General features: G+C 47.0%; 2 protein-coding genes, 1 long non-coding RNA gene and 1 pseudogene across 4 annotated transcripts; 2 read left to right on the forward strand and 2 right to left on the reverse strand.

Annotated features, from left to right (window-relative positions):
- Positions 1–6,203: 6,203 nt before the first annotated feature.
- On the reverse strand, positions 6,204–10,679 carry LOC120673439 (PHD finger protein ALFIN-LIKE 6). Of its 2 annotated transcripts, none has more exons than XM_039954264.1 (5): positions 10,444–10,679; positions 10,314–10,346; positions 9,212–9,440; positions 6,961–7,090; positions 6,204–6,890 (listed from the first exon to the last, which is right to left on the reverse strand). In XM_039954264.1, exons 1-5 carry the CDS (start codon positions 10,550–10,552, stop codon positions 6,624–6,626), a joined length of 768 nt encoding a protein of 255 aa, XP_039810198.1. In that variant the 5' UTR covers positions 10,553–10,679; the 3' UTR covers positions 6,204–6,623. The 2 variants fall into 2 exon arrangements, with proteins under 2 accessions (XP_039810198.1, XP_039810199.1); XM_039954265.1 differs by having other exon boundaries at positions 6,204–6,887; positions 10,444–10,678.
- Positions 10,680–12,100: 1,421 nt separating this feature from the next.
- LOC120676102 lies at positions 12,101–13,610 on the forward strand. The gene is made up of 2 exons (XR_005675667.1): positions 12,101–12,971; positions 13,104–13,610. It is a non-coding gene; the product is annotated as an uncharacterized LOC120676102 (long non-coding RNA).
- Positions 13,611–33,591: 19,981 nt separating this feature from the next.
- LOC120675082 lies at positions 33,592–35,625 on the reverse strand (annotated as a pseudogene).
- A 12,500-nt stretch (positions 35,626–48,125) lies between these two features.
- Positions 48,126–50,912, forward strand: LOC120676150 (NAC domain-containing protein 72-like). The gene is made up of 3 exons (XM_039957373.1): positions 48,126–48,773; positions 48,953–49,221; positions 49,843–50,912. Exons 1-3 carry the CDS (start codon positions 48,524–48,526, stop codon positions 50,560–50,562), a joined length of 1,239 nt encoding a protein of 412 aa, XP_039813307.1. The 5' UTR covers positions 48,126–48,523; the 3' UTR covers positions 50,563–50,912.
- Positions 50,913–72,089: the final 21,177 nt, after the last annotated feature.

Raw genomic sequence — 72,089 nt, forward strand, 5'->3', positions numbered from 1 at the left:
TCCACCACGCCGGGATGGTGAACGGAGACTCTTAGTGAGCGCCCAAGTCTCGGTGACATGGGAGGTGACAAGACTCTTAGTGCGTGTCACAACGTGGATTAGGGGTGTGTGCCAACACATCGACACCACGGGAAAAAATCCGGTTGTCTCTTGCACTCTCTCTCTTTTCAAGCACTTACTTTCATGCAATCTTTCATGTGCTTGACCTTAGAGATCATAGCTTAGCTCTACCTTGCTTTGTTTCATATCTTAGTTAGCTTGTGTAGTTTGCTTTGTTTAGCCGGTTGGTGAATTGAGCCTTACTAGCTTTGCATAGGTTAAGGTTGTTTTAACTATCTTAGAAATTTGAAAAAGGCCCAATTCACCCCCCCTCTTGGTCCATCGATCCTTACAACGCCCAACCGCTCGCACTTAATGCGGGTGGGTGAGGGAGCTTCCAGCGGAAGGCTTGCGCCCGCGTCTGCGTGACACGTGGCGGCTCCGGACCCCTCCCGAGCAGCTAGCTGAGCCGAGAGCTCACGGGGGTCTGGATAGGCACGTGGAGATCCTGGACCCACCTGCGGGGGTCCGGGTCCGCGGCCACAGGTGCTGAGCATTTCCACCTCTGGGACACGTGGTGACACCGGACCCGTCCCCGAGCGGGAAGCGAGTCCGGGACCGTTAGTCTGGTGAGATGGAGTCGGACCCCAGGGGTCCGGCTGCTCAGCTCCTTAGGGCGTAGTTACAGATAACTACGCGAGTCTTGGCATAGTAGAAATGGGTATCCCAGCTGCAGGGTACCGACATTCCTGATGCCCTTACCTTCACTAGCTCTGCAGTCAACTGATCAAACATCTGCCATAATGCATTGAATTTTCTCTGTTGATTTTGGGTGCACAACCTCTTAAACATGTTCTTAAGATCCTTGTTCTTGAAGTGGTCATAGAAGTTTGCACCCATATGCCTAATGCACCACCTGTTTTGGACATCGGGCCACAATAGAGGCGTTGTCGCAGTTCCACGTTGCAATTTCAGTATTGATTGTAGCAGACTTGCATGCCTATCACTAATAAGGCACACATCTGGACGTGCAGCAACAACATGAACCTTCACTCGTTCAAGGAACCAATACCAACTGTCTAAGTTCCCATTCTCAACAAATGCAAATGCGAACGGAACTATTTGGTTGTTGCAATCTACCTCGATTGCGGTGAGTATCTGACCTTTATACCTTCCAGTCAGAAATGTGACATCAATGCAGATCACCGGAAGACAACACTGAAATGCCCTAACACAGGCACCTAGGCAAAAGAAGGCTCGTTGCAGAATGCTTTGCCCCCTAGTCACGGCTGGTACGAGGTATATGTCATAAAAGCTTCCAAGATTTCTAGCAGCATCCTGGGATAACATACGAGGTAGGTTATCATATGATGCCTCGTATGTGCTGAACCGCATCTCGAACACCCTTTGTTTAGCACACCATGCCTTCAAATAACTAATGGTGTACTGGTAAGTCTGCTCAATGTGTCGAATAATTATTTTTGACTCATAATTTAGGTTGTCCATAATCAACCCATATATTTGCTTTGCAACAAAGTCGCATGATATATTGCGATGCGAGGGAAGAACTTCTGATAGCAAACAAGTGTGCTCTGTCACAATGGAACATTTTCAGTTCGACTTCCATTTTCCCTTGAATGCATGTACTCGCCATGGACATCCAACATTCACACACTTCACCTCATATACTTTACTGTCAGACTTTACGACTCTAAATTCTTGTTTCAATGATATTGCCCATAGTCTCACAACATTTTTTACGGCTTCAATGTTTGGATATGTTGCACCTTGCACTACCTCATTCACTCTGTACTCCCACTCCTAATTTCGTACGTCTTCTGCGACATGATTGCCAAAACCATGCTCCTTCCACTCTTTTGGCAATGAGTACTGCTCGTCATCAGATGAGCCCTCATATTCTTCCATCTCCATTGCGGTTTGGTCTTCTGCCTCCATCTCGTCCACAATGCTATGTATCCTCTCTCCCTCATCAGTAAGGCCCTGTGGTCCGATGTTTTGGTTCTCTATCTCTTCTGACTCATCTTGCTCAACATAGTTGGTCTCTCTTCGAATACTTAGAGTTGCTTGATCTGCACCATGTTGGATTTCATTTTGTGTCTTCTCCCGGATTTGAACAAGAATGGCCAGATGCCACCCACGCTCTAGAGCTGCTTGCATGTACTTCTGCCAGTCATCAATGTTGTGTATCATCATCAATTCCCATAAATCACTTTCTACCTCCCAATTAACAAGAGACTGGACGGTCATCAGATGTGTCTCCGGATCAACACGGAACCCACGCTGTAGCCACTTACATATGGAACCAAAACTCCTCTCCAGAGATTTATCTATGGCACTAGATGTGCACTTAAATGCATAAAGTTCTACTCCATTTGGCTTATACAAAACATTGTAGTCACCAAAAAATACTTGAAACTGCATCTTGCTCGATATATCTGTATATCACAGAATACTTATCGAGTTATACTCTTTACTTCACTACTTTATTCAATAATCCGTAAAAACTAAGTATGGATTTCAACTACAACATATAACTATTCATAACTACGTGATGACACTCAAATTCTATACTGCATATGCGAAATTCTATTCTAAATCGTAATTAATTTATAAACACGTCTCTAATAGTACTGCAATTGTAATAATAAACGCGTAGTACTAATTTTCTAAACTAATTTACTACTACGTAACTAAAGTATCATTAAACTCCTACTTAAATGGTTCTACTATAGCACTAATTAAATTAAATTACTCTACAATACCAATGAAAAATTACATAAGCTAAATGTACTAACCTGCAGATCACAAGTGCGCAATCCAGCAGGGCTTCGCCGCTTCCCTTCTCCTCACCCCTCTCTTTTTTTTAGATTTTTGGTGGAATTTTTAGTCTCAAATGAGGAGGAAATGGGGGTAGAATGCTTATATAGGGGGGCCAAGAGCCTGTCGCCCGAGGGGGGGCGACAAGCCCCCCGTGGGTGGGCCCCCCAGTCGCTCGAGGGGGGGCGACCCCCCTGTCGCCCGTGGGGGGGAGGGGGGCGACAGGCCCCCCTTGCCCCACGCGCCCCCGGCCAGGGACCTCGTTGCAAATTTGAAGAAAAAAAATACATTTAGGGCCTGTCGCCCCCCAACGGGCGACCGGGGTATATTTTCGAAATTTTTCGAAACGGACATATATTTTTGAAATTTTGATTTTTTTTAATATAAAAAAGAAAAAATCGCTGCCATCTGGGTAGATTTTTGCGCTGTGGATTATTGGTTGGGAAAAATCGTTAGTACAACATGCAGCGATCCTCTCGAAAAAGAAAAAGAAGAAGAAAAGAAAAGATGCAGCGCGCCTGCGCGTGGAAGCCGGAGCTTGTTGCTGGTGGTGGTGCCCCCCCCCCCCCGGCGTCCGCGTCGCCCCGAGGGGTGACTCAGGCGGAAACCGCGCCGCCGGCGCTCAGCTCCCCCATCTCCCCATCCCTGCCCCTCGCCACCGCCGGAGCACCTCGCCGGAAGCCCGTGCGGGTGCCAGGACGGCGGCGACGGGGCCTCTCTGCCTTCCCCTTGTTTCCCCCCTCGGTCCTTTTCCCCGTTACCTCGACAAACTCTAGCCCGTTGCTGCTTCCGTTCTTGGGGCTCCGGCGGCCAGATCCGGCCTCTCCTGGGCCGGATCTCGAGATCCATGGCGGTGCTGCACCCAGCACTCGGGCGGTCCTTGCGGCTCCACGGTGGGGGCAGCAGGAGGCCGGATCCGGCCTCCCATGGGCCCGATCTGCCATCAACGGGGAGGCACGTAGAGGTCTCCGCCCTCCACGCCGCCCCTCCATGTCGCCGCGGGCTCCGCACTTCCACGCCGCCGCGGCTCCTCCATCCTTGCCGGTTGCTTGGCGGCGGCGATCCAGGGACCTTGGCCGTGTCCGGCCCTCACCCTGGGTGGCCGCATGGTGCTGCATCATCTGGCGCCCCAGGGAGGTCTGCACTCATTGGTGCTGCATCGTCTGGCGCTGCAAGTGATGCTTGTTTGGTGCTTTGGCTGCAGGGATTGTGCCTATCAATGGAGCTTGGCCCTGTGCTGCTGGGTCTCAGGAAGCTCCCAGGCGAAAGCCGTACCCGACACTCTGTCGGTGCTGACGACGGCGGCGGCCGAGGACGTCGCTCACCTCCTTGGAGGCGTCGTGATTGCTCTCTCCCCTGTAGTCCTGGGGTTCCATCGGGTGAAAACCCAAGCTCTGGTCGTCCCAGACCGGCGGCGGCGGCGGCGGCTTGTCGTCGCGTCCTACCTGTAGGCGTCGTCATGGAGGAACCTTCTGCATCTGCGCCAATGCTTTACAATGGTCCCCCGCTGTCTCCCTCCCCTGATGGTTGCATGAGCTTATTGCTGGGGAATGTCTGCTGAGAGTCTCTATGCCCTGTCTTCGTCCATGTTCCTTGATTGCAATGCCTCATCATTTGCCGGGTTGCGAGACCATGATCTCCTCTCTTGGATCTCCTTGTTCTCCTCTCGTCGATCCTCCCTCTTTGAGGATTCCTCCCCTCAAATGGCGTCGGTGGCCTGTCGTTTGGATCCCGGATACACTCCATAGGAAATGCAAGTCACGGCCGTCGTCCGTCGGATTCGACTTTGAGCGTTACGGCCGCATGTGGAATGGAGATCGCTGGTGTATAGCTATTCGGAGGCGTCATTGCTCGGTGATTTGTGATATGCCTCTGCTTTTGGAGGAGTAACCCTTGGCCTAGCTATATGGTGTGTGTGTTGTATCATTTTTATTCTTGCATGTGTTGTGTGAACTTTGGTTGTAAAACTGCTGAACCTTATGTTTTATTGGGCTTGCAAGAAGCTCCGTCAATGAAATTAGGTGGGGATTCAACCCCCCCCCCGGTTCTAAAAAAAAAGGAACGGGAACGCTGGACGCCCGTGCGCGCTACGCATGGTCGCGGCCGCAACTGGCAGAGCATGACCGCCGACCGTGCCGCGATTAGCCGCGTGCGCCTCCGCGGGGATTACGTTACTTGCGCGACGATGGTGTCGGGCGAAGGCTCAAGCCTGTGATGCCTGCGCCAGGCCGGCGGGCAGAACGCTCCGACGGCTGGCGCGTGCGCCCAGCGCCACGCCGCCCCCGCATTCGCGACACCGCTGCATAGCCGGCGCAGGGCCGGGCGGCGCGCCACGAGTTCACCTCAGGGCCTCGCCCGCGCACCCCCGCAGCGCCGTGTGCCCCGCGCGCACGCAGCACGCTGCCGCGTCGCCCTCTCTGTTCGGGGCTTCGGGCCCCGTCCACCTGGGGCCCTGGCCACCTCCATCCGCAGAGGCAGCATCGGCCGCAACGCGTGCGCCCGGCAGGGTCTGCAACCCTGACAAAACTAACCCTATCAGCGATGCTATTGGTCCTTAAAAATCCCAGATAAATCCCTGCAAAATTCAGGGAGCGAGGTAGTAGATAGGCGCAGCATCCTGAAAAATTCCAACCTATTGCATTGCATGACTCTGAAGGTAGAAATTAAAAACGTCAAGTTTTCGTTTTGTGTTGGCCTGTAAGCCAAATACCGACCAGGCCTGGTGCATGTCCTTTCTTTTTCTTTTTCTTTTGCTGCTCCATGATTTGGCTGACCACTACGACTTCATCAATCATCACACAGAAGGAACAGCAATAGTTGTGCTTAGGGAAATGTACTGCTTCGATCAGGGACGCTGCTAGTCAGTTCTTGGGTGCCATATTCAGAGGCATCTTTGATGTTCTTTGCGGTCCTCACCCTCCCCTCCCAGCAATCATAGGTTTTCTTTTTCTGTGAGCAAAGTACTCCCAGTCCCAGTAAGGTCACCAGGACCGCCCATCCGACACTTCCGCTCCAGATCCTCCAGCCCCGCGGCCTCCATGCCAGTCACCTGCTTATCTGTGGCTTCCCTACCAGACACCTCTGTCATAATGCTTCCCACCACCATACATCTCGGTATTAGGCCAGTCTTAATGGGAGTTTCATAGAAAATTTCATAGCATTAAATATCATGCATAGTTACCTAGTTTCTAGTCTTGATAATTGTGCTCATAAAACTCCCATTGAGACTGATGTAATCAATGTACTCGAGCCAGTTAACTTTGCACTTCTTACCACAGGGAGCAAATGTTCTGCAGAAGCAAGCATAGAGGAAACCTGGAATCATATTTGACCCACGTGAATGCTTTTGACAATTTATGTACCAACATACATGCACACTAAGATACAGATTTCAGCAACTCAGAACCAGTACAAATCCTGGCTACGCACAAGCAGATGTGCTGGGAACTGGGAACAGAAACTAGTCACTAGTCACTACTACCAAGTGCACGGCACCAATAATGAAGAAATGGTCAGTTGGGAGGTAGCTTCAGTGGCAACGTTTACATACTAGAGAGAAGAGAGAGGCTCACGTCAACAACTCAACAAGAGACATGCCACGTTTTAGACACAGCTAGGTCGAACAACTAATCAACAGATATAGCCATAATACAGGCTAGGAAACTACGCCATATCTAGGGATGATCTCGGCGCCAGGAGATGATTTCCTCCTAACATGGGTCCACCGATGCTCGCTGCTCGGTCACTCATGCCCTGGCCCTCTTGTTGGTGCAATCCGGGCACTTGTACTGCTTGATATGCTCAGCTCGGGCGGGCGTGATCTTGACGCACTTGCCATGGTACCACTTCTCGCAGTTATCACAGCAGATCCAGAACTGGTCCTTGCCATCGTTGGTTCCGCAAGTTCCACACAGGGTGTTGTCGTGCTCTTCCGCCTCATCCCCATCATCGTCGCCACTCTCTTCTTCATCTTTGGGGACCTTGGCCTTTGAACGAGACTCAGCTCTTGACTGCTGCAAATACCAGTCATGTTATCAGCAAGAATCAAGGCTGGATGGCAACAGAAAAGGGCTCGGCATTTACCACTTTTGAACTAGGCCTGTTGCTCTTGCTGCTACTGTTAGGCGTCTTCTCCTTTGTCTGCTTCTTGGCCGATCCTGTCACTACCTCAAATATTGTAGGCATGTTGTTTATCATGCTAAAGAGTCGCTTCCTGCATAAGAACAATCAAGGATCATAAGAAATGCACTTTGGAAGCTAGACAGGCACAACCAAGGATTATAAGAAATGCACTTTGGTAGCTAGACAGGCACAACCACCTATTAATAAACTACTGCATAAAACTTTAAACATGCCAAGGTCTAACAGAGTCCAGTCCACCTAGTTTAAAGTCTTAAGAGTCATTGCAAAGTAAGTTTTTTGTGATCCTGATTCTCCAACAGAAGCAAAGAATAGATTTTATACACAATACTGAAATCAAGTAGGCCAACTTTGAATTTTCCCATCATCCTCTAGCAAATTTCACGTGTGACCACTGTATGAAATTATAGCTGATTTCTGACATTTAGGATACTCTCTCTTTTGTGTCTTATTGCTCTGCTGTTGTCATGTGACCAGATTTAAAACTAACATTGCTATCCTCAAATGGTAGACACTCGCACTATATGAGATCTGAACGCCATAGGAGACAAGTTAGTTGGAGGGAAACCTTCATGAATGAAGATGAGAGAACAAATGAAGTGTGATGAATGGTAATATTACTGTTTGGAGGGGGGAAATGGTTACACGATCCAGCCATTTCAATACCTAATCCTTAACTATACGCTCAGATATTGATAATTCTAGAAACAGGAATATTAGTCCAATCAACTACAATAATTCTGTAACTACATGATACACACCTTCTTACAATACTGTACAGTTTCAATGCCTGGTGCATAGTTCCACAGTTTAGTTTTGCAAAATATATTTTTGGGTATCTTTAAATGTACACCTGTCATGCTCAGATGACATCATTTTGTTACAAAATGAGCAAAAATACAGTAGCATTCACTCTTGAGTGTAACCAAACCATTTAGCAAATGATTCCATCTCTCAAACAGCAATCCGAAGGTGCATGCCTATAGTTGGTTTACCAGGATAGTAACTACTAAATACAGATATCACAAGTACAAATACAAAAAAAGTAAAAGGTCCAATATATACGACAAGGATGATATCTAAAGATTAATAGAATTTCATGAAATGCTGAATTTAGTGCGGTTAAGTGGTTAACTGAACTATGCCTATTATTAATAGCATGTGAATCAACATTAGCATAATTCATCCCTGCAGGCATTCAGCATATCCATTCACTTAGTCATTTGTAGCATTTTTGTCCTTTCGAAATGTAATAAACTAAATAAGGTTGACATATACATTCTATATTTCTATGGTAGTAATGCAATGTCGTAAATATATGATGTTTATGACATTAGGAAGAGCCGTTAAAGCAAAAAATTATGTATATTTTTATCAAAAAATTCTGTATATCGGTGCTCTCAGTAATCCATATATTTACACTTCTAAACATCAATGGTCTTGCATTATTCGTGAGAGAAAGAACTGAATATAAGCCTAAGAAAGGTACATATTACAATATTTATGCACCTATCGGCAGGGCAAAAGTAGTAGCAGAATTATACTAAAATATCCTCACATCCTATTTGCCATCCATGAAAAGTAGGTGATATGATTGCACATGAAACCCATACTGTATTGCACAAGACATAATAAATTGCATCTTTTAAAGTGAATGGTATTTCAAAAGTCTCGGTCACTCCTATCCACATTACAGCTGAGGAATTCAAATTCCTAAATCCTATCTGAAAAGGGGGGAATGTAAAATGAGCATCACAACAGAGCCAAAAGAAAAGGATGAAGAAGATAAGAACATAAGTCATTTAAGAATCCCATTTTCTAAACCTGCCCTCGGACTTGCCACACAAATGCAATCCTGTTTCTTTATGCATTCAGCGCAAGCAAATATGAACAGGATCCCAACATTCAACAAATATTGTTCACACAGTTCAGAATTCTGAATGTAGAAACTATTATGTGGAAGCAACAAGGAACTGGCCAAATATTGAGTAAAAAAAAATTCACTCCCAAACTTAGGTGGATATCATTTCCATATTAAACGAACTAACAGGTGCATCTTGAAAATGAAAACTTAGTAAATCTGTAAATTAAGGTGCATCTGTACTTTCTGGTATGCCAAAAACAAGTTTGTGAAGAAAGGACTAGACAACAGTAATTGATTAAACAGCATAGTTCAATCAAGGCAGAAAATTACCTAGCTTCTTTGTCAAACCCAAACCGGGCACCAAAGTAGAATGCAACAGACAGTAACCAGGAATCGCTGTGAACTGCAACTAGCGCCAGCCAGTCCTTCTCATTCATACCATCCCTAGCAAAGTTGATTCCTAATGCTGGTTCAGGGATCTCTGGGGGCACCTCCTCAGCTGGCAAGGTAACCTCCCACGTCTCATTGGGATACCCATAAAGGCACAGGTTCTCCTTTTCTGTTCAAAAACCAATGTGATTAGTACCCATAACAAGATACTGCGCAGCATTATCCAGCAGCATTCAAAACATAGTACTAGTTCTACACCAACTGTGCACTGCTGCTCACCAGGGTGCAAGGCTCAGGTCGAAAACACTGCAGACCAGGCCATAATATTTTAATAATGAGAAGCAACCAAACCTCGCAATAATTACATGAATAGAGCAAGCAGCGAAAGCAACCACGTACTTCAGCCAATCGTACAGGGCTATCAATGCAATGAAGGAAAAAGATATGCTGATTCAGTATACCTATCCAATTATGTCACTGACTCAACCAATTGACTGGGCCAACAACCACGGAGTAGTATAAGAAATAACAGACAGCCACACAATAGGAAGCGGTCATATAGAAATCCAAGCACATGGTCGACAATTAGTCGGTAATCCCATGACAACAATGAGCCTAAAATCTGTAGCAATTTTCTGCAGCATCTTTCTTATGAGTTACCAATATATGATTGGTCGCAACACACATAGTGCTAACAACCTAACAGAAAACGAAGGCCAACAACTAGTTCCACAGTTCCAACCAAGCAAAAAAAAAAATTTCTCTCGAAAAAACTGCCATATCGGTCCCTAATCTCTCACCAAAATCCAACAACAACAATCCAGCACAGCATTAATGAAAGCTACAAGACCAACAATAATTCGAATCCCAGGCATATGGAGCGAGCGAGGACAGATGAGATAGAGGAAGGGAATTTTTTCTCCAAATTTAACTTCCAATCTCCCACCAAAGCAACCACACCCAAGCAGCAAAACCACGGAAAGCTCCTCGGCTACGAATCCCCAGCCCGTAGGAGGAGCCCGAAGAGATCGAGCGCACTCACCGGGGTCGCAGAGCTTGAAGAACTTGTCCACATCTGCACAGAATAAGAAGACAAAACACTGCATCAATCCCACGAATCCACGCCGCCTCGCGGAAACCCGGAGCCCAATCTATGGCGAGCGGAGGCGTACCGGTGGTGAGGGCCTTGATCATGCCGGCGCGGCGGGCGCGGTAGTCGCGGAAGACCTCCTCCGCGGTGCGCGCCGCGTACGGCGCCGCCCCGGAGCCCCCGCCGTCCATCGGGCGCGGCGCGCTGGGGGCAATGGCGGTCGCTAGGGTTCCGGCGCGGGGGAGGGCGGCCGCGGGTCGCGGCGAGACGAGCAGGCGGTGCTAGAGGGAACACGGGGGGATGGTGGAGGAAGAGAGGAGTTGGAGGAGAGAAGGGGGGAGTGGGTTTATATTTGCCTTGCGGGGAATTTACTTTTTTTCTGAGGGCTTTGCGGGGAATTTCCTGGGCGTTTCGGCCAGGAGTTGGGCCCGGTTTATTTGATCCGTGTGTTGTGCTCGGCACCGGGCCCAAAACCGCTGCCGTCGCCCTCGCCGTGGCGCGCCCGTCTACGGCCGGTGGAACCGGTCCACGGTGGACCTGGAGGGTTTCCTAATGTTTTCTTGGTGGTCTCGGTTTTTTTTTACGGTTATGTTTCATTTATTTTTATAAACTTGAAATTCCTAAATCTCTATCTACGATTTCCGCACCAAAAGAAGCCAGGAGAGCGCGGCCACGTCATAAAAAAAATCGTGCCCGTCTATCCGGCGAACAACGGTCGGCGGCTGGCTGAGCCCATCCTCCCCGTGGCCCACTCCTCGCCGCCGCTGGCCGAGGCCACGCCCTGCTGGCTCCTCGCAGCGCCAGCCCGAGGCTCCTCGCGTCCGCAGAAAAGGGGACAGCGGCCGCGCGCAGCCTCCGGCCGGAGATAAAGAGGAGAGAAAGAGTGGGAATGCGGCTGGACACTGCGACGCCGACGGTTGGGGGGCCCCGATCGCGCTGGCAGGCCGCTGCTGGACGCCGCCACCGCCCGCGGCGCCCTCCGCCACCGCCCAAGGCACAACGCCCGACCTCCGTCCGCACGGAAATGGGGGAGGGAGGGAAAGAGGGGAAGGCCCGGCGCCACAGCAGATCCACGCCGCCGCGCGCGGAAGGGCGGAGCTCGACGCCGCCCGTGCTCGACGGGGATCCAATGGAGCTGCAGCTCGCCGCCGCGCCGGCCTCCGCGCCCCACTCGGTTGTCTGCGCCAGCGCCCGCTCGCCGGCGAGGAGGGAGGAGGGAGGAGGAAGACCGTCGTCCGGCCCCGGTCCGCCGCCGTCCAGCCCCATCGCGCCGCCATCCGGCCCCGATCCGCTCGATGGAAGAGCGGATTTGCGCCGGGGTGAAGCCGAGACGGCGGCAGCGGAGCACCCGAGGCGGCGCGGCGTACATAAGCTGCGGAGGCGGCGCATCATGGAGGAGCCATGGCGGCAGCGGAAGTGCAGGGGACGGAGGAGCCGTGGGGGCGGCGGAGGAGCAGGGGAGGGAGGGAAGAGGAGGGATGCGCCGTGGGGGAGGAAGGAGAGGGAGAGGGAGAGCTTGAGAGAAACGGCAGCTAGGGGCTAAGACCGTCCACAGTGGAAGGAGCAAATGAAGGAGCAAATATACTGTTTGACACTGTAGATGCACTGTTTGGCACTGTAGACAGAGAATGCGTGGGAAACGAGGAGGGAGCAAATTTGCTCTTGCTCCCTCCGCTGTGATCAGCCTAAGGGGAAAACGAAAGGAGAGAAGAAAAGAGAAACAGAAAAAGAAAAAGAAAAAGAAAAAGAAAAAGAAAAGGGCGGCCGGGGCTCAGCCACAGTATTCCGCCTCAGCTCCTCATCGCGCCACCCTCGCCTTCATTTTCTCCTAATGCCACCTTCCCCCAATTGTCCACCACTGCTAGACTCGGCGATGTTGCTCAGGACAGCCGCGAAGGAGATAGCTTGTCGCCATGGCAGACCACCACGGAGAGAGCGAAGCGGGGCAGCAAGAATGTTGGAGGCATGTGTCAGCAAGCTCGAGCCTTCTCCTAGACAGCGCAGCCTGTGCCACCACCTGCGCTGTCTAAAATCTAGGCCTGTCATGTCTCGACTGCCGCTCACATCCCCAGTTCCCCACGGGGCACCGGCACGGCCGCCCATCTCGACGAGGACCTCTGCACCTTGACGAGGCCCGTGCTCACATATATGTGCTCTCTCTCCGGTCATATGCACACTAGATGTTTGTGGGAATGCTTCTGTGAACTCTTCACTGTTCAGCTAACACATGAAGCTTCACAATCCTGTGCTCCCGTAGCATTCAGATTGGTTTACATAACTAAAAGCTTACCAATTCTAAACCTGTGATTTTTAGGCACACTTTATCATAGCACCTGATTGTCATTGTCATAACCATCGGAGCACTGACACTTTGTTTAATATAGGACTGATGATCACAAACTTGGGCACATTAACCTATTTGCTCTGCCATCAAATTAAGGTCAACTAAAATTTGACATGCTACCATTTCAGCTCCTAGCATCCGACTTCATTTCAACTGTAGGATGAATGTTACCTAACTGAACATTTCTACTTCATTATCTTTTATTCAATTTTCAGCAGATCCCTGATCTCAAACCTGCATAGCATAGGAAGCAACGAATTACTTAGGTAAGTTCCACTTCACTATTCAGCTACCAACCGTGAACAATTACATAGTTGTGCATACTTAATTGGATGAGCATATCTCTTTTTACCTATGTTATGAATGAATACGAATATTTCTATTTACTGTATTCTCAGTGAAAGGAAACACTGATGATACAGGCATGAGATTCCTGATGCGACTTAGAAAAAGGAAACATAAGGTATACGTGCGGCATATGTCATGTTGGTTTTCTGCAAGATTCATTGAGTTGCATCTGACATTCATTTGTATTTCTCATAAGGTCAAAACTCATCAAGGACAGACCTCAGCAAGATATTATCTTTATTTGTCTGATGGATCTTGCATCAGATATATAAAGAAATCAAGCACTAATTGATTTGTCTTGCACGGTCAAGTCTCTAATGTTCAATCAAATAAGAAAGTGCAGTGCCTCATAGCAACTATGTTAGTATTATTCCCAAGAACTTATTTTGATGGTTATAAAAAATATTTGATTGTACTGGTTAGTTCTTACACACTCTACACAAAATATGACAACAGCAGCATTTTTTGTGTAATTCTAGGCTATTTTTGGTGCATATTTGGTTACTGCAGCTCCTAATTCTCTTACAGTAACATCTGGATTAGTTAAGTTCAACCATGATTTTGCACTATTATGCACAGGGCAAAGAAAAATTATTTCCCCTTTATAGAATGGTTAGGTCATCTGTAGCAGGCTGGCAAATATCTTGTTTTTTTGCCTTTTTATTTCTTCTTTTGTATGATGGGACTGTTGTTTTGTTTTCTCCCTTAATTTTGATGCTTTCGTTTTGGTGCCATATTTAGATGCATGTCTCAGCTGGTCATGCAATTCGATAAACAATCTGAACTGTTAAAAGAGAAGGTCCTGCACTCGGAAATGGTGTGGTAAAATGTTCCTTTCAAATGTGCCCTGAGCCCCATCTTATTTATGTCACAATATTTCTTCTATTTACGGCATATCTTGGCGTATGGAGTATCACAATATGTTCCCACTTGATCCTTTGCATGAGTTGAAAACCAACAGCCAACTACTGGAATTTATTCATGCTTGCGTGACTATTAGACGATTTCCATCTGAATAAATTTATTTCAATTCACAGGCTGCAGTTTCATCAACGCATCAAGACCATGAAGAAAGTTCGCTAAAAAAAGACCATGAAGAAAGTTCGCTAAAAAAAGACCATGATGTACCCTATACTGTCAGCTTATAACATTGTGGAGTGGTGGTAATACCCAGCCATTGTGTATATGTATCGCACTCTCATAATGTTATAGATTTATATATTTCTTTGATTGTTTGATTTGTATTTACAACATGCAACCTGCTGCACTCCTACAAGAAAACAGGACATCCATAACCATACCGTCTGTTCTTTTTGTTTTTAAAAAAAGTTTTACTACACCAGAAAGATCAAGTATATAAACAGCAATGGGCTCCAAGCCCCCAACTACACTACATGATACATATATTTATACCTGGCAAAAATGCTGCCGGCCGACGAGGCACCTAGATGGCCAACCAGGAAGATGGAGTTCAAAAAACAGCGAACCAACAAATAAACTACACCGAACCCGTCTACTGGCCACACGCGGCAACGCCGCGACCATTTCTAGTTGTTATGAGAATATAGAAGATCGATCAGTGCCTTTCATTTCATCTGAAACTAAAGTTAAAAAATCGTTGTGAAAAGCAGAATTCATCAACAAACGATGTTTAACGTTGACAGTTGTGGCTGGTCATTTTCTGTGTTGCAGACGGCGTTCCAACCAAACTGGAACCGGGCTTGTTCAACTGATTTATGTTGTTGAACAATTGAGTTACACGCTACTACTCCTGCAGCAATCTCCCTGGACTTTCGGATAGCGACGCTGCAAACCTGCAGGTACAGTGTCGTGATCCGGACAATGAAGTACAGGGTCTCTGAACACAGAAATTCAGTACTGGATTATTCCAACCGCAAGACGCAAGGCGCAGCGAATTCCTGAAGCAGGGAAGCCTCGGTAATGGCGGATTAGCCGCTCACAGGGCTCAGGCTCAGCAGGTCACCTCTCCTGCTTCCCCTTGCCCCTCCCCGTCTCCCGACCCAACCCTCCTGAGCTCGATCACCATTGCGCTTCTCTTCCAACCTCGCATTCTCAACCATTTCATGTCCATCTCACCGCCCCAGTCAGAGATGCCAATGGAAGCGTTGCATTTGGTCAATTGGTCGTATAACGCCTGTTTCTTTTTTTTTTGAAAATTATATAACGCCTGTTTCAGCGTCGCGTTTTCCTCGGATCATGTTCACTGATACTATCTGTGACAGAACCGCCAAATTAAAACTCAAAATTAAGTGAAATATACATCATTTGAACACATCAGACACATTTGGCTTAACGGTTTAATTTGACAGTCCTTTCGGAACTGACATTTCGATCGAAACAAGCACCAGTAGTCTCACACGAAGGTGAGCACAGACAGTACAAACATATCGAGTACATATAAATACAATTACAATACAGAGTAGAGTGCATTAAGTTTTACAAACCTGGTTTAATTACATAAATAATATACAAGTGCACTTCAGTTTAAAACAAAGTTCGATACATGGCACCTGACGTCTATAATACATGAAGCGCAGTGTCGAATCACACACTCAGCCCACGGGTGTGTGATTCAGTAACTAGCAAGGACTAAGCATCTGGTCCGGCCACCTCCCAACCATCCGCGTCAAGCCGGATGAACTTAGCACAACAAGGGCAGAAGTCTATCTCATCTTGACCTGAAATAGTTCGAGCTACAACCCTGAGTATACTAATACTCTGCCAGACTTACCCGACTATGAGTATATATAGCCCACTATCTAGACATGCACGGCTTTCTGGCTATAGGTTGTTTTGCGGAAAAGCAATTAAGAGTGAGTCCTTACTTTCAATATTTTAGCTCCAGATTAGGAATGAGTACCTATTTTCTACGGTTTGCATTTCTACACCAATCAGTGTGGAAAAACAATTGATTAGGCACAACCATATTGATCATTTCATTCCCTTCCATGTTCTTACTACGATGTGACTCGGAGATCAAGGTGCTCATGTCCGAGAGCGACTGACGGCGAATCGATCCGATTTAACCTTGCAAGGTGGACCTAACCAACACGGCACGTATAAGCCCCGTCGGATCACACGTACCAACTATTCCCCTCCCCGCCTCGAACTACAGAACCGCCCCACCTACATATAGTCACCGGGCTCAACAAGAGACCACCAAAAATAAATACATGCATCCCAATTCTCCGCGACTACCCGACTCGCCATAAGGGGTGGTGATGAAGTTCTGTACTTTCGAAGCAAAGCAGTATTAGTATTAGGCTTACCGGTTTCGACTACCTCCGACTCCCGGCATGCGGTTAGTACATTTCAAATATGATCAGCAGGGCCAACAAACGGTACGGTCCCCAATCGACACAGACGGGCTAGACAGTTCCCGCCTGGTCTCCAATTCCTTTCCTTTCCTTCATATTCTAATATTCCATAATCAAATCATAAAGACATCCTATATATCTCGCGAGTAATAGGAAATTACTCGACTTCTACCGGATCCTATTTAGCATGGCAGAGTTATCGACCTACACATACTAGTATAAGATTCAAGAAAACTTAGCGATCATGCAACTAGGGTTCCAATCAATTCTTGAAAACGTAATGCACAAGTAATAAACATATATTATTCCATAATTTAAATTATTGGGTTATGCACCGGGGCTTGCCTGCGGGCTGCTGCTCAGTGCTAGTGTCCACTGGGCCTTGGGCCGGGTCCTCGCGAAACTCCAACGGGGCTTGCTCCATCTGCTCCTGCGGCTCCGCGATCACCTCGTACACGACTTTCTCGGTCGCGGGTTCTATATGTATGCATATGAGACAATGAGTAAATGCCAACATGACTTTGTAATTAGAAGACAAACATTAAACAAATTAAAAATTTACATAAAATGACGTAGGTATGGTGATAATTAACTTAAACCCTAAGTGATAGGAACAACTAATCTACCTAAGTATCAAACTAGAGCACCATTTAATATCAACATAACATGACTTGCAAAGACATTTATTAACTTACTTCTCATGATTTTTATAGAATCTTATATATAAAGATATCATTTATCCCTATGCAAATATACTAGTTAGGTACACTTTATAATCATGTACTAAGCTATGTATTATGAACATGAAAATTTTTCAGGGAAATACCCATGTCTAAAGTAAACTACCATAAAATTTTCATAATTTCTGGATGAATAGATTTATAGAAACTAATCAACCAAGACTAAACACAATTTAAATTTTGTAGGGGTAAAAAGGTTATTTTACCAGCATGGATATTTTTCCTCCATAGATCTTATGCTAACAAATCTAACAAAATTTATTTCATATTTTTCACATTTTTCCTTGATTTAATATGAATTTACAAACAACGACTGAAATTAACAACAAAATAAAAATAAAACCCTCCTAACTACCCCCCTGACCAGCGGGCCCCACTGGTCAGTGGGAGGGCAACTTGCCCTGTCCAGGGCAGCGGTGCTCGGGCGCAGGGGAGGAGAGGCCCGCGGCGGCGGCGCCGGCCGGTGGCGAGCAGCGCGGCAGCCGGGCCTCTGGCTCACGCGCCTGGGCCCGCGGCGGTGGCGCGGTGCGGGGGTGGGGCAGAGGCGGTGGTGGCGGCATGGCTGCGCAACAGCGGCGGCACCAGAGTAGGGGAGTGGCAGCGCAGTGGTGGCAGGGTTGTTCCGGCCGCGACAGGGCCAGGCGGCGGCGTGGCACGGCGGTGCGAGCACCAGTGCTGGTAGGCGGCCTCGGTGCGCGCGGGGGCGAGACACGAGGTCGCGTGAGCGCGGCCCACGCCTTGCGGCGGCGGCAGAAGGGTCGGCCGGCGGCGACATGGCCGCGTTCTGACATCGGTGATGCAAGAATCGAAGGGGAAAGAGGCGCACGAGTAGGAGAACCTCACCTAGGCTTGATTTGGGCAACTGGACGAAGAAAACGATGGCCGGGGGGGTGTGAGTTTGATAGCAGAGTGGATCTCGGTGTCACTAATGGCTGGTGGCCGGAAAAGCTTCGATTCCCGGCGAAGTGGGTGTCGAGGATGGGATTGGAGGAGTTGTAGGGGTAGCTAGCTAGGTGATTAACCCATGGTTGCGGTGGATTGTAAGCTCGTAGAAGGAAACTCGTGATTTGGGGCTGGAACAACGAGCTGCTCGAGCTCAATCATGGTGAGCAGAGGAAGAAGAGAGTGAGCGCGAGAGAGGAAGAAGGAAGGGCAGATAGCGAGCTCGGGAAGAGACTGTAGACGACTTGGCGACCTCGCTGGCCGGGAAAATGGGGAAGGCTCCTCCGACGGACAGCGCATGGCAGTGGAGGAGCTTCGGGAGGGCTCCTCCCTCCATACCTTGCCCTGTTGAGCACAGGAAGGAGAGAGAGCAGGGAGTGACAGCTGGGGCCCATGTGTAAGCTTCAAATTTGGTTGGAACTCATTCAAATCTTTGTGAATTTGAATCTTTATTTTGAATTCAACAACCGGATTGTTACAATCCTTCCCCCTAAAAGAAATCTCGTCCCGAGATTATGGTGCAAAGGTTAAATCGGTAGAAAGATTGTGGGTGAGGTACCTTAGTGTTCATCTAGGAACTCTGGATAATTTGATTTGAGAAACTCTTCCGTTTCCCATGTAGCTTCCCACTCGGAGTGATTACTCCACTGAACTTTATAGAAATTGCTGATTTGATTCCGAGTAACCCGGGTCTTGTGATCAACAATTCTCACAGGATGTTCCGGATAAGCAAGATCAGGTTCCAGCTGTAAATTCTCCATATCAACTGCCTCAGTTGGAACACGAAGGCACTTTTTGAGCTGGGAGATATGGAATATATTTTGAACCACTGATAAATGGGAAGGAAGCTCCACTCGATATGCTACCGGCCCACACCGCTCAATGATAGGGAAAGGACCAACATAACGAGGCGCCAACTTTCCCCGTATTCCAAACCATTGAACACCTTTCATTGGAGACACCCGAAGGTAAACATGATCACCAATTTCAAATATCAGAGGCCCGCGTCTCTTATCTGCATAGCTCTTTTGGCGGGATTGTGCGGCTTTCAGATTTGCATGTATAAGGTGAACTTGGTCTTCAGCCTCACCAACTATATCGGGCCCAAAGAAATTTCTTTTACCGGCTTCTGACCAGTTCAATGGAGTCCTACATCTTCGTCCATATAAGACTTCAAAGGGTGCCATTTTGATACTTTCTTGATAGCTGTTATTGTAAGAAAAAAATTCAGCGAGTGGTAGACACTCATCCCATTTCTTACTATAAGAGAGTAAATAGGCTCTTAGCATATCTTCCAAAATTTGATTAATTCTCTCGGTTTGACCATCGGTCTGGGGATGATAAGCTGAACTGTGGATCAGTTGTGTACCAAGGGTGGTGTGGAAATGCTCCCAGAACCGAGCTATAAATTGTGCACCACGATCTGAAATGATAGTTTTTGGAATCCCATGAAGGCTCACAATACGGTCCATATATAGTTGAGCATACTGCTTGGTCGTAAAAATGATTTTTATAGAAAGAAAATGTGCAGACTTGGTGAGTGTAACACCTCCAGTGTTTAGCACTATTTTAAACACACAATTAACATTTAAGGACCAAGTTAATTACATCAGGCTTTTCATATACGTATATGTATATGTGCATATGTGCAAGTGTACGCGTGCAGTGACGTATACATTGCTTTAATTTTCAAATCAATCCACTCGTGCCTATGAAATTGAGTAGGGACCTTTTCCTTATCTTAATTAACAAATGACTAGTTGGAATCTAGGGGAGAAAACAAAATTTTGCACATGAAATGATAAGTCATTCGAATCACGGTTTTTGGAAATTCAAAATAATTTTTAAACCATAACTCAAATGAAATTTTGCCCAACACGAAAGTTGTAAATCTTTGAATTTCCTACAACTTTGATGTTCACCGTTTTTCGAGTTTCAATACAAAAATTTGAATCATTTTGAGTCAAACATCGGTTGACCCTCCTCCCTTCTCTTTCTTCCTTCTCTCTCCCTCCGCTGTTCTTTCTCTGGCACCACGGCACGGTGGGCAACGAAGCCCCGCTGCCTGTGCGATGCCGCCTGCTGCCGCACACCTGGCCACCATGCACCACAGGAGAACGACGAGGAAGTGACGACAACCAGGCGCTGCCGAATGCCCGCACGCCGTTGACAAAGGGGTGGAGCAGAGTAGCCTGCCGCCGCCGCTCATCAACGCCGCAAACTCTCCTCGCTGCGCTTCCACTCATGGCTTCCTGCCGGGCATGCCAACTCGCCCCGTCTTGTCACTGCTGCGGCGCCCCAACCCTCCTCGCTGCGCCCCTGACCGGCCATTACTGCCGCTCGGCGAACACGCCATCGCGACGCCGCTCGCCGCACGCGCCTGCCCCTGCCACTCCCTGCACCGCGCCTTTCTCCTTAAATCGCCCCAGCCCCATTGCTTCGAGGCAAAGCCTCATCGCCCCTCCCCTCTCCACTCCCTTCTTTCCCCCAGAGCCAAGAACCCGAACCCCTTCTCCCTCTGCGCCTAGAGCAAGCGCGCCGCCAGCCATGGCCGCCTCCCCTGAGCTCACCGTGGAGCACCCCTTCCCGACCCTCCTCTGCCCGAGATAGCCCTCGGAATCTGTCCCCCACCTCACCCCGAAGCTCTCCAACCAGTTCTCGCTGCCCCTCCCTCACCGGAACGCCGCCTCCGCCACTGGCCGCCGCCGCCGGAGCAACTGCTCCGCGGGGAACCCCCAATCCGGCCTCCCCAACCCCGTACAAGACCATCTACATGTCACTCTCGACGTCCTCTTGCTCATCCCCCTGTTCCCCCTCGCCGCCGGCGACCACAGCCGCCGGAAAACGGCCGGCCGCAGCTCCCCTTCTTCAACCTTCGCCCAGGGACCTATATGTGAATATTTTTAGGATTCCAGGGGGTTTTCCGCATGAATCTAGGGGCCTGTCTGTGTTTCTTTTATTCCTTTTTGTTTTCCAAAGCAGTGAACTTTTAAAATCGATATAAATTCACAAAAAATCAGAAAAATGCAAACTCAATTGATCTGAGTTCTTTGTTACTAGATCTACAGCTTTAATTACATGCACTTTTTCATTTGCTCGCTGGTTTTTGTTCTAGATTAAATACAAATTTATTAGGCACTTAATTAGATCTCAAGTTCTTTATAGTGCATGGCTACCATTTTTGGTCAGTATGTTTCATATTAGAAGTTTAGCCTTTTTTAAAAGTTTGGTCGTCATTTGACACACCTAGCTATATGTTTTATTTAGGACTTGATGTATGCCTAGGATAAACAGTTTTATTTATCCAAGTTGTTCTGTTTTGATTCATGGTTTGAAACTTTTACAGTACCTTTAGTTTTGTTCCCAGTTTCTACAGAAAAGTTTGAGAATTTTTACTTAACCCCAACTGGACCTAATGTTTTTTTGGTAAGGAGAAATATATTAAATCAAGAAAAAATAGTTCCTATGCCTGAAAAACATGATATTTTTACAATAGGTCTACTATGTTCACCTAATCCCTCTGTAAAAATTTGAGGCTCAGTATCTCAGTATAATGGTCTGTATAAATTAATCTTGATCTATGCCACTATAGTTTGCTTAATTTCTCATGCCTTGTGTAATGCTCAGTTAAATCTGAAATTTTTACAGCAGCTTCATAATAGGATCATCAACACTCAGTTTAAGTTTCATTACCAGTACTTGCATGGTTTGACCTGTACAATTTATTTTTGTTTCTAGTAGTAGCAGCTTACGCTAGTTTTGATAATTAATATACTTGATGAAAATGGCTGAAAATTTGACAGAAAGTTTGTACTCACGTAGTGTACTTTGCATAAAAATTTCACCTTCAGAATTTATCCCTAGTAGCAGTTTTATTTAATCCATGCTCACTTTTGAAAAATGGCAATTCTAAAATTACAACTCCTACTTGCTTAATGAGTTTAGTGAAATTTATTAACTACTCAATTAATGAATGCCCCTGTAATGATAGTAAGGTTATTCCATAGTTATAACTTGAGTGGTGTTGTAAATAGTTATATACCTTTTACCATCAATGCAACTCATGCATGAGCATTTCATATAGATACGACTACTCTCGCTGACGGTACGTACGAGCTGGTGCCGGAGTCCGAGAGTGAGCAGCGTGAAGCTCAAGTTAATCTATCTGAAATTGCTGAAGACCTGAACCAATGTTCAGAAGAGCCCAAGGCTAGCTCCGCTCAGGAAGGCAAGCCCCGGAGCATGTCCTATCTATTTTAAATTTATGCAACTGCTTATATTCCTATCTACTTGTGCATTTAAGTTTGTAGGAATTGCTTGGAACCCTAGTTGCATAATCTTAAGTACCTATGTCTAAATACTAGCATGTATAGGTCACTAGTTGGCTATGCTAATGGTTCGGTAGAAGTCGAGTGCTTTCCTGTCACTCGCGAGAATTATAGGAGTTGGATGTTTACTATACACTGCAATATAAGGTTTACGGGCGGGGTTGTTGTGCTTGTGATACCCTGTCTATTTAGTGAAAATGGATAAGGCCACGGTGTGTGGTAGTGGTGGTTAAGCGTTTGAACATACTAACCACATGCCGAGAAATATGGTAATCGGTAAGTTTAAGTACCTGATCGGCCCAGGAAGTGGACTTTTCCCCCACCCTCTTTGAACGTTGTTTCTCATGCGGCCACATGCGGGTGCAAGCGTGGTCACGACCGGCGTCGACCGTGGCGTGGGGCTCTTGTAGTCGAAGGGGGTGACCCTGATCCATAAGCCGGAAAGAAAGGGGAAAAGTCGCGTGGGTGACTGGGTCCCCATGCGTGTGTGTTAGGTCTGCCTTGCAAGGTTAACAAATTCGATTCGAATCGTCCGCCTCTCATGGATATTGGGACTACTCAACCCTTTTGCAACATAGAGTAACAAGTGGAATGTATAATGATGAATCTGGTTGGATGATGAAAGATAAATTTTTTTCTACCATGTATGCTATTGGATAGATGCTAATGTAGAATGGTTAAGTGAACTAGAACTTGAAAGCTAAAATCTGAAAATAAGGACTTACTCTTTATTGCTTTTCGGCAAAACCAAACCCCTCCAGCAAAAAGCCTTGCATGTCTAGTTAGAGGACTAAGTATATCCTAGTCGGGTAAGCCTTGCTGAGTATTAGTATACTCAGCCTTGCTTGTGGCTCAACTTTGTTTTCAAGTGATACGTTTGAAGATCAGATAGCTAGCTTGACTTGGCCGTGTACTTTACCTCCTGGTTGGTCGGTGGAGTGGGATACGACTCCGACCAACGATGACAATGCCAAGTGATGTCATGTACGAGCTTCATCATGACATCTTGTATCGTCATTTAGAACTCGCTTTATTTCTGCTGCAGTTGAACTCTGAACTACTTTCAATTTGAATTTCATGTACCTTTCTGAGATTTCGAACTTGGTTTGTAATAATTAAGTTAAGACTCTATAATGTAATATATTTGTGAAATGTTGTACTCTCTGGACTCACCTTCATGTGAGTTGCATGTAAGCTTTGGGTTCGATCGACGCTCAGGTGGATTCTTCGGGACTTTACCCGACAGCACTGCCGGATTACTCCGTTTGAAGTGCGTGTTAGCCGGGATTACCTTTAGGGTGATGGTTAGCGCACTTGAGCCGAATTAATTTGGGCGGTTCTGCCACAGTGAGGCGGTCAACAATAACCCAGATGGAGTCATATACTTTTGAAGTTTTGGGGTAAGCCGACAATGAAATCCATACTGATGTCCTCCCACTTCCAAGATGGGATACTCAAAGGCTGAAGAGGGCCGGCTGATTTCAAATGGCTCGCCTTGACCCTTCTGCAGGTGTCACATTCAGACACATATTTAGCAATCTCCCGCTTCATCCTTGTCCACCAGAATCGCTGCTTCAGATCTTGATACATTTTATTGCTGCCTGGGTGGATAGATACCTAGAGAGATGAGCCTCATCAAGGATTTGTTTTCAGAGCTCTAAATCTTTAGGTACCACCAAACGATCCTTAAACCATAGAATTCCAGCCTCATCTAAATGAAAACACTTCACCCCCGGGTCATTTTCAGCAAGTCTTCGGCGAATCCTTTCCATCCCGACATTATGTTTTTGAGCAGAAATAATCCGATCTCGAAGAGTAGGTGAAAGGACCAAATTATTAAGACTGCCGTGTGTGATGATCCTCAAATTTAATTTTTCCAGTTCATAACAAAGGGTTTCATTGAGAGGCACAATAGACAGGCAGTTGCACTGAGCCTTGCGGCTTAAAGCATCCGCAACAACATTGGCCTTACCCGGGTGATAATGAATTTCCAGATCATAATCCTTAATCAATTCCAATCATCGCCTTTGGCGTAGATTTAGTTCATTCTGGGTGAAAATATACTTGAGACTTTTATGGTCCGTATATATTTGAACATGATTGCCCAGAATATAATGATGCCAGATCTTCAAAGTATGAACCACTGCTGCTTGTTCTAAGTCATGAGTGGCATAATTTTCCTCGTGTCGCCGAAGTGCTCTTGAAGCATAAGCAATTACTCGACGGTCTTGCATGAGGGCACAACCTAAACCCATACCCGATGCATCACAATATACCTCAAAGGGTCGAGTAATATCAGGTTGAGCTAAGACTGGGGCAGATGTCAAAAGTTTCATCAAGGTTAGAAAAGCCTGCTCACATTTATCATCCCAATTAGATTTCACCCCTTTTCTTGAGCAACTCAGTCACGGGCTTAGAATTTTTGAAAAATCCGGAACAAACTGCCAGTAATATCCTGCTAGCCTAAGAAAACTCCGAATCTCAGGAACAGATGTAGGAGGTTTCCAATTCAAAACATCCTGGATTTTACTAGGGTCAACAGAAATTCCATCCTCTGATATGACATGACCCAGGAATTGAACCTTCTTAAGCCAAAACTCGCACTTAGTGAATTTGGCATACAACTTGTGTTCCTGAAGACACTGGAGAACAATGCGAAGGTGCTCAGCATGTTCTTCTTCATTCTTAGAATATATAAGAATGTCGTCAATGAAAACCACGACAAACTTATCCAACTCAGGCATAAACACCGAGTTCATGAGATACATAAAGTGAGCTGGGGCATTTGTCAACCCAAATGACATAACCAAATACTCATAGAGCCCATATCGTGTGGAGAAATCCGTCTTTGGGATATCTTCTGGCCTAATTTTTATTTGATGATAGCCCAAATGAAGATCAATTTTGGAAAATACATTGGCCCCGACTAACTGATCAAACAAAATATCAATTCGGGGAAGTGGATATTTGTTTTTGATTGTGACGGCATTCAAAGGCCGATAGTCCACACATAACCTGAGGCTTTGATCTTTCTTTTTAACAAAGAGTGCTGGACAGCCCCAAGGTGAAGTGCTAGGACGGATATAACCCTTATCAAGCAACTCCTGCAATTGCTTCTTTAGCTCTGCTAATTCATTGGGTGGCATACGGTAAGGTCTTCTAGAGATTGGTGCCGTCCCTGGTTGCAGCTCAATGGCAAACTCAACATTTCGATCAGGAGGCATACCTGGTAAATCATCCGGAAAACATCCGGATAATCACACACCACTAGTATGTCAGCCAGGGTCTTGGCCTCGACGTGATTCACCGTATGGGTTAAAGATGCATGGTTCATGATATGCAAGGCCATAGAACCATGGGTGGGAGAATTGATGTCCACATTTTGTGAAAGAGTGTCCAAGAGAACTCTGTGTATTTTCATCCAATTCATGCCAAGTATAATATCCACTCTCTGAGCTGGTAACAAGATCAAATGAGTGGCAAAAACTTTTTCTTGGAGCTGCAAAGGTACTTGCTTAGCAGTTTGATTGGTTATTAATTGCCCCCCGGGTGAATGAATATTGTATGGTATCGCCATGCTTTCTATCTCCAACCCAAGTCTCATAGCACACTCTTTACTAATAAATGTGTGTGATGCACCCGAATCAAATAATATGGTAACAGGGTGATTATGAACTAAAAACGTACCCGCCATCACTTGAGCTCCCTCAGGAACATCCTCTAGCGTGGTATAATGCACACGTCCTGGCTTGAAATGAGCCACTTTAGGCTTCTGATTGTGTTGGTTAGAACCCTGAGCTTGCTTAGGTGGCATACGGCAGTCACGTGCAAAAATGACCAACTTGACCACAGTTGTAACAGGGAGGGAAATTAGGGCGTACACCCTGCAGCTGCACCCACGTTTTGTGCACATTCTGCTGAGGCACAGGAGATAAGACTACCCCTTGAGGCTGTGGGTACTGAGATGGTCTATATCCCGACTGGTGCTGTGTTGGCCTATAATTTGACTGCTGTTGCGGAGGCCGATATGTGTTCTGATACTGTACTAGTCGGTACACCGGCCGATGCTGATAAGGCGCACGAGGGGGTCCAGCCTGAATTAGACGAAACCTCTGATTCGCCTGCCTAGAAGACCCACCCATCGGTGCCTTCCTCTTCTTCTCTGCTTGGTGAGCTATACGGGCATCCTCTTGAGTGATAGCCCCGTTGACCAGCTCACTAAAAATGTTAAATTTGAACATAACCAAACGTTCCTGGAGCTTGCTGCTAAGCCCCTGCCTGAAACAAGCTTGTTTTTTTTCATCAATTTCCACGTGATATCCAGCATATTGAGATAAGGTGTTGAAGGCTTGAGCATATTGCGTCACAGTATTATTGCCCTGTTTCAAAGCCAAAAACTCAGTGAGCTTCCTACGTATAACCCCTGCTAGAATGTGATGTGCTATGAAAGCTACTTTAAACTCCTCCCAAGTCGCACGATGGCCAGCAGGCAACATGGCAACATGATTATCCCACCATGTGCGTGCAGAACCTCTAAGTTGTTGAGCTGCAAATGCTGCCTTGTCATTATCATTGTATTGATATAAAGTGAACTTGGACTCCATAGTTCTGAGCCAGCTGTCAGCTTCCAATGGTTCATCCGCCTTATGGAAAAGCGGTGGCTGAGTACCCAGGAACTCGTGATACCCAGGGACAGGCGGCTGATGGTTGTTGTGATTTCCATGCCGTGGCGCTGCACTTTGCTGCACAAGCTGGCGGAGCAGTGCTGTCTGCTCATCACGCCCTGTGAGCATCGCCGCAATGGCTTGAGCCAAATTGGGAGGTGCCGGCGGCAGTCCAGAACGCTCGTCTGCCATTCTGCATTCGACCATGATTGGCTTAGTCACATTATCGTGATTAAATAAAAATAATCATGACAACAACTAATATCCAAGTCATGGAAAAATGCGGAATTTAGAACACTGGTTAAATAACTCAATAATTGCATCATCACTTTCATGCCCCACAATTGCAACGAGAATATCTGGACCATGCATAAGGAATTTACAATAACTCTTGATCAAGTAGAAAGTATAAAATAGGTCCCAATTAAATCCAAAATCACCAATCTTCGCAGTACAGATTTAACATTATCTCTAAAACTGGACGTCCAAAAATTCGTAACTTTTGTAAGCGAGTGGCTAACGAAGTACTCCACCACTTTTGTATAACTCACCTCTACCGCATGGATCGTCTTTACGAGTTTTTACGTATTAAATTAAGTTGCTACGAAAAATTTCAGATTTCACACCTCGGAAATACCATAAGTCGAACGCTAAGATGAAATTTTACAATGGAATTACACACCTACAAGCTCAGTCCAGACATATACAAACCACATCCTATCTTACATCAGAGTTATTCTAGTCATACTATGAGATCTAGTTGTCCCTAAGACATTTACCAAATTACAATACTCTGTTAACCCTTAATACATCCAAAGTCTGGCTACTCAACGCGGCTGCTGGTACTCGAAGACGCGCTCAACCTCGATCCCACACGCGCGTAGCTCCTCCTACAGGCGTGCCACATTCTTCTTCACTAAAATGGCCGTGGACCCTGCCTGAGGTGGGATGTCGTTCTGACCGACTGAACTCTCCGCATTAGACATCTCCTGAGGCCCAACTCCTGACTTGACACCTGACACTTGAAGTGGTGGCTCAGGTGGGGCTGCGGCCTGCTGCTGCTGAAGCTGCAACTGGTGCACATCCCCTAGTGCAACCTGAAGTGCGCCCTGTAAGTGGTCAACTAGAGCCTCCTAGTCGTTCACCTGCTCAGTCAACTCCTTAATCTGTTGAGCCTGCTCCGCTAGCTGCTGTGACTGCTCCACTAGCTGTTGTGACTGCTCCGCAATCTGCTGAGCCTGCTCAACTATCTTCTGCTCCTGCTCCAAGAACTGTTGTGCCAGCCACACTACCTGCTGGCTCTGCTCTGCGAGCTGCTCGCTCTGTCCTAAGATCTGCTGAGTCTGCTCCTATCCTGTGGTGTGAGCTGTCCGGAGTCCCTGCCGGTAGAGCGTGTTCTCACTCCTAAGCTGGTCGCACACACTCAACATACCGGCTGCGTAGCGGGTGATCCTGGCCAAGGCTGGGACGTGGCCTGGAAGAGTAGGGTCCGACAAAAGGGAAATCTGCTGCCTCGAGTACTCGGAAGTCACTCTGACAGGAAAACCGACCGTCGAGGTGGAGTAACTCGCAAAGATGGGCTCCTGCTCACAGAACTGGGTAATGGCCATCGCAGCAGCACAATCCCAAACGCTCAAAATCTCAGTACCGTCAGTGTGCACCTCCCAAGGGTCTGACGGAAAAACACCGAGGCGTGCCGAAACTCGCAGGCGAGCCTCCCAACCAGAGATGCCCCCCTCGGAGGACACACGACCGTAGTACTGGGGAGGCTCAGTGTGGCCAAACTCCTGGAGCACCTCCCACAACAGCACGGGAAGGCCCTCACGGTGAAGACAAGTGGAACGCACCCACCCGTCCTCGTCAAAGTGAAAGTCCGTCAAGGCCGCCATCTGCGAAAAATACGACAGCGGTAAAGAACGATCCTAAGAGATACGAACTCATAACTTTTAAAACTATAAACATTCACAACACTCAAAAAATAATTCTTTTGATTTCAAACTAACAATACAAAATTTGTTGGAATTTTGAATTCACAATCTAAGCAACTCATTAATTCACTCTCATAATGCGATAAATGGTATTATGCATGCTCGTCCTACGTCATTCTTCCAACAAAAATTTGCCGACAAATATAAGGCAATATACATGGACTTTCGGTGGCAACATAGGCTCTCAATTATATAATCGATTTCTACACGTCTTAACTTACGCGTTCGTTTGTTAGTGTACCTGCAGAAAATCACATGATATACATATATATATCCACGACTGGACCCTTCGTGCCAGCACACACGAACGGCCCCCATGTGTCCTACGCCACATGAGTAATGCATATGCAGTTGCCCACATATTCACACATACATCACCATCCACTATAGAGATGGCGCCCATGCGTTCAACGCTGCATGGACAGCGCTGCATACGTTACCGAGGCAACGTATTCACTTCCCGTACAAATCGCCTTACGGGACACCCAAAGGTAAACGTGTCCCAAGATACACGGTCATGACCAATCGCATGACAGATCTACATCTCGTAACATTGCCTTACGAGATGGCCGTGCTCACAATCACATGGTGGGAAGTCCGCGCTCCATATCTGGCAGCAGATAGCGACAGGCTCATTTGAATGGAGCCTTATCACCTCCTTGTATGCTCATCATACGGGACCCGCGCATGTATGAAACACGTGGGCTATTCTAAGGACTACCAAGAATGCTTACCTTGCTTACCTTAGCGTAGGTGCATCGTTACAATATTAAGTAAGGGTTGTGCAAGAAATTAAGGTTTAACAGAAAGAAATGTGCTGGAAGTCAGTGAATATAAATATTGCCACCAATTTATAAATAACCAAGTACTATGTAAGGCTTAATACAGATTTAATCATAAAGCGCGACTGAAATGATTTTTTTTATACCCCAAAAATTCACTTTTAATCTTGAAAACATGAAAAATAGTCACATCCGTACCACCTCTGGTGTATTTCGGCTCTGATACCAGCTGTGACAGAACCGCCAAATTAAACTCAAAATTAAGCGAAATGGACAACATTTGAACACATCAGGCACATTTGGCTTAACGGATTAATTTGACAGCCCTTTCGGAACTAACCTTCCGATCGAAACAAACACCAGTAGTCTCACACGAAGGTGAGCACATGCAGTACAAATATATGGAGTACATATAAATACAACTACAATACAGAGTAGAGTGCATTAAGTTTTACAAACCTGGTTTAATTACATAAATAATATACAAGTGCACTTCAGTTTAAAACAAAGTTCGATACAGGGAACCTGACGTCTATAATACATGAAGCGCAGTGTCGAATCACACACTCAGCTCACGGGTGTGTGATTCGGTAACTAGCAAGGACTAAGCATCTGGTCCGGCCACCTCCCAACCATCTGCGTTAAGGCGGATGAACTTAGCACAACAAGGGCAGAAGTCTATCTCATCTTGACCTGAAATAGTTCGAGCTACAACCCTGAGTATACTAATACTCTGCCAGACTTACCCGACTATGAGTATATATAGCCCACTATCTAGACATGCACGGCTTTCTGGCTATAGGTTGTTTTGCGGAAAAGCAATTAAGAGTGAGTCCTTACTTTCAATATTTTAGCTCCAGATTAGGAATGAGTACCTATTTTCTACGGTTTGCATTTCTACACCAATCAGTGTGGAAAAACAATTAATTAGGCATAACCATATTGATCATTTCATTCCCTTCCATGTTCTTACTACGATGTGACTCGGAGATCAAGGTGCTCATGTCCGAGAGCGACTGATGGCGAATCGATCCGATTTAACCTTGCAAGGTGGACCTAACCAACACGGCACGTATAAGCCCCGTCGGACCACACGTACCAACCATTTTTCTCTCCGCCTAGAACTACAGAACCGCCCCACATACATATAGTCAGCCGGGCTCAACAAGATACCACCAAAAATAAATACATGCATCCCAATTCTCCGCGACTACCCGACTCGCCCTAAGGGGTGGTGATGAAGTTCTGTACTTTCGAAGCCAAGCAGTACTAGGCTTACCGGTTTCGACTACCTCCTACTCTCGGCATGCGGTTAGTACATTTCAAACATGATCAGCAGGGCCAACAATGGTACGGACCCCAATCAACACAGACGAGCTAGATAGTTCCCGCCCGGTCTCTAATTCCTTTCCTTTCCTTCATATTCTAATATTCCATAATCAAATCATAAAGACATCCTATATCTCTCGCGAGTAACAGGAAATTACTCGACTTCTACCGGATCCTATTTAGCATGGCAGAGCTATCGACCTACACATACTAGTATAAGATTCAAAGAAACTTAGGGATCATGCAACTAGGGTTTCAATCAATTCCGGAAAACGTAATGCACAAGTAATAAACATATGTTATTTCATAATTTAAATTATTGGGTTATGCACCGGGGCTTGCCTGCGGGCTGCTGCTCAGTGCTAGTGTCCACTGGGCCTTGGGCCGGGTCCTCGCGAAACTCCAACGGGGCTTGCTCCGTCTGCTCCTGCGGCTCCGCGATCACCTCGTACACGACTTCCTCGGTCGCGGGTTCTATATGTATGCATATGAGACAATGAGTAAATGCCAACATGACTTTGTAATTAGAAGACAAACATTAAACAAATTAAAAATTTACATAAAATGACGCAGGTATGGTGATAATTAACTTAAACCCTAAGTGCTAGGAACAACTAATCTACCTAAGTATCAAACTAGAGCACCATTTAATATCAACAGAACATGACTTGCAAAGACATTTATTAACTTACTTCTCATGATTTTTATAGAATCTTATATATAAAGATATCATTTATCCCTATGCAAATATACTAGTTAGGTACACTTTATAATCAATGACTAAGCTATGTATTATGAACATGAAAAATTTTCAGTGAAATACTCATGTCTAAAGTAAACTACCGTAAATTTTCATAATTTCTGGATGAATAGATTTATAGAAACTAATTAAGCAAGACTAAACACAATTTAAATTTTTGCAGGGGTAAAAAGATTATTTTACCAGCATGGATATTTTTCCTCCATAGATCTTATGCTAACAAATCCAACAAAATTTATTTCATATTTTTCACATTTTTCATTGATTTAATATGAATTTACAAACAACAACTGAAATTAACAACAAAATAAAAAGAAAACCCTCCTAACTACCGCCCTGACCAGCGAGCCCCACTGGTCAGTGGGAGGGCAACTTGCCCTGTCCAGGGCAGCGGCGATCGGGCGCAGGGAAGGAGAGGCCCGCGGCGGCGGCGCCGGCCCGCGGCGAGCAGCGCGGCGGCGGGGCCTCTAGCTCGCGCACCTGGGCCCGCGACGGTGGCGCGGTGCGGGGGTGGGGCAGAGGCGGTGGTGGCGCGGCTGCGCGACGGCGGCGGCGCCAGAGCAGGGGAGCGGCGGCGCAGTGGTGGCAGGGCCAGGCGGCTGCGTGGCAAGGCGGTGCGAGCACCAGTGCTGGTAGGTGGCCTCGGGGCGCGCGGGGGCGAGACACGAGGTCGCGTGAGCGCAGCCCGCGCCGTGCGGCGGCGGCAGGCGGGTTGGCCGGCGGCGGCATGGCCGCGTTCTGACATCGGTGATGCAAGAATCGAAGGGGAAAGAGGCGCACGAGTAGGAGCACCTCACCTAGGCTTGATTTGGGCTACTGGACGAAGAAAACGATGGCCGGGGGGTGTGAGTTTGACAGCGGAGTGGATCTCGGCGTCACTAATGGCTGGCGGCCGGAAAAGCTTCGATTCCCGGCAAAGTGGGTGTCGAGGCTGGGATTGGAGGAGTTGTAGGGGTAGCTAGCTATGTGATTAACCCATGGTTGTGGTGGATTGGACGCTCGTAGAAGGAAACTCGCGATTTGGGGCCGGAACAACGAGCTGCTCGAGCTCAGTTGTGGTGAGTAGAAGAAGAAGAGAGTGAGCGCGAGAGAGGAAGAAGGAAGGGCAGATAGCGAGCTCGGGAAGAGACCGTAGACGACTTGGCGACATCGCTGGCCGGGAAAACGGGGAAGCCTCCTCCGACGGACAGCGCATGGCGGTGGAGGAGCTTCGGGAGGGCTCCTCCCTCCATACCGTGCCCTGTTGAGCACAGGAAGGAGAGAGAGCAGGGAGTGATAGCTGGGGCCCACGTGTAAGCTTCAAATTTGGTTGGAACTCATTCAAATCTTTGTGAATTTGAATCTTTATTTTGAATTCAACAACCGGATTGTTACACTGTCGTGCTCTCCACTGTTTGCAGGACCCATTGCCGATCTGGGACCGGGCGAACACCAAGGACTTCGTACATTCAGAGTTCCAGTTATGGAAACAACGAGCATGTTCACGCAGCGGGCATGTTCCTCGTGATTGATTCTTCACAACGGTGGATGCGTGAAAGGGAAGACACCATAGCTCACGCAACGAAGTTCGGAAAAGAGAAGCACTTCATTCTGAAGAAGCGTGTCGGTACAGAGTCCACAGACCAGGAAATAGAAGAGGATTCCACAGACCAGTGATGCAGTTCTGAATCTTCCAAGATTCCAAGCTTGCATTGATAAAAGAGGGGATTAAACAACCTTTAAAACGATGGGGTTCTTCAAAACTACAGTTACACGACCTGTCGCATCACATTCGCATCCTATCTAGAGTAGCATTATTTCTTCCGTTAATACTATCACCGCACTGCTCCGGCTCTTTCTGAAGTTTCACATCATGGGCCTCTCCAGCAGAGCCGAGATGTACCACTCGTCGGCGTTGGGCCCCTTGCCGAGCTTCTTGCCGGTGTTCCACCGGAGCTTCCGGAACCCGACCTTCTCGATGATGGGCACGTACACCTCCGTCAGCTCCTTCCCGGTGCAGAAGAAGAGGTCCAGCCAGAACATCCCGCCCCGCCGGAGCACGCGGTAGATGTCGAACAGCTCCGCGTCCAGCACCTCGCCGGGGATCCACCGGCTCAGCACGTGCGCCGAGTGCACGATGTCCAGCGTGCCGTCGAAGAACGGGAGCCGCCCGGCGACGGCGCGGAGGTGGAGCGGGATGAGCCCGCGGGACGCCACGAAGGCGCCCACCGGCGCGCCAAGGTCGAGGGTCGTGGTCAGTGTTCACCTAACCGACCGGTCTCCGGTAACCGTCGGGCTCCGGTTCCAGTTTACCGGACCGGTTGCACCGGTTATCGGTAGAAATCGGTTAAATTTAAATTTAAATTCAAAAAACTCAGTTCAACCGATTCGTACCGGTATACCGACCGGTTAGACCGGTTTACCGGCCGGTTTGACCGGTTTGAATTCAAATCCAAATTTAAAATCGCATGTGTAACCGGTATACCGGTCGGTTTGACCGGTTTACCAAGTGGGCCTTAATGGGCCGTCTCATTTTTTTTCTTTTTTTGTTTTAACTTTAAATGCCCGAAAAGTATGTTAAACGAACGAATTTTTGAGAAAAATTGACATCATTAGATTCGTTGCACCTTGAAGTATTTTTAGGAATTTTTTGGGAATTTTTCATTTTTTGAAATTCAAATTTAAATTTTGAATTTGAGCCGGTTTGGTACCGGCCCAAACTGGAACCGGACCGGACGGGTTGGACCGGTAACCGGTCAAACCGGACCGGTTACCGACGGTTCGGTCACCACGGTCACGCTGCGCTCGGCCATGCGCGCCGCGAACGTGCCCGTGCCGCCGCCGATGTCGAGCCCGATCCGTATCGTGCCCCGCGGCTTGGACGCCAGCACGGTGTCGATGTCGTAGTCGAGGTCCCCCCCGCCGTCCCCGACCCAGCGGCGCAGCTCCTTGCCGGCGAGGTCGAAGCAGGCCTCGCAGTCGTCGTGGCTCCCCGGGTGGCCGCGGCGAACGCGGTCCACGAGGCACGAGTAGTTCTTGCACATGTAGGGGCCCCACGAGACGGACTTGTCCGGCGGGATGGCCCACAGGCTCTCCGGGAACGACGTCGGGTCCGGGAACCCGGCGGGGCCGCGCGCGCGGCACCGGCGCCTCGGCAGCGGCTCGCACCCCCGCAGCATCAGGCTCTCGGCGAGCGCCTCGCCGGACGGGCACTCGCCGGTCACGTACTCACGTTGTACCTCATGTACTTCCTGAGCTCGCCGCGGTGGCGGTGGCACATCGCGCCGACCGCCGGGTACAGCTTGTCGGAGTCGAGGTTCGGGATGTAGCCGAACGGGAGCGTGTGCGGGCCGAGCGCGAGCGTGAGCTCCTCCGGCGTCAGCTTGGGCGGGGGCTCGTCCCGCTTCATCCTGCCGGAGTTGGAGATGAGCCTCTTGATGATCGCGTCGGTGGCCTCGACGCGGCGGTGGAGGTCGACGGCGAGGCTTTGGCTGGAGGACAGGACGCCGAGCGCGAAGTCGAGCGCGGAGTCCGCCGCTCCCAACGCCGGTGACGTGGGAGAAGGAGACGGACAGGAGGATGGAGACGGAGTTGGTGAGGAGGAAGATGAGCAGGATCTTGGTGCGGTCGGAGTAGTGCCTCTTCTTGGCCGTGGCGTGGTGAGGCGCCGGCGGTGCATGGGTGGCGCTGCTGCTGCTTGCGCCGGCTGGGAGGGCGTCCATGTGGGACTGGTGCTGTGTGCTTGGTTTTCTTGGATAGCCTTCCATGATGCCCATTTTGCAGTGGTGGCTGTATCTTTCTTCGTCGGATCATAACTATGTATATAGCACACGATTTATCGATTTTTTTTTACCTTTTCGGATTTTAAAAGCAGCTGGAGACTCGAGAGACGGGCATTCCATGTTAGCATTGCGTAAACCGCACTGGTCGTTGCTGAATCCAATAGTAGGATTGTTAAGTGCATTTGTGTAGCATTGATGAATGCTCTGTTGATATGAATGACGGATGGTTGCACATATTTATTTCAAAAAAATGCGATATTTGAGACTACTACCTGCAGGGACGAATGAGCAATCTGTTCTTTAAGTGAAAGGATGATTTCCTTTGCGTATGTTGTCGTGCACGCATGTTGACTTCGCATGTTATTAACAGAGCAATACTCATCCATCAACAAAGCCTGGGCTCAATCCTTCCATTACTGCCCACTTGAGACGGCCCAACATACGGCCCACCCATGCTTCCCCGGCGTGCGCTGAAACCTTCGTCCTTCGGCCTTCTTGTTTGGCAACGGCCAACGGGCAGTTCTGTAGCTGCGCTGGTGTGCTCGAAGCGGAAGGGCTGGGCCGAGAGCTCCAGCCTCCATGGCGAGGTTGATCCGGCGGCATGCGAGGGCGGCGGACCCGAGGTTTACCTGCTGCGTTGCCCTGTATCTCTGATCTTTGCATTTCTCCCAGGCGCCCCCAGGTGCCCGCACAAGATGATGACCAAAACCAGGCAGAGAAGGTACAAATCTGTGAATGCGCCTATAGTCTGGTGGTTTTGTATGTGTGGATGGTCTTACATTTATGAAACCAAGTAGCTGTGGATTGTGCCTTCAAAATTGCTTGAATATGGTGGCTTTAATTTTTGTTTAAGGGCAATTGGGCAGTGCTGTGCCTTTTCATATTAGCTAGACAGGAAATTTGCATGTGGAGCGTGCTGTCTTGCTCCATGAATCGTTGTGTTCGCTTGGCTTGTCAGCCAACCAGCCAACAGTATTGTTATCTCATACTAAATCAGCACCAGCCATCAGCCACCAGCTACCAGCCAGTCAGCAGTACTGTTCTCTCATAACAAATCAGCACCAGCCATCAGCCACAGCCAAACGAACATGGCGAATTGAGTCTTACTACGTTTACTTATCCCAAAGCTAGTTGCAACAATTTTATATATGTTCATTTGGTTGTGGCTGGTAGCTGGTGCTGATTTATTATGAGAGAAAAGTACTGCTGACTGGTGCTGATTTGATGTGAGAGAAAAGCATTGCTGGCTGATTGGCTGACAAGCGAAGCAAACAGAGTGGCAAGCTGTATGAGGTGGAAGATGCCGTTCTCCCAAATTTGTTCTTAAGCTTTGTTTTCAAAAAAAAAAAATCTTCTGAATTTTGCTCCAAACTTTTTTTTGAAATTTCATCGAAAGATTTTTTTCAATTTTTTCCAAGCTTTTTCTTTCAATTTTTTGCTGCGGTTTTGTTCCTAACCTTTTATATAATTTTTTAATCTTTTCTATAATTTTCTTGTTTTGCGATTTTGATTAATTTTTGTGATGCAAATGTTTATATGTAGTTTCTTATCAAAAGAGAAAGAGAAAAGTGATAGTAAGTATGACTAGTGTGGGTTTTGATGCGTGTCATATTTTGATGTGAGTGTTTTTAATGGTAATACAGCACAAATGGAGGGTAGTCTATGCACGGTCGCCCGTAAATTAGTTGCCCCGGAGCTCACTCTTGATGAGGGAGTCGATCGACCAAGGCCGTTGCCCGTTGCACTTGCACCCCAGCGTGAGCATCTGGACTAGCCGCGTTGAGACTTGAGAGACCAACCAACCACGGCCGCAAATAGCCAAAGACTATGACGCGACGAACGGATTCACAACCGTCTTACCCCTCGATATCCTGAACAACCGCATGCAGCATGCCCAAATCAAAGTGGACAGTGAAAATCATCTCGTTCAGGCTCGCACTCATCCTCGGCCAGGTCCATGCGGAGACTCTCGTCACCAAGACTGCAGCACAGCAACAGGGCGCATCCATCATATCAGAGACCCACCCGGCCGGGGTCAACCGGTCAACATGCGGGTCACGAATACCAGTCAGCCGCCAGCGCCACCGTGGAAATTTCAAGGCAGAGGTCAGGTCAGCAGTCAACAAATCTAGAAAATCACGGGATCCCCGACAGCAGCTGGAGGCGGTTTGACTCTGACTGGCCTTACCTCTGAATATTACTGCCTCCTGAACTCTGCATCTGAGAGGTCAGAGGTACTCCGTATGCACTCCTGAACACTACTGGCCATGGCGATGCAAGGAGGAGAGTTCGCTGAGTAATTAAGGAGGCAGTGAGCTATCTCACCGCTGCAATTTAATGCTCTCTTTCTCCTCCCGGACAGATCAAGCTCAATGTTACCTGCAGAATGTCCTCTGAATCTCTCTTCCCATCTTTGGCCGTGTTTGGTTGGTGGTGAAAAAGTTTTCATGAAAATTTTTCGGCTCTTTGACCACTAATTAGAGGTATTAAATGAAGTCTAATTACAAAACCACCTCCACAATTATGGTGCTGTAGCAGCTACTGTAGCTAATGAGGCTTTGACTGTATGATTAGAGGATGATTAGGCGTGGTTACTGTAGCATTATTATAGCCAATCATGATGGAACTTGGCTCATTAGATTCGTCTCGAAAAGTTACACTCATCCATGAAAATATTTTACAAATAAACTTCATTTAGTACTTCATGCATACATTTGTCTTTTTATGAAAAAAATTTCATGAAATCATCCTAACACGGCCTTTCTTGACAGATGGTCCACAGGATTTCTTATGAATGCACAACAATTCAGCTGCAACATTTACTTGCTGGTCCACATTCAGAATCAGTATTCCAGCATGCTTACTCGTATGCGTTACAAGTCTACCAGCAGCTGCTGCGCTGAAACAATCTATTATCTTATTATTTGGCCAACAAACGGAGCCTCAACGTTCGCTCTCAAGACCTAGAAATTTCCAGGTTAATCGGAAGAAAATAGAAAAATAAAAATTACCCATCACTGCTATTATAATAAAAATTAGCCTAAAATACCCTTGTTCCTAACTAAAAATCACCCATCATTACCATTATAAAAAATTAAATATAAAATATCATTTAGCTACGTATCAGTTACAAACATATACTATTAATAAAAACTAAAACTAACAACAATCAATCAAAATAAAACAAAAATAAGAATAATTATATGCATAATATTATTAAATTAAAGCTTAACAAATCAAATTGTTATTATAGGTAGATCATATTTGAATTGTTTTAACCAACAATAAGACATAATTTACGATAATGAACAAGATGATGTACGGTAAAAAATAGCATAATCTTTAAAAATACAACCACATACAAATTTTTGAATTTTTAATACTTGAAATATAGCAGTAGAATTTGCAGCATAGAACTGTCTGTCAATTTAACTTCCCATCGGGAGGAAACAACATTCAGAAAATCAAAATAATAACAGAACTGCACGAAGAACAAGTAGGCAGAAGCTATATACATGTCCCACGGATCCCATTTCATATTATGGCCCTGTTTTATACAAAGCCAAGATCTTACTAATAAGTTAATTCCGCTTCTTTCAGCCACACTTCGATTATAAGAGAAGCGAAGATTTTCATGCTTCTCGTATTTCAAATCTCTAGAGCGGCTTACCACAGAAGCAAAAATAAGCGAGACACCTGATGGGATTATCACTTATTTTTACCGATAAAACTGATTATAATCGGAAACAAACAGAGTCTATTTCTCTTACACATGATTGGTAGTTTGCTGCATGTTTTTTTAATGAATCGGTTGTTTGCTGCATCTGAATCCAATCTCTATGACATCGCTCCTGGTGCCGTCTGAAGAAGTGTTCGTCACTAATCGCGACTCTTCTTTTTTGTGTGGAGCAGACTCATCGGCCGCCGCAGTTTTAATGCGCGCGCGTTATTACTGAGAAAAACTCCGCGGATCAGGACCTTCTGGCGCTGAGAGACGACTACTGGATTTAATGACGATATAGCGACTGATTATTGTACGATAGCTTCTGGTGACTCGATTCACACATGTGTCTCAGTGTCTGCAGCATGGCCCGGAACAAGAACACTAGAACAGACTGATGATAAAGTAATAACAGAGTCATTCATGTACTCATGTGTGTGTGTGTTTTCAGAAATTAAAAGAACAACTGTAAATATAATATTATATCAGAAGAATATTATTGTTAGAAGATCTACTCAGATTTGTCGTGATTAAAAAACAAGAGCCTATGAATAATTGTTTTTTTCTTTTTTAAAAGGACAGCCTATGAATAGTGAAGGGCATGCCTTCCGGTCAGGACGAGCTGCATGGGCGCATCGTTTTGGAACCGAGCGCTGCCGCCGCTGCATCAGATCGTGCCATTATGTGTTGACCTGTCAGACTCCTCCATCCGTATTCGTTCGTGAACACGTACGCATACGTACGGGTTGCAGATACCGAGACACGCCAAGGCACCCGTACACCGTACGTACGTGGTCCAGGGTATCGTACACCATACGCGCGTAGGACACCGTTGGATCGCTCGTTCCATGCATTCGTGTCAGGCCTGGTCACTTGGTTCAGATCGATCCACTCGAAAACAGCAATGATTAATGAACAAGTCGGCATGCACGCGTAGGTAGGCGTAGCCGCGTAGGTTGGCTTGACTGTGGCTGGTGCTGATTTGTTATGAGATAAAAATATTGTTGTCTGGCTGGTAGCTGGTGGCTGGTGCTGATTTGGTATGAGAAAAAAACACTGATGACCAGCTAGTTAACAAGCCAAGCCAACATAGTGAAAAGAGCTACTAGTAAAAGGTACTCCTCATGCCTGCTGCAGAGAGAGATGGTCAGAGAATTACTGACGAGAGCATCAGATCAGATGCTTTCTATGCCTGTCGATGCATCTAGCTTTTGTTTCCTTCTCTCACGAGGAGCTAGCAATGAGCCAATGATACAATTGATGAGGAGGTCCCATGCTGCAGTGCATGCTTCATACCCAAAGTGTGTATGCACAGTCGTACAGTCGTCGACACCGCCGGGAGATGGAATCTCTGAGTCACAGGTAGGGCTCACGGCCGGTTTTCTTCTGATCGACATGATGCTGCTGCGTGCTAGCCAATTATTAGTTCGATCCATCCGTCGGGGCTTCTTTAATTGCTCGAGACCTGCAGTACGACGTGCACGGTTTGTCAGTACGCGAATGTCTTTTGCCGCCGTGCTTGCACGACGACGTCTCTTCTTGGATTCTTCGTTCTCGCCTTCTCGGATTGATCGATGGCACACAAAGCTAGTTTTCAGTGCTAGTCATGGAAGCCTGTTATTCCAAAAAAAAAAGTTAAATGTGCTCCTTATTGCAGATCGATTTTTTGTGACAAAAGTGGTCATGATTTGAGAAGCTCGTGAAGCAAAAAAAAAAAAGGGGTAATATAAAACCTTCGATAAAAAGCGAGAAAACATAACCTAATTATTAGTATTAATCCAGGGCCTACTAGAAGGGCCTTTGTCTAATCTCATCGCTGTCAAGCTATAGAGCTCGCACCATCTTTTCATGTGGATGTTACTTAGTTTTTTTCGTTGAAACAAATCATCAGTCAATTTCATTTGGAAAAACGCCTCTGAAGAATGCCAAAGTGCCGTCATTTTTTCCTCCAGTAAAATCCTAGAAGTAAGACAAATTCTCAAAGGTCCACTTTCCTCTTCGTACTATGTCGTTGGCATGGTATATTCCCTTGGATTTCTAAAATGATCAAAGTTAAAAACAAGTTTTTAAACACTACTAGAATTCCCTTGTTTCTCTAGGGTTGTTTTTTGTCCTTAGGAAATCTTGAGGAACCGTAGGGAAAGGTTATTTCCCTAGGAATGTAGATCAAATCCCTAGGGAAATCTGAATTCGCTGCGATGAGCTGGCTGGAGAAACACATGGCGGTAGCCAGGTCGTAGATTTCCCTAGGAAACATTATAGTTCGTAGGGAAACTAAAAAACAGTCCGCTGAAAGTCTGAAACCCTACCGAGAAATCACGCTCGTCCCGAATGCCGCCCCTCTCTCCCGCCCGCCCAGCCTCAAAGCCAATCCTGCGCCGCCGCCCCTCTCTCCCTCCATCTCCAATCCTTAGCCTGGTCCTCCCTCAGCCCTTCTGCGCCGCCGGCCTTGCAACCCCTGCGCCGCCGGCCTTGCAACCCCTACACCGCCGTCCTCTCCAACCCTCAGCTCCCCTGTGCCGCTGCCCCTGCACCCCCTGCGCTGCCGCCCCTGCAATGCCTCCCTCTTCGACGAGGTCTGCAACCCGTCCGCCGCCTGGGGAGATGCACGTCGGCACTAGCAGGTCGGGGGCCACCCGCCTGTGCGAAGCACGGTCAGGGCAGCCGCCTAGGGAGCTTACGCAAGGCTGGGCCAACAGGTCGGGGGCGCCGCCGCCACGGCAGCCTGCACCCTCACCTCCAGGTCGGTGGCGGCCAGGAGTGGCCACCAGGTCGGGAGCCGACACTACCAAGCTGGTTCCATACTCCACCAATCTGGAAGGAGTAGACCTCGTCGCCGACCAGGGAGAGGAGGAGCATCCCACAACACCGACAGGGAGGAGAAAAGCTGCCTACAACGCCGACCAGGAGCTTCCACCACTTTATAGAACTCTTCAAGGTGAGATAAACATTTATCTTCTACCAGTGCTTTCATAGTACTACATCATTTAATTTCTCTTTTGCATTGTGATTGTGATTCGCTTTTGTTTGATAAATGATATTGAACAGGGATTTAGATCTTGGGGAGTGTTTATTTTTAGCAAGAATTACCAACAATGTCAGTGGCTGATCGTAGTTGGATGTACAATGGTTGGAATGACAATGGTTGTCATTCTCAGGATTGGGTGCACAATACAAATGCTTTTCTAGACCATGCTTTTAGTACCATCTCAAATGCTGAAAATCGTGGAGTAGTTTGCCCATGTTCAGATTGTTGCAATAGAGTTAGACGGAGGAGAGCTATAATGAGCATGCATTTGTGTAAAAGAGGATTCATGCCTGGGTATAATATATGGACGGAGCATGGAGAGCAACCTGTTAGTAAGCCTACATTGGAACATGAATATGATAACCAAACTGCTGATGGTTTAGATGAAATGTTAGCTGACTTTGGTGATGCAATGCATAGTGTAGACGAAGAACCAACAGCAGATGCTAAGGCATTTTATGACATACATCATATATTATCAAATCTGCAGAGTGCTGCTATGCACTGTGGCATGCCTTTAGAAGCAGTTCCTTCACCCCTGCCTCCCCCGCCTCCAACATATGTTGTTTCATCATCTCCAAATCCCTCTCCTGATAATGTAAGTTTGATGAAAAATAGCTTACATGCATGTCAAGTTCACTTTGTTTGACAACTAATGTGGTCCCATGAAATCTTTACTCATGCCAACTATTATTTCCCTGCTCAAACTGATGAAACTTGAGATTCTTTTTTGTCGTCCATAGTGCATTATATCTAGGGACATTATGAAACTAGTGAGCTTTGCATCCATCTGTTGCAAACATTCTGTAGGTTGCACTCAGTTGCATTTTTAAGCAAACAATGTTTGAAACAGATTTGATCATGAGTTAATGTTTATTTGAGAATGGTGAGCATTGTGTCATGAACTTTTAATGGGTAGGGTCTGCAAGAACAGTTCCGTATGATTTGGGATTACCATGATATATATTATGTAGGAAGAGTAGAGTACAAAGAATTTATATTGACTAAGCCATCATTTGTTTATGTACGCTGGTACGTTCGAATCAGCCATTAGAGGGGAAACCCAGAAAAATTGTTGAGCAGGATTGCTTATGGTGGATTTGGTGCCTGTGTGAATAATACAAGTGGTTATGATGATGATGATGTCATTTTGAATAGACCTACAACTAGTGGCAATGGTGGCAGCTTCGTGAATGGAACTGCAAGTGGTGGCGGCAACTACTCACCTCCTCAAGTCGATGAATTTCCGCTCTTTTGAACTCATACATGTCCTAGAATGTTTATTTTGATTCACTGTGATGTGTTGGATTTGTGAAATCCTAGCATGTTTGTTTGGACGCACTGAGATGAGATAAGCAAATAGTTCATTAGCTACTAGTATGCATGTATTTTGGGGGATATTGGTATGCATATTTGCTACCTGTTCTCTTTTGGACATATCCATGTTGGATTTTTATATGTAATTTTGAGACTATATCTGCAGCAATGATGAATATGATATTTGTCCCTGTGCATGTAATGTTACTTGAATTTGAATTCAAATTTCAAATTCAAATTTATGCCAATGTTGTATTTGAATGCAAGATATGATTCAAACTATTTCCGTAGGAAAAACAAAACCTAGGGATAGTAGCTATGTTGGCAGCTCAAACAGTTTCCCTAGGAATACTGAACCCTAGGGAAACAAACTTTCCATGTAGGATGTTGGTCCATGGGCCTGTTTGGATACACTAATACTGTTAGATGTTACTGTTAGTTTCTAACACAGAACTAACAAAGAACTAACACTAACACTTGAGGTGTTTGGATGCTAGTGTTAGTTTGACAATAAAATCACTTTTTCAATCATTTGACTCATTTAACTCCCTTTGCAGCCGGATTTGTTGTAGCCGGCCACTTTGTGGTTTCCTCTCGCACACAAATTTCAGAATCAAATCATCTCCACAAATAATTCATCACAAATACGATTAAATTTAAATGGTCCATACAAATGCCAGCATGCGAGTTTAGGTCGAAGCCGCCCCGGCCGCGGGAAGTGCCAGCATGCTACGTCTGGGATTGCCAAGCTTGAGTGCCCACATAGTCATCTTCGTGGGCGAGCGGATCGAACTCGTCGTCCTCCATCTTTGCGGATCCTGCAAACAAGTGTGCACTCAGGCTAAGCTCCTCCAGTTGAGAATTCACAGTGCAAAGCCAAGGCAAAAATATAATTAAAGAAGGCAAGAAAAAAAATCAAACCCTACCCCTGCTGCTTCTTCTTGCCCGACGGTGTGGTTGGGGGCAGCGGCGGGCTTGGGGTTGGCGGCGGGGTTGCGGCCGACGCCGGTGATGCGGGCGACGGTGGGGATGTGGGTGACGCCGGTGGGGATGCATGTGATGGTGCGGATTGCGGGCGGCGGCGGCGAGTTTGGGGGCTGCGGCCGGCGTCGGGGATGCGGCCGCCGCCGCCGGCGGTCACGCCATGGAGAGTTGTAGGCGCCGCCAGGTAGCGGCCGCGAATTGGTTTGGGGGGGGGGGAGGGATCGGGTGTGGGCGGCTGGGCGCAGGGGATCTAAAGGAAAGGAGAGAGTGGGACTTCCCATTTTTTTGTGGACCCCACTAGAACAAACACAAAAAACACCTCTTAGAGCTGCTAGTTTTTTAGGGGGTGTTAGTTGCATCTAACACAAACTAACACACCTGTTTGGGTATTTAGGTGTTAGTTTGCTCTGATCTAACACAAACTAACACTAACATAGGATATCCAAACAAGGCCCATGTCAGCTTGTTTCCGAAGGATTTGAAATGCGTAGGGAATCTGGGTTTCCCTAGGAAAAATCATAGGGCACTGGCTATTTCCCGTCAAAAATGTCCCTAGGAATGTTTCCCTACCAAAATTCCTAGGGAACCTTGTTCCCTTCTGTTTTTTGGATCTTTCCCTAGGATTTTAACCCTAGGGAAACAAGCAGATTCCAGTAGTGAAAGGTTGCTATTTATAATTCTCAAAGTTTTTAAAAGGTTTTTTTAATTTTTTTAAAAAATTTTAAAAAAGCTCAGCTTGTTTCAAGTATAGGGAGCCACGACCAGAAATAATTCTCAGTACATGTTGTGTGACTGTGACACGTACATGCTGTGTGCTAGTGGTGTAGATACATGATGGAAGGTTATGGGGCAAAGCTATAAAAGAGATAAATCTGAGGTTGCTTGGAGTGGTGTGACATGTACACCGTCTCCGCCTCGGAACCGGATCCGCTGCAGTTACCTCCCCTGCAGTTGGGTCACTGCCACGTGGGCCCCACTCGTGCAGGCCCCACACGCAGTGACTCAACTGCACGGCGGCCAACTGCAGCGGAGCCTCGTCCCTCCGCCTCAGCCTGCACACCCAACTTGTTTGCACCAGTGGTGCTAGTGTACAACCAACCCATCGCTCATTTGCAATCAATGTAAAAAGGTCCTGTTGAAACACACTGTGTGTGTGGTCTCAACCAACCCGGCCAAGATCCATCCACGAAAACGATAGAGATATGGAGAAGCTACTCGACAATAAAAGGCTTCTTCTCGTTCGCAGCTGGGGACTACTCGTTCTGATTTTTTTTTTTTTGAGCTTACTCATTCTGAATTCTGATGAGGTACGTAGCAGCTGGCTGGATCGGAATAATGTGTCGTAGTCACGGGCTTCACTCGAGTCCTCCATCCCTCACCAGCAACTGATTTATCCTGTTGAAACGTGTAGGGAGCTATACCATCTGCGATCTAGTAGGTTCCAAGCAGCTCTAGTTACGTTTTGAGATAGCTGGTACATGTAACTCGGGTAGCCCTAGCATGCGTGTGTGTAAATGATTCTTCAGTCACTCAGTATAGTACTTCTCAGACCCATTTTTTCACAAAGAAATAAAACAGAAGAAGAAGAAGTTGAGAAAATCATAGTAGCTAGGGAGAGTATGCAGCCATGCATTGAACCCTACATGTTCCCCTTTCTGATATCAAATCGAACGACGGGTCTCTATGTCTGTCACGAGGGATGAACTTCTTGTGAAGCGTTGGATGAACTTCTTGTGAAGCGTTTTCGGTAGGCACACGCCTAGATGGGACGTGTCAGATTGTCAGTAGGATAAAAAACGGCCTAACCATCTGCCTAAAAGCCTAATGGTAGGGACCGGCTTGTGTGTGGCAGCAGCTACACTACCGGCATATATGACGACCATGGTCCATGGCCATTATATTCACCAATATGGCAATATGTGCACATGCATGCTGCCTTGTCGAGCTCTTGCAACTGCTAATCTGTAATTACTACTTTCAACCATAGGCGACAGTCCCTGAACCTGAATTTCTGATAGATGGATCCTGGTTTTCATAAGTTCAGTAGGCGACAACAATAGTTAACAGAATTACCCCAAACTCATAGCTTCGTGGTTTTCTTCGGTTTTTGCTGCTTGCGTGGTGTTTTTTTTTCTGAGTGGAGAGGGTGCGTAGTCGGAATGAGTGTAGTTGTAATTTAAAGTTTTTTTTCTTGGTCGTTGTTTCTTTCTCTTTCCATCTAATAAAAATTCGGCAAATCTCTTGCCGTCTTTTCGAGAAAAAGAAGATCAAAGTGAATCTGTCCATCTTTACCATACGTCTGAATAAAAGAAGGAATGGCCTATTATCTTTCGTTCTTGTATGCTCGTACTGTACCGTGACACATACGTATGTAGAGCCTTCTTCTAATCATTAATCCATGATGCTGTATCATTTCCTCGGCTCGAGGCATGCACCCATGCATAAATCAACGAACGGAAACATCTGGTACGGTCTCGTCTTACCACTTCAATTCGCCTGCAGCATTGCAGATCTCAACATCACATCCATGCCATGATCGACCCATGATTCGCTCAGGGTCCATTGCACAAATAAATGCCGAGGAGTATACTAGCAATCAGCTGTGGAACACACTATGCAGAGAGACACTTCCCGGCCGGCCGGGTTCACTCCTGCCCCCCATGCCTTTCGATCTCTGCTTTATTTACCTGTAGCTCCTTTCGCACGAAAGTGGCGGTCGAAAGGAATGTCTCAGAAGCATCGCACTGCGCGCGCGCCCTCGGACAACTGTGGTTTCTTCCATGCGCATCTGCAAGCAAGCGCGTGCAGGTCCAAGGGGATCGGAATCCAAGAGAGGTTTCTGACGAAAAAAACAACACGCCGATCGAGTTCAATCTGTTGTCTGTTCATCGCACATCAAAAGTTGCATTGGCAGCAACCTCACTGATGCTAGAGAAAAGATGCGTTCATGCGTGTGCTGTCCCATGAAAGAACATATATGGCCTTTTTCTTCTTCCTTTTTCCACCAGTTTCCTTTTTCGTCATCAATGAAAAGAATGGAAACCTGCGCCATCCGCCGTGCGCATCGTCGTCGGCGGCCAGCCCCGGCCCGGCAAGAACACTACCCACACACACGAGCGAGCGAGCTCGAGGCGAAGGGCGGCGGATTTGATGCCGGCGGCAACCGCCCACAGCTGTCCGCTTCCTGAGCCGTCCCTTTCCCCCTATTTAACTCGCTCCGCCGTCGCTGTCCCTTCCTCCACCGCTCCGGCCGCGCGCGGCGGGCCCCTCCGATCCCCTCCGCCCCGCGGTTCATAATTTCCACCTCCGCGCGTGTGTGGTAGCCTGGCGTACGTCAGGCCTCGCTCATCGCCTAGCGTGCGCCCGCTGCGCTGTGCAGCCGTGCCCCGGCGCGCCCTGCAGAGCGTGTACACTAGACGAGTGGTTAGAGACACCGACCGGCCGGTCGGTCAGCCGGTTAATCCACCGGCGAGCCGGCGAGCGGCACGGCCGATAATCGCTTGGCTTTTGCCGTCGATATATATTGTCCCGGACACTAACCTCTTATCCCTTTCCTCTCGTTTCGCCCCACTTGCACCCGCGCGAGCAGCGACGCCTCCTTTTTTCCAGAGGAAGCCGCCACTGAGCTCGCTCGTGCTAGCTACCTCTACGCACATATCTAGCAGCTACCTAGCCGGCTACAGCCGCCTGCCCTAGCTAGGGAGGGAGAAGGCGAGGAAGCGGTGCATAGATATGCGGGGGAGGCAGGAGAGGGCGAGCGAGGAGCGGTAGTAGACGACCGGCCGGCCATGAGCGGGAGGCACGAGCAAGGGCATGGCGCCATGGCTGCCGCGGCGGCAGGAGGAGGAGGCACCAGGGCGGCGGACGGCGGCGGCGACGCGCACGAGGACGACCTCGTCATGCCGGGGTTCCGGTTCCACCCCACGGAGGAGGAGCTCATCGAGTTCTACCTCCGCCGGAAGGTGGAGGGCAAGCGCTTCAACGTCGAGCTCATCACCTTCCTCGACCTCTACCGCTACGACCCGTGGGAGCTCCCAGGTCTGTATGTCTCTGACGCCATCTGCTAATTGATTAACACTCGCAGCAACAATTAACCGCTTGCTCTCGATCTCCTCCCTCCAATCTAGCTCCTCCTAATAAACCAATCTTCAAGAGAAAATTAAGGGAAATTTACAAATTTAACGAAATTAATCGAGGTTGCTGATCGATGCATGCAGCAATGGCCGCGATTGGGGAGAAGGAGTGGTTCTTCTACGTGCCGAGGGACCGCAAGTACCGGAACGGGGACCGGCCGAACCGGGTGACGGCGTCGGGGTACTGGAAGGCCACGGGCGCCGACCGGATGATCAGGGCGGAGAACCAACGGCCCATCGGGCTCAAGAAGACGCTCGTCTTCTACTCCGGCAAGGCGCCCAAGGGCGTCCGCAGCAGCTGGATCATGAACGAGTACCGCCTCCCGCCCGACGACACCGACCGCTACCAAAAGGTACACACATCACGGGCACATGTTCTTCAATTGGCTCATGATGAAACGAGCTAATTTGCAACCAAATCCATGAGGCGGGGGCTAGGGTTTGGGGAGGTTTTCTCGTAGTTAGCTCTTGACTCTTGAGAGGTTTTAATTTTGGTCTGCCCAATTTTGCTTTCAGCTATTTGGTTTTGCGTTTGGTTCATGCGCCTTCTCAGATGTATACTAGTTATTACATATTAGCTAGGGTTTGTTCATCTTCTCTCGATCGCTTGCATCTTTGGTGTTTTCCTGCCATGAATCATGATGTTCATATTTGGGCTCACATACTACCTAGAAAACGCACCTATTTGATTACCCTCCTAGATGCTATCATGCATGAGTTTGTGAACCTAGACTCCTAGATTCAACAATTCTAGGTGTAATCACTGGAATCTGGACGAAATTTTGGGGTAAGTCATCATCTCGTAGCATCTCCTTTCTGGATTTCCGGTTTTAGCCCGACTAGCTTGCTGCTTGTTCCTGGCAAGCTACTGGGTTCCTCTAACTAGTTCTCCATGCTCGCACTTGCGTAGTCAGTCAACACAGCATAAGCATTAGCATCTCGATAATAATGGCCATGGATTAATTTATTTGCAGACCGAGATCTCCCTCTGCCGCGTGTACAAGCGCACCGGCATCGACGACGGTCACGGCCATCCCTCCGCGCGCTCGACGCCCTCCCGTCGCGCCGCCGCCGCGGCCCAGCAAGACATCAAGCAGGCGTCATCGTCGTCCACGCCCACGCCGCCCACGACTCCCTCCAAGATCATGCACCTCCTGCACGGCGAGTGCACGTCGCCGCCGGCCAACAGGGACCACGCCGCGGCGCACAACAAGGCGGCGGCGGCGGCGGCGGCGCAGCGGCAGCTGCCCACAAAGCCGTGCAACGGCGGCTATCAGCAGCTGTCCGCGACGAGGAGCTCCGCCGCGTCGGCCGGCGCCGATCAGCAGCAAGTGGGAACCGCCGCAATCCCGTCGTCGTCGTACGAGCAGTCCCGGAACGCGAGCGCGTTCGCCTCCACGTACTCGCTGCTCAGCCTGGTGAACGCGGCCTCCATGGGCGACGGCTCCGTGGCGGCCGCCATCGACGAGCTCAGCACGCTGGTCGGACACGGCCCGCCGGCGCATTTCAACCACCAGGCCGGCGGCGGTGGGCACAGCCACAGCTTCCTCCCCCTGCCGACGCCGTCGTCGCAGCCAATGGCGCTCGGGACGCTTCCGATATCCCTGGCGGCCAGCTCTGACAAGATCTGGGACTGGAATCCGATCCCCGACGCGGCGGCTAGTAGAGATTACAGCAGTGCCGGATTCAAGTGACGGCCGCTGAGCGGCGGCGGCGCGTGCACTCCGCCAAGCACCGCGCGCACGGGTGCATGGCGGCGCACATTCCTACCGGCCCTAATGATGGTACAGCCATGTAGATCTTACTGTATTTCTCTCGGTCTCTCTTTCTCTCTCTCTCTCTCTCTCTCTCTCTCTCTCTCCCGCGGTTAATTTGTTCACGGTAAATTCTGAGGAAACAATCACTGTAGACAACTATAGACCTTTTAATCAGACTATAGATCATACCACCCAACTTGTACTGGTAGTATGATCAAGACTTCAGGAAAAGGTAAGCTGTAATTCCTACTGAATTGCATATAATAACCTTTTTAGTCCAATCTCAATAGAAATTTCATAAAAGTATCATGAGCATTAAATTTGTTGGCATGACGAGTTATTATGAGAATAGAAGAGGGGGAGCTTCCTAGGATTAGAGAAAAGTTTCATCACTATGACACTTCTCTAATTCTGTTACTAAGTTTTCAATTTTGATACTCTCCCCTGACTGGTCTTACTCTAATAGACGTGACAGCAGTCAATTTTTTTACTTCATCCCATTCAGTTTTCGACTCTTGTCGAGCAGTACTGAACTAACCATCAGGATTCAGGATAACATGGTGATGCGCATGCAGGAGTGTGCGTGGTAAGCGCACGTACTTGCGAATGTTTGTCTAGTGAAAAGCGCCCGTCACTTTTTAACTGTCTGACAGTACGTACGTCTGACTAGGGGTGCCAATGGGTAACCATTTGCACCCCTACGTCTGACTTTGGGCACTGCACTGCACATGAAATAATGCCGGACGGTTGCATGATTGGGAGAGACGACCGTGGCAGAGATTGCCTCCTCGGAATGATTGGGAGAGGAGACCAGCAGGGGGTGGATGTCGGGTGCGCCGTGCGCGCGCGCCTCTCTCTCGTCTTTCTCCGTAGACGCAAGCAGGCAGCAGCAGGACCAGGACCGTGCCAGAGAGACGCGAGGATCCATATGTCCATGGATCGGTGAGGCTTGCATTGGGGGACAACCATGTGACGGCAGTGTTTGTCTTTTCGCCCTGCGTGCTGTCAGAGGGTCGTCGTTGTTTTCGTCTCAGGCGCAGGGCGGCGACCGGCCACCGAATTACGACTGTGGAAATTGATGATGATCATTCCCCTTTGGCTGCTCGTGCTGGCTGTAACTTGTCGTGTGTGTCATGGGCGGATGATCGATGGTTGGATCGAGTTTGGCTGTTTATTTGGAGTATCGTCTACTCCCTGATGGTCTCTTTTTGATGAGGAGAGGACGTTCTTGTGATTGGACGTGATGATACAGTCAGTCTATTGGTAGGGCTGAGATAGTTTTTCTGTGTTGGTACTTTTTGATTATTTTGTTTTTTTAAGAAACAGGAGGGGTTTCCCCCTACTGTATATATATATTAAATAAAAAGCAGCCAGTCATGAAGTCAAGTACAATTAGGAAACAAAGAAAATAAGCAAAATTACAGCAAAGCTTCTAGCCATAGGGACATGCGTTCCTTGTATTTTGCTTTTGCTCTAAGAATAACCAGAGCAAATTCTTGCTTGAAAAAGTTCAGGCAGCTTGTGGGGGAAGGTTGAATATTTATGAAGATCAAATCGTTGCGCTGCATCCAAATGCTCCAACTCATCAGAACAATAATCTCCATTAAAAAAAGGAAAGGCACACGAAGCTGGTTCTTGAGGTCATCAAACGCCAGCCATGGATCAGAGTGCGAGATCAAAAGTCCAATAGCATCCCAACAGTCTCGAGCAAAGGTTGTTCTTGTCATGCCAGCTGTGCGATGTACATTCTGATACCTAGGCCCTGTTTAGTTCCCAAAAAAATTTGCACAGTACTTGTCACATCGAATTTTCGGACACATATATAGAGCATTAAATGTAGTTGAAAAAAATGACTAATTACACAGTTTAACTGATTAGCACGAGCTGAATCTTTGAAGCCTAATTAGTCCATAATTAGACATTATTTATCAAGTAACAATGAAATGTGCTACAGTACCAAAACCCAAACTTTTTCACCAACTAAACACACCCCTAGTCTCACAGAGAATCCACAACCATATAAGCTTCATATCAACCCAGGAAAGAAACAACCGAGGATGTGATCTTTGGAGGGGATTCTTCGGTATTTCTTCTTCTCCCTTTATAAGGACCTGCAGAAGCTTTGTGAGTAACTTTCCCATAACTAACTACATATTGTTTGTCAAAGTTATTGCAAAATTACATATTAAAGGAGACGAGAATCACAAACTAAAATATACTCCTTCCGTCCCAAAATAAGTGTTGTTTTAGTAAATTTCAGACACATTAGTCATCCTAAGAAATGACTTTGTCACCGCTAATTACTTCTAGCAATTACAATTGAAAACCGTGCTATTTGTTTGTCCTGGATCCTCAAAATGCGTATGCATTGGAACTAAAAAACATCTACTAAGTATTTGACTTGCTCTATGAGTTTTCCTATACAATATTTTCTTAGTACTTATTAGTGTTGCTTAAATTTGATGAATCTCATTACAAGCTAAAACAACACTCTTTGTGGGACAAAATTTGAATGCTAAAACAACATTTATTTTGGAAAGTAGGGAGTTTTTAACATGGCAAAATTTCCTATAAAAAACATTTAGAAATTTCAGAAAACTATGTATTTGGGGAAATTGTATCAACAGAAAACTACAGGTTTAACGTGCTTTGCATCTCAAAACTACATATTTAATGCAGGCATCAAATTATTAGAAAAATAAAGACTTGATATGATTGAAACCTGTAGTTTTGTGACACATTATTATTATTGCACATTTAATGTGTAGTTTTTGCAATACTATGGCACACTAAAATCTCTGCGATTTTTTATATGCGATTTTTACATTTTATTTTATTTAGGGGCATGTTAAATCTCTAGTTTCATGGTGGAACCTGTAGTTTTGAATCACATGGACAAAAAGAATTTATAGCTTTGTGAAATTTACTCAAGTTTGTGTGTCGATTAATTAATCGAAGTAGAGGGGGGTGTCAGACCCGGGCAGCGGGACTGCTTATAGGCATAGAATGTTCCAGAGTAAGGGATAGCTCATGGGTGTACCTTACTTCTCTTGTAACTACCCGAATAGGCATAGAACTAGCTGTGGTACAAAAGAAACTACCCGATAAAGTTGTAGTATGACTCCAACTGTACTCGGTTAGAACTTTCCATGTAACCCTGGCTCCCCGGATATATAAGGGCGGGCAGGGACCCCCTCAAAAACAATCAACACCTAAGGCTATACAAGCAACCACACAGGACATAGGGTATTACGCATCTCGCGGCCCGAACCTGTCTAAATCCTTGTGTTACTGGCACCATCGAGTTCCAGAGCAGTCGATCCATACCTACAATCCTACTGCTAAGGGTATCCCTGAGCAGACTTGGCGGTAAACACCGATAGCTGGCACGCCAGGTAGGGGATTCGGCGAGTTCATCAGAGAATTTGATGGCCGAATCAAGCGACGCCAACAACATGCCTGAGGGCATAACCCTCATTTTCGGTTCCTAGGCTTGCACGGCTGATGGATCGGGCGGCTTCTCTAGCCACCTCATCACGACCAAATCACCTGAATCGAAAGCCACCAACCAATCCATCGAAACCTGCAAGCCTGCAGAACTCGACAGAAAACAAGCCCCCAAGTTCGACTTGGATATCACAGAAAATGTATCAACTCCAACTCGAATTCACGAGTCTGACGAGTCTGATACAAACTCTATTTTCGAAAATCTTCAATTTTTTGAAACTCTTGGAACATACGTGGCTTATCTCAAGTCAATCAAACTCCCTAAGATCGTCAACTCACAACTACTCGACGGAGTAGATCGAGTCTCATGATCGATCGAGGGATGCATCAAGCTTGCAGAATTCACTCTCGGCTCATCAAAATTACAGCAGAACCCAAAAACATTAAACCCACCACAAGAGCGGTCGGGCGATATGCTCTCAGGGATCGATCGAGTAGATTCTAAGCTCATCGACTACATCAACATGGCCAAAAGTACTCTGCAAAACAAGAGGCAGAACTCGGGAGGAGAGTTATGTGGGAAACCCAAATAGGGAAACCCCCGGCTTGCTCGGATGGGACCGTCTCATTTTGGGAAATCCCAGAACCTTTCATTGAAACCTGCTCACATGTGGACTCCTGAACCAACTGATATCTCCGATCCTTTATTTGATCAGGATTTCGATCAGTTCATGGGAAGTCTTGACAACCTTGAACCATATGACGATCTCGAGGACTGGTCAGACAATGTCGACTTATTTATGGATGCCATGGCCCATCCACCCCAGATGGCAGATGCTCTCTGGGAACTAGTCAAGCTTAACAAGGGAAAATCTAAAGCCCATGAAAAACCCAGTGAGTCGATTTTCGACAAACCATGGATCAAGGAGCCAGAAGGTTTAACTCAGCATGATTCTACGATTCAACCTAAGGCTCGGGGGCTACTCCATATGGAGTGCGAGTACTTCGCGCACCATATATGATCAAGATTTCGGGACATGAGCACCTCATAGCCACGAAGCAACCGCACGTACTTGGAGAACTACTCGACGTACCTGAAGGAAGGTCCAGAAGCAATCGGGAGGATGTTCTGACTACTTGAAGTACTCGAAGACGCCCTGCCAAGTACTCAACGCCTACAGGACTCGGCTACGAAGAGCTCAGGGGCTTGTCAGACCCGGGGCAGTGGGACTACTTATAGGCATAGAATGTTCCAGAGTAAGGAATAGCTCAATGGTGTACCTTATCTCTCTTGTAACTACCCGAATAGGCGTAGAACTAGCTGCGGTACTGTAATGAACATGGCACCTTTTATGCCATTTCGAGTGATTTTGGTGATCGAATGACAACGCAATCAATGGGACTAATGCTTTTTTTAAGTGAACATTTCTAGATCCCAGGGATGAAGTAAAAAGGCCATACAAAGCAAAACACGAAGAAAGAACTCAAAGAAACGCTGAATTGGACGAGTTCTACTGAAATCAGTAGCACCGGAAGAACCGATGCCTATAGCATCGGTGCATCTGATGGTTGTCGGAAGATCCGATGCCTTGGCATTGGTGCAAGTCTAAGCACCAAATGGAGATCAAGCGAAGGCCAAGTCAAGATAGCTAGGTCACCGGTTGAACCGACGGCGTCAAGATAGGCATCGGTGCATTCATTGTACTATGTTCCAGAGACAATGTCAAGCGCGCAGGAGCCACGCCTTCAGCACCGATTGAATTGGTGGTGCATCGGAGCATAGCACCAGTGTAATGACGTCAGCAGAAGAGAAAGAGGTCCAACGGCTAGTTGAGTGCTGTGAGTGACCGGTTTAACCGACACACAGTCATCGGTTAAACCGATGGTGATGCAGACTATGCGTCAGAAGCTCAATGGCTACTTCAGGTCTGAGAGTGACCGGATGAACCAACGCCACCCCATGCAGAGGCATCGGTTCATCCGATGGTATGTTGTTTTTTGCTGACCATTGGAGCAATGGCTACAAGACTTGGTGGCATATATATACGCCTCACCACGGTCATTTTGAGTTTGCTGGAGTTGCTGGACATTCCACACACACCCAAGAACACCTCCAAGCCATCCGAGAGCATAAAGATCAAATCCTTAGTCCTTAGCACAAGCTTTGTGAGTGTTAGTGCTATGTTAGCTCTTGAGTGAGTGGTCAATCAAGGTTTAGATCCTTGTGATGTGGTTCTAGAGTGAACCAAACTTGTATCTCGGTGCGCCGGCCTCCTTGGAGCAATGGTGGCTCGCCGGCACATCAACGACCCTCCGGCTTGGTGTGGAGGGGCGTCGACAACTTTGTGCGGGGGACGGTGTAAGGATCGATGGACCAAGAGGGGGGGTGAATTGGGCCTTTTTCAATTTCTAAAACAAGGTAAAGCAACCTTAACCTATGCAATACTAGTAGGGCACCAATTCACCAACCGGATAACTAAGCTTCCTACACAAGCTAAGAGAGATAAAAACAAAGTAAAGCCTAGCAAGGTAGAGCTAAGTTATGATCTCTAAGTCAAGCACATGAGTAAATTGCATGAAAGAAAATGCTTGAATAAAGAGAGTGGACAAGAGACGACCGGATTTTTTCCCGTGGTGTCGATGTGTTGGCACACACCCCTAGTCCACGTTGTGACACTCACTAAGAGTCTTGTCACCTCCCATGTCACCGAGACTTGGGCGCTCACTAAGAGTCTCCGTTCACCATCCCGGCGTGGTGGAGCTCAAGCCACGTACAATCTTCTTCTCCGGGCTCCCACAATCCTTGGCAAGCTCCGCGAGAAACACCCCGATCACCAAGATCGCCTAGGTGATGCCAATCACCAAGAGTAACAAGCTAAGGCCTTCACTTGAGCAAGAACCGATCACCAAGAACGGATGCACACTAGCTTCTCTCTACTCAAGTCCTTAATCTTGCTTCTTGATTGATTGAATGCACAAGTATGTGAATGATGAAGCTCAAAGTGGCTCTTGACTATAGTATGAGTGTATGGATGTTGCCTGGTGTCAAGAGTGGGCGAAATGACCCATTGGAGGGGTATATATAGGCAGCTCACACAAATAGAGCCGTTGGAGAAAAGCTGCCAGAAAACTGCGTAGCGCCGGTTAATCCGACGTCCCTCCATTTGTCATCGTCGGTTTAACCGGTGAATGTAAACTGCCTCTTCTGAAAACTAGCCGTTACAACTTGGGCAGATTGACCGACGTATCATTGGTTTAACCGGTGAGTGTAGTTGTCCACTGATCAACTGAAAAACCAAGTCTCTGGACAACTGCACCGACGTTAACTCAAACCTATCGTCGGTTTAACCGGTGAGTACAACTTTTGAATTCCTCTGAAAAACCATCTCACTGGTCAATTGCACCGACGTCTTGATTCAAACAGCGTCGGTTAATCCGGTGAATAGAACTTGAATTTCCCTGGAAAAACCAACTCTGGACTAATGCACCGACGTTAAATTCAAACACGTCGGTTTAACCGGTGTATTGAATTTGTCCAGACTCTGCTGACTTCGTTTAACCGACGTATAGAAAATTGAGAGCGTCGGTTAAACCGGTGTATAGACTTTTTCTGATTTTGTCTTTTCTGATTTGAGTCTTGAATGAAATCCAAATATTCTTGAGATATAGTTTGAGAACCACTTATTTGAACTTCTAGAAACCTGAGTGACCATAGTGTGCATCCATTTTCAAATGACCATGTCCATGCTCAAGTTACTAAGCCTTAACCCCTCTTAATAGTGCGATCACTACAAAACTATAAAACCTATACTAACCTAAGTGTCCTTCTCAACCTTGTGACACTTAGGACTAGAAAGATCCTTAGCCTTGACATATATAAGTTGAAAACCGAGATCGCCTTTTAGAATAACCGAAATTGAGGGGCCTCTTTTGACATATGACCAAATGAGCGATAATGATCTATTAAGCTGCACAAACTCATTAGTCACAAAAATGGTTGTCATTAATCACCGAAACATACCTTGAGGGCCTAGATGCTTACAATCTCCCCCTTTTTGGTGATTGATGACAACACAAACATAAATAACGAGAGAGCGAGAAAGATAAAGCAGGATAAACACAAGCAAACTCGAAAGCAGGACCAAAGAGCTCAGCGGCTCAAACGAAATCCATAGATATGTCTCAAAGAACGGCATACTCAAGCGACAAATGTACATATCCATGAATTAACACCAAATGTGATACAAAGAATCAAAGTCCTGATAACTACGAGCTCTCTCTAGCTCTACCCTCCCCCTAACTCTGGTGCTCCCCCTAACACCTCTCCCCCTTTGGCATCAAAGCACCAAAAGGCGAGCTACGGGTCGTGCTGTCGTGGTACGGCGACGAAGCGGTCCGGGTCGTCGTCGTCGGACGGAGAACTCTCACCCTCGGTGACAGACGGAAGCTGCTGGTCTGGGTCTGAGCTCACTGGGGGAGTAACTGTCGTGGAGGCTCTCGTGCTGGCACTGCCTGGTAGAGGATCCGTAGAAGTCGTAACCGGGTCAGCAGAAGAAGTATCAATATCTGAAGAGGTGACTGCTGAGGCTGCCGGCTGCGTCGACTGTGGAAGCAGGGACTCCTCTACTGCTCCTCCCCCTGAAGGTGCTGCCTGAAGTGAGGAAGGGAGGGCGACCGACTGAACCGCTGACGGTGAGTCCTGAAAGAGTGTGGTCGCCGGCAGTGGTGAAAAGAGCGGACGACCGGCAGACAAAACGCTCCTCTGTCGCTGCACGCTCTCGGGCTGCCTCTCTCTGAATAGCTGCAATCTGGGCCTCATGGGCTCTCCTGGCCTCCTCCTGAGCAAGTCTGTCCTCCCTCTGCTGGGTCACGAGCTGCTGTAGTAGTGAAGTGAGCTCGGACGGCTGAGTCACCTGAGACTCAGAGACTGTAGCAGCTGCTGAAGTCGGAGGAGCTGGCTCTCCTGAACCTCCTGCCTCGTGATCGTGACTGGCTGGGGCAGCTGAAGGAAAGTACTCAACGTCGTCGGAGGAGTCTGACTCAAGCTCAGACCAGTGAATCTCATCATCTCCCACGGGAAGTTGTGCCTCTGCTGCTAGGAGTGCCTCATCCTCCTCTGCCACTCGTGCCTGAACCTCCGGTGACAGTCGAGCCATTGCTGCTCTATCTGCGTGTCTGCCCCTCCTCCTGTCCTGTGGAGCTGTGGGTCGGTAGACAGGGAACCTGGGAGCCTCGTCGTGACGGTAAGGGGCACTGATGGGTGACTCTGCTGGCACTATCATAGAGCATATGTAACTGATCCAGTGCGCATAGGGAAACTGTCGCACCACACCCATCCCATCAGTGATCACATCCTCGATCTCAGCCAGAATAAAGTCAACTATATCAAATGGCTCGTGAGTGAGGATGTGTAGGAGCAAGAGCTGCTGCAAACCTGTGAACCCCTCTGGGTAGCCACTCCTCGGTAACAGAGTCCTCCGGAGTGCCATGTGAACAGCGTAAGCCTCTGGGGTCAGCAAGCTCGGCACTCTGGCGTAAGAGGCTGGGAACGGCTGGCGGAAGCACTGAGTGATCGCCTCGTGAGAAGGAGCAATCCCGCCAACCATCGCCCTGCGGGGTGGATCTGAGTCCCCGTAAACCCTCTCGTGCAGCGAGACGTCGACCAGGTCAACTCCAAGAATACCAGCAATGGTCGCCCTCGACAAACCAAAGTCCTGCCCTCCAAACATGAAGTGCACGGCTCTACGCTCGGGGGCTATCCAAGCTGTAGCGTAGAACACTCTGACCCAGTCCTCGATATAACGGTTCTGCTCCATCTCTAGCAGTCTGGGCAGACCTCTGAAGTGAGCAAAGTGTGCTCTCACATCTGCTCCCCCTGCGGCTGTCCTCAGTGAGACCCAGTCAAGAACCCTGTGCTGAAAGATCCGGTGGCCCCTCCGCTGGAAAGTCTCATAGAAGCTGGCCTGTAGCAAAGTCCAGAACCTCCTGTCGACTCTGCTGTCTCGGGTCACTGGGAACCAGACCTCCTCGTCAACACTCCACCTGAGCCTCTTGACCTTGGCCGCATTGGCTCGGGTCAAGTTCTGGAGCATCACACCTGGCTCCAGACGCACAACAGTGTCCATACGGAACACTGCGCGCTCGGCCTCTAGGGCCTCGGCTCTGCGAGCTGCTGCTGCTGCTGCTGACCTACGGGGCTCCTGTGGCTGGTGTCCTCCCCGAGTCCTCGGTCTAGTGCGACGCTCTGTCGCTGCCGGGGAACCTCTCTCAAATGACTGCTGTGGAGAACTCTGCCCCTCTGACTGTGCTGCCTCTGAGTCAGAATCTGCAGCTGTATCTGATTGATCTGACTCTGCTGCTGCTGCTGTCGCGGCTCTGGTGGCCCTGGCACCTCTCACTCTACCTATGCCCCTGCCTCTGCCTCTGCCTCTGCCTCTGGGGTCCTCCCTGATCTGGAACGGACGAGCACGACCTGATGCCTGCTCCTCGGCGGCCTTGGCCACCATCTCGGCCCTCTCGGCCTCCTTCTCTGCACGAGTCCGCTTGCGAGCGGGCTTCTCGACCACAACTTCCTTACCCTTCCTCTTCTCGAGACCCATCTCAATCAGACAAACGATCGAACACTTGGCGTGCACTGATCGGCTGCGGCTGCGGCGTGAATGGTGAGGAGGCGCGGCTGCGTGGGCGGCAAGGCGTGTGGGAGCGGCGGCGAGGCTGCGTGGGCTGTGAGGAAAGCGGTGGTGGCGGCGTGAGGCGCAGGCGGCGGCGAGGTGTAGTGCGGCGGTGAAGGCGGCTACGCGCGCAGGCGGCGCTGGGTGAGCGCGAGGGTGCGCGGCGGCGACTTGGAGTGACGGCGCACGGCGGCGGCAAGGTGGAACGGTGGTGGCAGCGCGGGCGCACGGCGGCGGTGTGGAGAGACGGCGGCGGCGCGAAGGGAAGGCGGCGGTGGCTCGAGATGGATGCGGGCGAAACGGAGAGGAAAGAGAGGCGGCGGCTCGTGCACGACTCATATATGACAGGTGGGACCCGCGATTTTCTTTAACACCGGTCGATCCGACGCGTAGGGTTTGAACGCCGGTTGATTGCGTCGGTGCAGTTCACCCGAGGCTTCTGCAGATCTGAAACTGAACGCCGGTTGAACCGATGCTGTCAAGAGTGTACTCGTCGGTTGATTGATCAAAACACCGGTTGATTGCTAGGTCTGATTTGCATTTACTATCACCGGTTGATCCGATGCTCTGACTTTTGTATACGCCGGTTGAACGCCTGAAACTTGACTGAGCTGAGACAAACTTTAGTAACGCCGGTTAATCCGATGGGTATAGACCCTTTGAACGTCGGTTTAACCGGTGAAGCCAAAAACCCCACACTCAGCTCACTCTTCTATGCTAAGTCCAATAAACTTATAAGATTCAAATAAACTCAAGTTAATGGACTTGCATAGGCGACTTTGCCCCTCAAAATAAATAGGATAGCACACTTGCTTAAATAAATTTCTTTTCAAACACAAGGAAAAGCCGCAAGAGAGACAAAGCGCCAAATGAAATGTATGAGCCATGTCATAGGAATATTGAAGATAGAAAGCTTCAAACTCATCATGACATTGCTCACTAGGCAATAACGCACCTAACACTTTGCTCTTTTCACTTTTCATGAATTAAGATCTTGTATATGAAAACAAGTCTCATTTTCATCAAGTGATCTCCTTTGTGACCCTTACGCATGCAATGATAATGCAAGATACAACCACATGCGAAAGTAAAATAAACATGAAGTGCACATCTATATGACAAGAAATGCATAACAAGAAATTAAGATCTACTTGTCAAGTTTGAACCCACGGGAAGCTTCTTCATGATGAGCCTTTCTACAAGCCTAGAGGAAAACAAGTGGACCATCACCTCTAGCTAAACCCTTGCTCATCACTATCTTACCATGGTTAGACAAGTGTCCTATATGTATGCATTTTTCTATATGACATGGCAACTTACATGACGTTTGCCGCATCTAACACATTAAGCTCATTCCTTAGCCTAACAAAGGTACTCTCGTCTAAAGGTTTTGTGAAGATATCCGCCAATTGCTCCTCGGATCTCACACCTTGAAGAGATATGTCTCCTTTGGCTTCGTGATCGCGCAAGAAGTGATGGCGAATATCAATGTGCTTTGTGCGAGAGTGTTGAACCGGATTCTTGGCAATTTTTACGGCACTTTCATTGTCACAAAGGAGTGGGATCCAATCTAGTTTCACACCAAAGTCCAAAAGGGTTTGCTTCATATATAGGATTTGGGCACAACATGCACCGGCCGCTATATATTCCGCTTCCGCGGTGGACAAAGCCACGGAATTTTGCTTCTTACTCGACCAAGAAACTAGAGAACGCCCAAGCAAGTGGCAACCCCCGGAGGTACTCTTGCGATCCACACGGCTTCCGGCAAAATCCGAATCTGAGTATCCCAAGAGATCTAAACTAGCGCCTTTGGGGTACCACAAGCCTATGCTAGGAGTGTGCTTGAGATACCGAAGGATCCTATTCACAGCCGAAAGGTGTGACTCCTTTGGGTTAGCTTGAAAGCGGGCACACAAGCACACACTAAACATTATATCGGGCCTAGATGCGGTAAGGTAAAGCAAAGACCCTATCATAGAACGATAGAGGGATTGATCAACCGGTTTACCGTCCACATCCAAGTCGAGATGCCCATTGGTTGCCATGGGTGTCTTGATTGGCTTGCACTCATCCATCTTGAACTTCTTCAAGATATCTTTAGTATACTTTTCTTGATGGATGAATGTCCCTTCCTTCATTTGTTTGACTTGAAAACCAAGGAAGAAGGTCAATTCGCCAATCATGGACATCTCGAATTCCCTAGACATCATGGTAGCAAACTCATGGCTTAGTAAATCATTAGTTGAGCCAAAGATAATATCGTCAATATAAATTTGACAAATGAAAAGATCCCCGTTGACGTCTTTTGTGAACAACGTGGTGTCCACCCTCCCGATCTTGAAGCCTTGCATGATTAGGAAGTCACGAAGCCTCTCATACCAAGCCCTTGGAGCTTGTTTGAGCCCATAGAGTGCCTTGTGCAACCTATAAACATGGTTAGGATTCCTCGGATCTTCAAACCCGGGAGGTTGCTCAACATAAACAAGTTCGTTAATAACGCCATTTAAGAATGCACTTTTCACATCCATTTGATATAATTTAATGTTATGATGTGAAGAGTAAGCAAGAAGGATACGGATAGCTTCAAGTCTTGCGACCGGAGCAAAAGTTTCACCAAAATCCAAACCTTCGACTTGAGAGAACCCTTTTGCCACAAGTCTTGCTTTATTGCGTATCACCACCCCATGTTCATCTTGCTTGTTTCGAAAGACCCATTTGGTGCCGATGATGTTCTTGTCTTTCGGAGGAGCTTCGAGGACCCAAACTTCATTGCGGGTGAAGTTGTTCAACTCATCTTGCATGGCCATCACCCAATCCGAGTCCTCAAGCGCTTCCTCTATGCTAGTGGGTTCAATACAAGAAACAAACGAGTGATATTCGTAAAATGAAGCATGTTTAGAGCGAGTTCTTACTCCCTTTGATGGACTACCAATGATTTGACCAATTGGATGATCCTTGGAGATGCGACCATGCTTCACTAGCGGTACTTGCGTGGATGCTTGTTGGGGTGGATCATGGGTGACTTGTGCTTGTGGTGGAACACTTTGCTCTTCTTGTTCTTGAACTTGGGGTGTTGGCGTTGGCACATCTTCTTGAGGTTGTGTATCATCTTTTTCTTGATCTTCATCTATTTGGGGCGCCGTGGAGGTGCTTGGTGTAGATGAGGAAGGTCCTCCCCCTTGATCATTGCCTTCATGCACCTCTTCCGGCTTGATATCCCCAATGGACATATTTTTCAAAGCTTCATCAATCTCCTCATCACCTACATTTTCATAGCCAACAACCTCCTCTTGGGAGCCATTAGATTCATCAAACTCCACATCACATGTTTCTTCAACTAACCTGGAGGTTTGATTGAATACTCTATATGCTTTGGAGTTTGATGCATAACCAAGAAAGAAACCTTCATCACATCTACTTTCAAACTTACCGAGCCTTTTCTTCTTGTAGATGAAGCATTTGCAACCAAAGACTCGAAAGTAGGATATATTTGGTTTCTTCCCGGTGATGAGCTCATATGGAGTTTTCTTGAGGAGTCGGTGAGGATACACTCGGTTGGATGCATGACACGCCGTGTTGATTGCTTCCGCCCAAAATTTCTCGGACGTGCCATAATCATCCAACATTGCTCTTGCTAGGGTGATGAGAGTCTTGTTCTTTCTTTCCACCACTCCATTTTGTTGAGGCGTGTAGGTGGCGGAAAACTCATGCTTGATGCCCTCTTCATCGCACCATTCTTCAATCTTCATGTTCTTGAACTCGGTGCCGTTGTCACTCCGGATCTTCACAATTGGGGAGTTGTACTCCCTTTGAGCTCTTCTTGCAAAGGTCTTGAAGATTTCCGGAGTTTCACCCTTATCGCCTAGAAACATAACCCAAGTGTAACGTGAAAAATCATCAACAATTACTAGGCAATAGAGGTTACCACCAATGCTCTTGTATGTAGTTGGACGAAAGAGATCCATGTGAAGTAGCTCGAGCGGCTTGGAGGTAGACAACATCGTCTTGATGGGATGATGTGTTGCAACTTGCTTCCCGGCTTGACATGCTTTACATAGCTTGTTCTTGTCAAACGTGACATCCTTCAAGCCGGTGATCATCCCTCTCTTGTGGGCTTTCTTGAGGTTACTCATGCCAATATGAGCAATTCTTCTATGCCAAAGCCACCCAAGAGAAGACTTGGTGAAGAGGCATGTCATGGTACTTGTTTGCTTTGAAGAGAAGTCCACTAAATAGATGTTGCCATGCCTAAACCCCGTGAATACCATTGACTTGTCTTCTTCAAGAGTTACTACAACACCATTCTTGTCAAAGGTACACGTTAGTCCAAGATCACACAATTGAGCAATAGAAATAAGATTAAAACTAAGTGCTTCTACAAACAAGACATTAGAAATGGATAAATCTTTAGAGATAGCTATTCTACCCAAACCTAAAACTTTTCCCCTTGAGTTATCACCATAGGTGACATGTTCATGATCGCCGGGGTCTTCAAGGGAGGTGAACATGCTATCATTGCCGGTCATATGTTGAGAGCAACCGCTATCTAGTACCCAATGTTTTCCACCGGCTTTGTAGTTCACCTACACACATGAGAATTCACTTTTGAGTTTTAGGAACCCAAACAAGCTTTGGGCCTTGCACATGTGTGACAAGAGCTTTTGGGACCCAAAGTTGCTTGGGGAGCTTCTTCTTTGACTCCTTAGCAATTTTGCCAATAAATTTGGCCTTCACTTTGCCCTTCACTTTACTCAAGAGAAAATGGTTATTTTGAAACATTGATGAGTAATTCTTAGGTAAAGTGGGAAGAGGACGTGATGGTAAGGTGCACTCCCTAGTGTGGTGCCCGGTGACTTGGCAATGTTGGTAATATGAACCAACTTCCTTGATGAAGCTTATCTTGATCTCCGGAGAAGGAGTAGTGCCTTGATTTGGCTCCGGAAATGAACCAAGACCTCTCTTGCCATAGTCACGTGCATTGTTGAAGAGAATTTCCTTGTGGATGTATTCTCCTCTTGAGAGCTTCTCCACACTACTCTTGAGGCTAGCTACTTGATCCATCAACTCCTTTTCCCTAGAAGGAGCAAGCTTGGACACAATATTAGTGGCATTTGCATTCATGAGTAGGTCATCACATGAGGTAGAAGCATTGACCTTTTCAATAGTTTCATGAGCAAAGTTCTCAAGACTTGGGTCAATTGCTTCATAGGCAAATTCAAGTTCTTGATATTTGTGAGCCAACTCCCTATGCTCTTGTTTAAGCTTTTTGTGGCTCTCTTCAACTTGCTTAGCAAGTACAAGTGACTCATTGTGCTTTTTGAGCAAGTCATTGTACTTGCCAAGCAAGTCGGAGTGGGCAAGCTCTAACTTGGCATGAGTGCTCTCAAGAATTTTGACTTTGCCCTTTTCCCTCTTGATGACGGATGTATACTCATTAATGAGGTTAGTGAATTCATAAGGATCAAGCTCTTCATCACTATCATCTTCACTATCCACCTCACATACCTTGGTGTTACCTTTTGCCATTAGGCACATAGGAGGCGGAGGTAGTGGTGGTTCTTCATTGGTGAGGGCGATGGTGACGATGTCTTCTTCATCACTTGAATCTTCGCTTGATGAGACATCGGTCACCCATTCTTGTTTTTCCACCAAGAAGCTTCTCTTGGTGTGCCCTTTCTTCTTTGGGAAGAGCTTGGTCTTCTTGTCATGACTCTTCTTCTTTCCAAGCTTCTTGTTCTTGTTCTTCTTCTCATCTTCTTCATCATCGCTTGAATCATGGCGATGTTTGCCTTTGTTGTCCTTCTTTCTTTTGTACGGCTTGGGGCAATCGGGAGAGATGTGTCCTTTTTCTCCACAATTATAGCAAGTTTTGTACTTGACATCTTCCTTATACCGGAACATCCTTCTTTTGGGGTCAAAGTTGTAACCCTTCTTGTTTATCTTATCGCTCAAGCGTGTGAACTTTCTCATCATGAGAGCAAGTTCCCCATCTTCTTCATTATCGGATGAGCTTTCATGGTGATCTTCTTCTTCATTGCTTGAGCTAGATTCTTGCTTGACCATCTTGAGCTTGCGGTGCTTGTTGGCCTTGGTTTTGAGAGCAATTGATTTGCTTGTTGTAGGCTCTTCGGTCATACCAAGGATACTCATTTCATGAGCGCGAATTTCGCCCACAAGCTCTCCCACTTCCATTGTATCAAGATTCTCCTTTTGAAGCATAGCATTGATAATGTTGTACTTGAGCTTCGGAAGGAGCATGAGAATCTTGCGGTTGATGGAGCCACTGTCAATTTTGGAAACTTCAAGAGCATTAATGTCCTTGACAATGACATTCAAGCGAGAGTACATATCATTGCAATTTTCAAGAGCTAGCATTTTAAAGGAATCATACTTAGCTCTAAACAAGTGATATTTTTGCTCACGAACTTTAGTGGAGCCTTCATGAATTTCAATGAGTTCCTTCCAAATATCACTTGCTAGGTCCATGCCATTAACTCTAGCAAAGACTTCCTCACTTATGGCCTCGAAAATTGCATTTCTAGCCTTGGCATTCCATTTTAATTGTTCGGTGGTGGGAGTTCCGGTGAACCCGGTCTTAGTGGCCAACCACACTTCGGGGGCAATCGCATCAAGATATGCGGCCATGCGAACTTTCCAATAAGCAAAGTTCTTGCCCTCGAAGTGAGGCGGCGAACCACCCATCTTGGCCATAGCTCTAGGCGGTGAAGCCTAATGATCCAAATGAGCAACGAGGCTCTCATACCAATTGTAAGGATCGATGGACCAAGAGGGGGGGTGAATTGGGCCTTTTTCAATTTCTAAAACAAGGTAAAGCAACCTTAACCTATGCAATACTAGTAGGGCACCAATTCACCAACCGGATAACTAAGCTTCCTACACAAGCTAAGAGAGATAAAAACAAAGTAAAGCCTAGCAAGGTAGAGCTAAGTTATGATCTCTAAGTCAAGCACATGAGTAAATTGCATGAAAGAAAATGCTTGAATAAAGAGAGTGGACAAGAGACGACCGGATTTTTTCCCGTGGTGTCGATGTGTTGGCACACACCCCTAGTCCACGTTGTGACACTCACTAAGAGTCTTGTCACCTCCCATGTCACCGAGACTTGGGCGCTCACTAAGAGTCTCCGTTCACCATCCCGGCGTGGTGGAGCTCAAGCCACGTACAATCTTCTTCTCCGGGCTCCCACAATCCTTGGCAAGCTCCGTGAGAAACACCCTGATCACCAAGATCGCCTAGGTGATGCCAATCACCAAGAGTAACAAGCTAAGGCCTTCACTTGAGCAAGAACCGATCACCAAGAATGGATGCACACTAGCTTCTCTCTACTCAAGTCCTTAATCTTGCTTCTTGATTGATTGAATGCACAAGTATGTGAATGATGAAGCTCAAAGTGGCTCTTGACTATAGTATGAGTGTATGGATGTTGCCTGGTGTCAAGAGTGGGCGAAATGACCCATTGGAGGGGTATATATAGGCAGCTCACACAAATAGAGCCGTTGGAGAAAAGCTGCCAGAAAACTGCGTAGCGCCGGTTAATCCGACGTCCCTCCATTTGTCATCGTCGGTTTAACCGGTGAATGTAAACTGCCTCTTCTGAAAACTAGCCGTTACAACTTGGGCAGATTGACCGACGTATCATCGGTTTAACCGGTGAGTGTAGTTGTCCACTGATCAACTAAAAAACCAAGTCTCTGGACAACTGCACCGACGTTAACTCAAACCTATCGTCGGTTTAACCGGTGAGTACAACTTTTGAATTCCTCTGAAAAACCATCTCACTGGTCAATTGCACCGACGTCTTGATTCAAACAGCGTCGGTTAATCCGGTGAATAGAACTTGAATTTCCCTGGAAAAACCAACTCTGGACTAATGCACCGACGTTAAATTCAAACACGTCGGTTTAACCGGTGTATTGAATTTGTCCAGACTCTGCTGACTTCGTTTAACCGACGTATAGAAAATTGAGAGCGTCGGTTAAACCGGTGTATAGACTTTTTCTGATTTTGTCTTTTCTGATTTGAGTCTTGAATGAAATCCAAATATTCTTGAGATATAGTTTGAGAACCACTTATTTGAACTTCTAGAAACCTGAGTGACCATAGTGTGCATCCATTTTCAAATGACCATGTCCATGCTCAAGTTACTAAGCCTTAACCCCTCTTAATAGTGCGATCACTACAAAACTATAAAACCTATACTAACCTAAGTGTCCTTCTCAACCTTGTGACACTTAGGACTAGAAAGATCCTTAGCCTTGACATATATAAGTTGAAAACCGAGATCGCCTTTTAGAATAACCGAAATTGAGGGGCCTCTTTTGACATATGACCAAATGAGCGATAATGATCTATTAAGCTGCACAAACTCATTAGTCACAAAAATGGTTGTCATTAATCACCGAAACATACCTTGAGGGCCTAAATGCTTACAGACGGAGACCCCTCCTTCGTGGGCAATCTTCCTTAGTGAAGATCGGGATCAAGGTGACCGTGATTGTGTTCACGGAAGAGACTTGATTGCCGGGAAGCGATACTCTTCGTGAGTGCTTCAACAACGTGGACGTAGGGGCGCCTTTGTGGCAATCCGAACCACGGGATAAATCCTCGTGTCGAGAGTTTGCTTCCTCTCATCTCTCTCTTTAAGCTTCCGCATTTCATATTGCAACTTGTGTGCCTTTACTTTTCTTAGTGTAGTATCTTGCTATGATTGGCTATAGGTTGCAAAACTCTTTTGGGATGAGGGTTTCACACTAAGGTGAATCATAGTTGCACATCTAGATAGCTTGTTTTAGTTTAAGTTTTGTGCAAACTAGTTGGAGCCACAGGTTAAGATTTTAAGAGTGTCTAATTCACCCCCTCCCCCTCTTTGGCTAGAGCACTCGATCTCTTTCAATTGGTATCAGAGCCGGGACTTACTTCTCTCACAAAGAAAGCCAATTCCATTGGCAAATTTATGTTTACCGGCTCATTACATCGGTAGACTTCACCGCCTAGTGAGTTAGCTCTTAGGGGGAAAAGATGGATCCTTTTAGACCCGCTCCACGGTTCGGTGGCACGGGCTTCCAACGTTGGAAGATTTTAATGCAAGCCCATCTCCAAGCAACGGGCCTAAATGTTTGGAGAGTAGTGAGTGATGGCATGAAAAAGAATGGTGGTCAACAAGAGAAGCAACATGATGTCACCGCTAAATGCATAATCTTGTCTTCTCTTAGTGACAATATGTTCAATCGTGTTTATTCTTGTGAAAATGCTAAAGAGCTATGGAAGACTATCATTGAGAACCATGAGGGCACGGAGGATGTTGCCAACGAAAGATATCATGTTCTCATTGATAAACTTAATAGCTTTAAGCAACTTGATGATAAGAATGCCAAATCAATGTACTCACGCTTGAACACTCTTGTGAATGAGATTAATTCCTTAGGTGTGAAGCAAATTAAAGACTTGGAACTCATTCGCAAGGTCCTTCATTCACTCCGAAGGCCGGACTATGATTTGGTGACCACAATTCTATATGAGAAAGAGCTCAACAGGATGACACCAAATCAAGTCCTCAACAAGGTGATTGCCCATGAGCTACGCAATGACATCAAGATAAATGCACCATCTTCCTCACCAACACATAGTGCACTTGCATGCAAGCAACTCAAGAAGTTGAAGAAGATGGCCATCAAAGGTAACTCAAGTAATGAGGAAGAAGAGGATGCAAGAAGCTACTCAAATGATGAAAAAGAACCAATGAACCCCAACCTCTACAAGCAAGCGAAGAAGATGAACAAATGCTTGAAGAAAATCAATTCAATGGGGTATATGGTCTTCCTCAAAGATGGGCCTCACCATCAACTCATGAAGGTTGAGAAGAAGTTCAAGAAGAACAAGCAGAAGAAGGTACAGAAGCCCAAGCATGAATCATATGCCGTATTTGGTGAATGGGTAAGCGGCGGTGAAGAATCAAGTGCAAGTTCAAGTGATGAATCAAACAAGAAATTTACCACCCACAAGGGATCATCATCCAACACTTGCTTCATGGCCAAAGGTATGGATAGCGATGTAAGTGATGATGACTCCGACTCTCCTTCAATTGACGAACTTCTTGACTTAGTTCATGAGCACCAAAAAGTCATTAAGATGCAATCAAAAGAAATTAAAAACCTTAATGCTCTCAATGATCTAAATGTTTCTCTTGCTACAAATTTTAAAGATTTGATGTGCAAATTCAATTTGCTTAGCAAGGAGCATGAAGAGCTCAAATTAAAATTTGAGAGCATTAATGATACTAATGACTCTTTGGAAATGAAGCAAACTATCCCTTGTGCAATTCCAATTTCTAGGGTAGATGCTTCAACTTCTTGCATTGATTTAATTGATGAATCTTGCTCTAACCCTTGCAATGAGAAATGCTATGAGAATGTTATTGTAGAATCATGTGATGATCTCATTGCCAAGGAAAATGATGAGCTCAAGCAAGACGTGGAAAAGCTCATGAAGGACTTGTATAGATTGAAGGGCAAAGGCATAAAGAGCAATGTCCAATCTTTTCAAGATAACCGTGAAGACATGGTGAAGAAGCTTGAGAAGGGGTCCACCATGACTTGCTCCAAGTGCCACAAAGAAGGCCACAAGTCCAACAAGTGTCCTCAACCAAGAAAGAAGCTTCCGGATGAGAAGAACAAGAAGAAACTCACAATCAAGAGTTCTCTCATCTACACCAAGCCCAACCGGAGGAACAAAAGCAATAGCACCTCCTATGTGATAAAAAAGAAGACCAATGGCAAGGTGGTTGCTCACAAGGTTGGGAAGAAGGAAATGAGTTGGAACCACTCCATTTGGGTGCCCAAGGATATTATCACCAATATAAAGGGCCCTCAAATGGTGTGGGTTTCAAAGGAGACTTGAAGCCCAAGAATGGCTTCAGGGGATTTGGAGGCTTAGCTTACAAGTTGAAGTGAAGGTTCAAGTCAAAACAAGCTAAGCTCACAATTTGGACATTTGTTGCCCAAGTCCCCCATAAGGTAATGGTAGCTAGATTTCAATTCAAGCATCATGTAGCTCCATTGCTCTTGCTAGTATATTTGCATGTCTTGCATCTCCTAGTGTTATATATGGTGGGTTACTTGTGTCATGATTCTAACCCATGAGCAACCTACATGGTTTGATAAGTGTGTAGAAAGCTACACAAGGTTACCCTTCATGGTACATAGATCTTATGAGGTATGTATTTCATATGTCTACCATGAACACAAGCTATAGGGTAAACTTCCCAATTGTGTCAAAATCAATGTGCATATATTTGCTTGGTGATTCAAACACTAAACACACACATTT

Source organism: Panicum virgatum, chromosome 5N (genome assembly GCF_016808335.1).
Source record: "Panicum virgatum strain AP13 chromosome 5N, P.virgatum_v5, whole genome shotgun sequence".
Lineage (NCBI taxonomy): Eukaryota > Viridiplantae > Streptophyta > Magnoliopsida > Poales > Poaceae > Panicum > Panicum virgatum.

Coding starts and splice junctions, on each gene's coding strand:
- LOC120673439 (XM_039954264.1), bottom strand. CDS start 10,552: ATGGACGGCGGGGGCTCCGGGGCGGCGCCGTACGCGGCGCGCACCGCG. Junction 7,091..9,211: donor GGGTTTGACAAAGAAGCTAG/GTAATTTTCTGC, acceptor GTTCTTATGCAG/GAAGCGACTCTTTAGCATGA. Junction 6,891..6,960: donor ACAGGCCTAGTTCAAAAGTG/GTAAATGCCGAG, acceptor TGGTATTTGCAG/CAGTCAAGAGCTGAGTCTCG.
- LOC120676150 (XM_039957373.1), top strand. CDS start 48,524: ATGAGCGGGAGGCACGAGCAAGGGCATGGCGCCATGGCTGCCGCGGCG. Junction 48,774..48,952: donor CGACCCGTGGGAGCTCCCAG/GTCTGTATGTCT, acceptor CGATGCATGCAG/CAATGGCCGCGATTGGGGAG. Junction 49,222..49,842: donor ACACCGACCGCTACCAAAAG/GTACACACATCA, acceptor ATTTATTTGCAG/ACCGAGATCTCCCTCTGCCG.